Here is a 72,089-nt window from a genome sequence, read left to right as displayed (position 1 = left end):
GTTTACTTGTTTCTTCATTCTTTTTCCTCAAACATTTCCTGGTAGTTAAAAAATAATGTATACTAGTAGGTTTTTGGAAATTGAAACTACACTGAAGTAACTTTCATTAAAAGTTTAAAAGCTATATCAGATAATAACAATGGTGGCATAAGAAAAAAAAACTTCTGTCTGGGGTTCAGTCTATTGAGGCTCCAATAGGAATGAACATTGAAGCACCTTGACAAAGTCATAACCTAATACAACCAAGCCCATCTCTGCAAGTGCCATTCTTCCATGGAACATTGGGGTATTCTTAAAATATGCATTTCAGAGTTTCATGCTTAAAGTCATTCCACTGGGTGCAATGCACCCTTCCTCCCTCCCCAATTCTAGATTCCTACTCCTTGAGACATCCCAATTATTACAACAGTCCAGTGTGGATTGAATCTTTTTTATTTTTCTTTATGATGCCTGGAATCTTCCTAGCACCATTATTTATGTAAGATAACAGCCTGATCAGAAGGGCTTGTGTCTTTATTTGCTCTCTCTACAAAAGCATTTGGGGTTTAAACATTGAGAACATGGATTTTTTCAGTTGTACATTTCTTCTCTCTACTATATTTCATTACGAAGCTTCCAGCATCAGTAAATATTTGTGGAGGTATTAGACCGTCTAGTGAAGCTCTGGATTTGGTGGTTCATTTATACGAGCCTTTCTGCATATTAACCTTAGGCTTTATGTAAATTCTAATGAGTGTCTTCATCTCTTTTCTTTTGCAGAGACTCATCAGAGTGGGATTATTTCAGACAGTGTTCATTCATCTCAGGGCAAAATGCCAACATTGACTTATCAAACTTATTTGCTAACAATTTGTTTTGAAGTTTGATTGGACTGTTTACATTTAATAATATATCTTTAAATATAAGGTCTAGAAATAGTCAATTACACAATTAGAATATCAGCTTCTGACAGATATAAATACTCAGTTAATAATCCTGTTAGTACAGCCATCAGCAGAGAGGGACCGTCACCTCAGAGAGCTTTATAAAGCAAAGAGAAGATGCTTGTATCAGCAATCTTTCACTAAGTTAAACACACATTCATCTTTATCCTTTAATAATGTGTGCTTAATATTTCCTATTCATTTTCATAGTACATGTGGAAATTTATTCTACCCATAAGGTAAACAATTTCATTTGTTCCTCAGATAAAAGATTTCAAACTAATGAAAGTTGCAATTTACAATCTATGGATCCAACAGGTTCAATTCTCTGTGCTGTCATAAGGTAAAAGTCAAGACAATCCTGACACTACATAAAAAAGCCAGAGAAGTAATTTGAATACCATTAAGATTCAGTCTATTCTATGTGAGGGGTTCATACTTGAGAAGGCATATTCATAGTAATGTGTCACAGAGGATACTGGTCATGCACCATGCTGCCTATTCTAAGTATTATAAATATCTCAAATCAAATTGAAATTTCATTACAAAATCCGATAATATTCTGCAAGTTGAAGCATTCATTGATAGCTTGAAATTCTGCATGCATGCTAATGCAGGAATGTTGTGGTAGCTCAATTCAGGTCCTAGTCTTTCTGCCACCTTTGATGTCTATAAAGCAGCAGATGTATGGACATTTCTATCATGAAACTCTGTGTTTCCTTCCATTTGTTGATTTCACTGCGTGTGAAGTCATTTTACTCCATCTGCCCACTTTCTCTGCTGTGTTTAAAATACCTATAGTATTCCATTTGCTAAAAGGTCCAAATATAAAGGCAATGGAAAGAGGATTTGTCCTGATGTTAGATTACACAGACATAAATACATACTAAGCAGATGCTTTCTTTAGTAAGTTACAATCCAACAATTATGCAAGAATGAGTGTTATACAGCTTTACTCAAAAGGTAGTTGTTAGAATATTATATTTATTTAATTCAATAAATTATAACAAAAATAATAATCCATTTTACTTGTAAAATTTTTATTTAAAACAATGTGTTTTTCATTTTACCTACCAACCCCATTCCCCCCTCCCTCCATTCTCCCTACCTCCCACCCTTTCCACGCCCCCATCCATTCCTCAGAGGGTGTAAGGCCTTCCTTGGTGAGTCAATAAATCTTGCATACCAAGCTGAGGCAGGACCACCTCCCCCCCATGTCAAGGCTGAGCAAGGTATCCCATGATAGGGAGTGAGATCCAAAAAACCAGTTCATGATCCTGGAATAGGTCCTGGTGCCACAGATCAAATTGGTAGGAAAACTTCTCAGAAAATTGGCAGTAAGTCTACTTTAATACCCAACAATAACACTTTTGGGCATATACCAAAGAATGAACAATCATACCACATGAACCTTTTTAAAAGTATGTTCATAACAGCATTATTTGTAATAGCCAGTAATGAGGGATGTCCTTTTAGTGATGTGAATGTTTCTCTTAGTGGTTGATAAATAATGCTGTTTTGGCCAATGAACAGGCAGGGTGTAGCCACACAGGAAGTATAAGTGGAGCTATACTAGGAGACTGCTTTGAAGAGGAACACTGAGAAGGTAACAAGGAGATGCCATGTAGCTATCAGGAAGATATGCCACCTGGGCATTCTCCAGTAAGCCTAGATTACATGGAGATACATAGAATAATAGAAATGGGTTAATAATTAAGAGAGAGCTACCCAATCAGAAGCATGAGCCATATGCCAAACAGTTTATAATTAATATGAGTCTTTGTATGTTTAGTAGGGACTAAATTGTTGAGGGACCAGGTGGGACAGAACTGGAAGCAAACTAGATGCTCATCAATTGATGAATGGATAAAGAAAATATGGTACACAATGGAGTATAACTTAGCAGTAAAAAACAATGCCATCTTGAAATATGTAGGCAAATGGATGGAACTAGAAAAAGAAAAACAAATCTTCAGTGAGGTAACCCAGACCTAGAAAGACGAACACAGTATGTCTTCACTCATAAGGGGATATTAGATGTAAAGCAAAAGATAAGCAGGTTACAATCCACAACTCCAAAGAAGCTAGGTAAAAAGGGGAACCATAAGAGGGACACACATGGAGATCCCAGGAAGGAAAAATAGTTAAGATCTCCTGGGTAAACTAGAAAGGGGGCAAAAGGAGGAATTGGGGGATGGGAACATGAGAGATCAAGAAGACCCAGTTGGTGGAGGGACAGAGGTGGAGTACAATGAAAGACATATTTTGATAGAGGGAGCCATTATGGCGTTAGGGAGAAACTGGTGCTGGAGAAATTCTTAGTAATCCACAAGGATGACTCCTCCTAGCATAGTGGAGAGAGCTTTGGGAATGGCAGGAGAGCTGCCCTTGGGACTTAAGAGCAGAAGATCAGGTCCTGTGCTGCACCAGCTACAATGCTCCGGGGAGTGGGTCCTACACCTCATCTGGGCAACACAGCAGAGCTGGCCCTGGAATTGTGGGTGCCAGTGAGCCAGCCCTGGGGGTAAGAGAACTAGCCCTGTTCCTTGCTACCTGGGGCTTTGGATGAGCTAGCTGGATGTGCTGGAGAGCTCTCCCTGGTGAGGAGAATGGGAGAAAACTGATGGGCTGGCCAATGCCCAGACCCAGACCAAGGGCTATGAGCTGTCCCACTCCAACATCCACCCCATCTCTGAACTGCTGGAGCTTGTAAAGGGGCCAATCCAACAGATCTAAAGTTGCAGGATCTCTGTGACATAGGGTAACAATGTGATATCCCAGTGGAGTTCCAGTGAGGACCCTGTATTGGTAGTAGCAGAAGCCATGGCCATTGAAGCAGACCAAGGAATCATTGTAAGAACACTTGTAAGTAAATATATACTATGACTCACTGAGCTACATTACTGTTTACACAATGAGACACATTTTTTCTTTTTCTCTTAATTCTTTTTTTGGGGGGGAGAGGGTGCAAGTTCAGAGGACAGATACCAAGGGGAGACACATGGAATCAGGATGCATGATGTGGAAACATTAAAAAGTTACAAATAAATAAATAAAAGAGTCTCTCACTGGCTGGCTCAGACCATGGCTGGCCAGTTAAGCTACACTGGTGATTCTTTTTTTTTTTTTAGGAGACAGGGTTTCTTTGTATTGTTTTGGAGGCTGTCAGTCCAGCCCAGCCTCGAACTCACAGAGATCCACCTGCCTCTGCCCCCCGAGTGCTGGGATTAAAGGGATGCGCCACCACCGCCCTGCTGGTGATTCTTTTTTCTCTGTCCTCCCTGAGAAGGATTAAAAGTTCATATAGCTTTATAAGTGGCTTATGAGGACCATACTAAAGGCAAATATTTAGGAGACTGAGCTATCTTACCACCCCATCCTCATATTTTAAAAGACGCTTGCATTACACAAAAGAATGACAACAAAGCCAGATGTAGGGTTCTCTTACTGTACTTGATAGACAAAGAGAAGGGGAGCATGAGATTTGTTGTGTGGTGCACAGCTTGCTTGTCATGGATACTGAAGCAAAAACACCACTCCAGCAGCAAAGTTTTCAAAAGACACGGCAGTACATCACAATGGATTGAAAAAGAGAAAAGCAGAAAAAGAATTACCTGCTCGGTTTCATTTCACTTGTTCTATAAGCCACATAGACAGGTTTCCATGGCTCAGCATCCTTAACACCAGAAAAAGAGTTACAGATGTGAAATATTCTTTCATGAAAGCATTACCCCCCAAATATATAGAATTTCACCTCCACGCTCCCAACCTGCTGCCCAACCAAGTAGATATGGCTAAATAATGGGCAGTTTTACACAGTAACCTAGTTAATTTTCCTTTCAGTGCTTTCCACTAGGGCAAACTTTTGGTTGCAGTATTATTTTCTTCTAAATATTTTAGCAAGATCTAAAATTTGAAATTCATATGCATAGTACTCCATAAAACAACAGTTGAATTTATTATTAATTGATTGCTGAGTTAGGAAGAATTTTTATAATAACTTAATTATTCTATTGCATATCATAATATTCTCCATTAACATGGTACAAAAAGGATTATGCCACAGATAAAATTAATATCTTTATTTTAAAATTGATGTGAATTGACATACTTATTTAAATACTCAAGACTATGGTCTTTGTCATACGGTGGTATGTAGCCTGTTCAACCTTCTTTGTGTGATGCCGATAATAGGCATAGTCATCTCACAGTTCTACAAATTCTCAAGACTGATAAAATTATTAATTACTTAAAAGTCATTTTATATTGACTTTGTTTTTTCCTATCATTTTATACATAAAACATACCATTTTTCTTCAAATATATGACACATGTGTTTGACCACAGATATATTATAATCACTAGTTATTACATTTCTTGTTCGATTTCAATTTTCATACGTTATTTTTATGATACAGGGAGAAGAGCTTGAGAGACAAGCAAGTGCCTTATCTATCATTCCTTAGAAAGGGAATTGTTTTCGTTGGCCATCTCCAAGATACACAGGATTTAACTAGATACACAGAGAGAATGATAGACAACTTTGGGATTTTATGCATCCTGCCTCAAGTCTGTATTGATCTTATTCATCGCTGCATTGTTTTTAAAAAATGGATTAAAACATATATAAATAAAATAAGCTGATATTTGAATTTACATCCTAACATTGATTGTAGACCTGACTACATCTGGAGTCAATTAAAATGGCTGCTGTGAACTCCTGTGAGGGCTTTTCTTGTTCATATTAGTTGTATAATAAAGGTCCACCCTAAACAGAGGCAGCTTCTGGTGGCAACCCAAGTGAAAGAACATGAAAAGAAGAAACTCACCTTTCCCCTGCTTGCCCTCAATCATGTGGTCATGCCCATCTATCCTGTTTCGGTGGCATTTCTTTGCTGGTATTAGAACCCACTTCTTTTGATTCCAATGTAGACTCCAATCAAGCAACTCTCCAAAAATTCTCTAGCACTTCAGCATCAGATTGGAACGTCATAGACACATAGCCTTATTTAGACTGATCAAATAACATAAACTCAGCCTTTACAATGTGAGACAGCTACTGCTCTACTATCATACTACTATCCATAAGCCAGACAATAAATCATATATATAATGTATATCATATGTATATGTACATATATTCATTATAAATTTTTTAGAGAACCTCTAACACAATCTACATGGATATCATTTATATTTTAACCGTAGTGATTTCCAGACCCAATATTCTTAGTTAAGTAAATAAGTATGCTTTTAAATCTTGCAACCCTATAAGGTGATTCATATGTCATTTCCAAGTAATAGAGCGGCTATTTAATATTTTAATGTCTTGAAATTAATTATTCTAATATTGACCTGCAGAAAGGCTAGACTAGGGCATGTGAGAAAGGTGGGAGGGGAAAGAGAGTCAGACACAAGGAAGCAACACAAGGATCGGGGTAAGCACTGGAGAATGAGAAAGAAGCTATGTTCATAGAATGTATGACTCTCAAATGGTAGGGAAACAATGAATTAGACAATCCAGAAGTCTAACTGTGTAACAGCTATTGCTTCCCGATACTTGACTCCCATTTGTCACCACACACAAATCCAGCCATCATGCACACTGTTCCATTAAGACACCTAAAGCTCAGAGACCAGTTTTTCCTATCACAGTATGAGAATTGAAGTAGGCTAATCCACAGCTACCTTTCTGGCTCTAACAAATACACCACATTCCCCAGTATTTTCATAATAGCAATTTCAAAAGGAAGGAGGCAGGCTGTGCTTCATTATCTTAGAGTTAAATCTCCAAGCTCAGAAACTGTTGCCTGCTGGTGACAAATATTTAATTTCCAACACCAGGAGCTGAGAAGCAGATCAGTCAGCACTGCTACAGATTTTCCTCAGGAGGTGAGGCCAACCGTGCTATGGGAAAAGTGCTCTCTGATGAGCAGTACTTGGTATTTGAATCCACAATTATATCCATGTGACTGTTGGTTTAAATGAGTTACTTCATTCTGAAATATTAAATTCAAAATATTTAAGAGGATACAATTTGAGCAGTATGTTCATCTCTGGCCAATAATGGAACATATAGGGAAAGCAGCAGTGAAGGTGCTTAGCTTTAAAGGATATTTTAAATTTTGCAAATAGAAAGAGATAATTCTTTCAAAAATTAAGATGGGCTAGAAAATAAAGTATGATACAAGTGGAACATTGTAGCTATTTTTGAGCAGAGCAAAGGTATGGAAATATTTAATTTTTCTATTAATAAATACTTTAAATAAATAAAACCTATGTTTAAATATCTAGATTTCTTCTATTTTAAAATAACATAATCATTCAGTGTAAAGCAACACAAAGAATACAAGCCTACAGTGTTAAAGATAATAGCTTTCAATAGCATGGCAAAGTTAATTGAAAACTACATTGTTGATTGTTTTACATGATTTTTATTATCATATTTTTGTTAGTTCTTTGAAAATTACATATAATGCATTTTGATCAGTTGTGCCTTAATTGCCCCCATCTCCTCCTAGACCCATACTGCACATCCCTACTGTTCCCAAATTCTTCTTTGATTTTGTTTTTTTCTTTTGTTGGTTTGCTTTTGTTTTTGTTTTTTCGAGACAAGGTTTCTCTGTATTGTTTTGGAGGCTGTCCTGGAATGCACTCTGTAGACCAGGCATGCCTAGAATTCACAGAGATCTTCCTGCCTCAGCCTCCCCAGTGCTGGGATTAAAGGTGTGAGCCACCAACGCCAGGCTTGATTTTGGTTTTTTTGTTTTATTTAAATTTTATTCATTTTTTATTTAGGTTAGAAACAAGCTTGTTTCTCATGTCAGTCCCAGATACCTCTCCCTCTGCTCCTTCCCTGCCCTCCCCACCAGGCTCCCCAGTCTCCCACCCAATCTTCAGTCTGATCCCCAGCGAGGGTGAGACCCTCCATTGTGGATCTCCAGAGTCTGTCATTTCATCCAGGGCAGGACCTAGGCCCTCCCCCAAGAGTCCAGGCTGAGAGAGCATCCCATATTGTGGCATGGGCACAAAAAGTCTATTTGTACACCAGCAATAAATACTACCCAAGGCCCCATAGATTACCTAGGCCTCCTCACTGACACCCACATTCAGGGGGTCTGGGTCAGTCCCTTGCTTTCTGCACAGCCATTAATCTGGGGTCCAAGAACTCCCACTTGTTCAGATCAACTGTTTCTGTGGGTTAAACTAGCCCAGTCTTAACTCCTTTGCCCATCAGTTCTCCTTTTCTGACACTGGATTCTAGGAGTTCAGTTCAGTGTTTGTCTGTGGGTATCTTTCTCTAATTTCATCAGTCCCTGGATGAAGATTTTGTTTCCCAGACACTCTGGAAGTGGGATTGTAGCTAGCACTCCCCTGATTCATGTCTAAAATCCATAAATGAGTGAGTACGTGCCATGTTTCTCTTTTTGTGACTTGGTTACTTCTAGTGCCATCTATTTGCCTGGAAATTTCAAGATTCTATTGTTTTCTTCTGCTGAATAGTACTCCATTGTCTAAATTTACCATATTTTCTCTGTCCACTCTTCAGTTGGGGGTCATCTATGTTGCTTCCAGGTTCTGGCTATTACAAATAATGCTGCAATGAACACAGTGGAACAGATGTCCTTGTTGTATGAATGTGCATCTATTATGTTTATGCCTAAGAGCAGAAATGCTGAGTCTTGTGGTAGACTGATTCCCATTTTCCTGAGGAATCTCCATACTGATTTCCAAAGTGGCAAGTGGCTGTACAAGTTGGTACTTCCACCAGCAATGGAAGAGTGTTCACCTTTCTCTACATCTTCTCCAGCATAAACTGTCATTGGAGTTTTTGATTTTAGCCATTCTGAGAGGAGTGAGATGGTTTCTCAGAGTTGTTTTGATTTTCATTTCCTGGATGTCTAGGGATGTTGAGAACTTTCTTAAGTGTCTCTTAGCCATTTTAGACTCCTCTACTGAGAATTCTCTATTTAGTTCTGTACCCCACTTTTGATTGGATCCTTTGGTGTTTTGGAGACTTGCTTCTTGAGTTCTTTGTAAGTTTTGGAAATCAGCCCTCTGTTAGATGTGGGGTTATTGAATATCTTTTCACAATTTGTGGGTTTCCTTTTTGTCTTGCTGACTGTGTCCTTGCTTTACTGAAGCTTCTCAGTTTCAGGAAGTCCCACTTATTGTCAATCATAAGGTCTGTAAAATTCATTCAAGGGTGCCTCCTACTTTTTCTTCTATCATGTTCAGTGTGGCTAGATTTATGTTGAGGTCTTTGATCCATTTGGATTTAAGTATTGTGCATAGCAATAGACATGCTTCTATCTGTAGCCTTCTACATGTCAGCCTCCAGTTATGCCAGCATCATTTGTTGAAGATGCTTTCCTTTTTCCATTGTGTAATTTTAGCTTCTTTTTCAAAGATCAGGTATTCATACGTGTATGGGTTAATGTTGGGGTGTTCAGTTCAATTCCATTGTTCTATCTGTCTACTTTTGTGCCAATACCAAGCTGTTTTCAGTACTATAGCTCTGTAATAGAGCTTGAAGTCAGGGATGGTGATGCCTCTGGATGTTGCCTTGTTGAACAGGGTATTTTTGCTATCCTGAGTCTTTTGGTTTTCCATTATAAAGTTGATTATGGTTATTTCAACGTCTGTGAAGAATTGTGCTGGGATTTTAATGGAGATTGTGCTAAATCTGTATATTGCTTTCGGTAAGATTGCCATTTTTACTATGTTGATCCTACGTATCCAAGAACATGACAGATCTTTCCATCTTCTGGTGTCGTTCTTTAAGGACTCAAAGTTCTTGTGATACAGGTCTTCCACTTGTTTGGTTAGTGTTATCCCAAGGTATTTTATGTTGTTTGTGGAGATTGTAAAGGGAGATGTTTCTCTGATTTTGTTTTTAATAACACAGTGGGTTCAATTTGCACTGCCATTATACACATGGATATAGGCCTATCCACAAGAGAGGGAGTCCTTAGCTACCAGAGTCCACACTTTAAAGAAAACTAACTCTTCGTATCCTAGAAGCCATCAGTTGTCAATACCTCCTCAGTTAGAAGTGGGGGGCTTTAGCAACGCCATCATCCATGTAAGATTTGTTCTTGTAGAGTTCATATACTCCTGTACTGTATCTGTGGTGAGTTCATGAATGCAGCTGTCCAGTCTTTCAGTAGAAATTCTTAGACTGATCCTCTGTGACCTCTGTATTTTACAGGCTTTTCTGGAACAATCTCTGAGCTTTCATAGTGTGCACTATAAACATCTAATTTGTGTCTGATCCCTGACTCTTATCTCTCTACTTTGAAAAGGTATGGATTTCTGCCTTAATCATCATGAACTGCACAAACAAGATTTGCTGATGAATTCTGAGAGCTGCAATAATCTATGGGTAAAGTATACAAGCTAAGAGAGATGTTGGATAGGATATCCATCTAGCAGAACACTTTTAGGGGCCTCATCCCTATGAACTTCCCAAACACGTACTCTTGACTAGATTTACAGTACACCAGCATTTGCTTCCCCCATGGATCAGGTCTTATGTATACAATAAGAATGCTTTCTGGCTATTACCATAGCATTCATGCTTGTCATTTAGCCATTATTGTGCTTCACAGAGTTCACAGTTAGGTGAAACTGCTGATGACACATTTATGCCAGTAGCCTAGGAAACTGTCTGATAGTAGGAAAACTACCTAGCAGTAAAAACGCTTTCTGGTTAGTACCAACTTGGTGCTGTTTTCAGCAATGGCTCTTACCATCAAATTCTGGTGGTGAACAAGGAACAGTGCTTGTAACCACCATGGAAATTAGTGTGATGGTACTCAAAAATTTACCATATGAGCTAGACATACTACTTTTCAGCATAAGAGTATGACAGACTCTATTTTTCTACTACCAAGACATGTGTTCATACATGTTGTTTGAGGTTCTAACTCATGAGTGCTGTGATATATAAACATATAGATGTTCATCAACTGATGAACACATTAGGAAAAAATGTCATACCTATAATTTTATTCTGCTTTAAAGAAAAATTAAATTATGAAAGTTTCATATGAATGGATGGAGCTGAGAAATACTGTACTTAATCGAGATGCCTAGACCCAGAAAGACAAGTGTCACATATTCTAATTCACATGTTAATATTATTGTTAATATGAATTCATAAATATGCAAAGTTAGCAGTCCTATTTCACATCTTTCATTGACTTTGGGTCTTTTCTATGGTTTATGTACTTGTATTTGCTAACAAATAGTGGTTGAATTCTCCTTGAATTTAATGAGATTTGAAAAAATGACAAGAAAATTCACTAGTATATTTTGTAAAACAAATGAAAAATTCTAACCATAATTGACTTACTTACAACTCAATATCCCACTAAAATAAATAAACAAGGAATATATTGAATCTCTTAGAGTCTATGACTAAGAACTACATAACAAATCATACTTCCCATGTATTGAAGTACTACTGGTATTACTGTGTCCATGGGCTACTCTAAAATTATTTTTACCAGATACACTTTTGATATTGCGGTAATATTTAAAATGTATAAAGGGTTCTAAAAATGTACATCAAGAAAACAAATAATCCAACTGAAAAGTTGAGTACAGATGTAACAATTCTCCAAAAGAAGCCACAATTTTTTTATAATGCTTAAAGAAATGTTCAACACTCTTAGTTAACAAGGAAATGCAAATCAGAATTATTTTGAAATTTCATCTTACACCAACACAATGACCAAGATCAATAAGACAAATGACAACTCATGGTGGTGACAATGTGGAGTAATGGAGTCACTCATCCATTGGATGTGGAAGTGCAGACTTGTAGACCCATTGTAAAAATCAGTGTGGCTGTTACTCAGGAAGTTGGGATTCCATCTACCTCAAGATCCAACTATACCACTCTTGGTTATAAACCCAATTAGAAGCAGCTTAGATGTCCAATAAAAGATGGATGTATAAAGAAAGTGGGGTATATTTACACAGTTGAATAGTTGTTAAAAATATCATGGAATTTTCAGGTAAATGAAAGGAGCTAGCACTTTTCATCCTAAGTAAGGTAACATGGGCTCAAAAAGTTAAGTACGTTGAATGTTAGCATTTAAGCCTGTGATAAACAGCCAGGATACATATAAAAGACAAATGTTAGTTCTTGAGTACAGGACCTGGGGAGGAAAAGGATTACAATATGAAGGAGAAATAGACAAGATAGTTATGGATGGTTGGGATGAGCATATTGAACAGAAGGATCAAGCAGGGGAGTACAAGGAAGAGGAGAGTGTAGGAAAAGGGACTGCTAAAACTAAGGGTCAGTTGGGGTTTTTTCATAATGCTAGTACAGTAGAAATTTCTTATAGTATATACACATGAAGGAAATATATATATATATATATATATATATATAAAGTCATCAAATGATGTGGAAGAAAAAGGCCCAAATAACATCTGTTATCACCAAATGAAACTTCAAGTGCCAGTGATGGATTAAATCTAAAGAAGTTGTTGGCCAAGGGACTCTATGGAAACCTCTTAGCAACCTATGCTATTGCCAAGGTAATATATTGGTTGCCTTTAACAAACTGATGGCAAGCCCCTGTTGCTGAAAACAATACCTACACAATCCATTGAACATGGAGAAGCCAAGCAGGTGCCAACCTTTGAGCCTTTACCCCTACTGACTAGTGTTCCTATTACTGGAAGGTATTCTTCACATTGCCAGTGGAGAAAGGTACACACCAAAGCAGTTACAAAACCTTTTGATATGAAGTTGTTACTTGCCTGCAACTGTGATGATAATAATGGCCCCAAAGTAAATGGGAGCAAAACACAACTCTCTGATTGAATTTAAGGCCCACTCCATCAGATGGAACCCATGCCTGACGCTGATCATGGAAACAAGAAGCCGAGAATAAGTTGGTCATGGACCTAAGAATATAGGAACTTGATAAAAGAACATACCCATAAAATAACTCCTAATGACAGTATTTCACACTCATATGTCAATGTCTGCGATAGCCACCATCAGAGAAGCTTGATCCTGCAGTTGATAGCAGGATTACAAAGACAGGACTGGACAATTTCCAGAGAGCGTGGGATCATGGAGCACTCATTCTAAAACTGAATGTTTCCAACAAATCTCTCCTCTCGGGGACCATGGAACTTTGTAGAATAGGAGGCAGGAGGATTGTAAGAACCAGAATGGATGGAAAAGACCCAGGAAACAAGTCACTCTAGACACAACCATGCCCACACACACATGAACTCACAGAGACTGTGGCAACATGCAGAGAACCCACACAAGTGTAAACCAGATGGGTCCCAGCACTAACAGGGGAAGTGGATACAAGCTCCCATATATAACCCAAAATCTATCTCCAATTGATCATTACTCAAAAAGGAAAACTTAGTTTTTTCTAATGAAATCTCACTGGGTATACAAAATGCAGTTAACAGGTCTTGTGTCCAATAGTACATTAACAAAACAAAATGAATTAAGAATTTTTGTCTCATAATGCTTTCTCTGGGCATATATATTTACCTTGCATGCATTTTACTTATATAATATAGTTTCTCAGTTTTGTGTCTCTATGAGATTTGTGTGTGTGCAAATGTGTATAATTCTATGAGTATTCCTTATACTTTTTCTTTGGATTTCATTCTCCTGTCTGCTAGCTTTATCCTGTGTATAGTGATTTGAATGGTTCATATATCTGAATGCTTAGTCTTTAGGGATTAAGAGGTGTGGCCTTATTGGAGTAAGTAAGTCACTGGGAATTATGTTTTGAGGTTTTAAAAGCCTAAGCTAGGTCCAGTGGCTCTTTCTCTTTTTTTCCTGCTGCCTGTGAATCCAGATGTAGGATACAGAGGCAGCTGCTTTTCCAGCATCATGCCTGCCTGCATGCCACCATGCTTCACATTGCGATGACAATGAACTAATCTCTGAAACATAAGCAGGCCCCAACTAACTGTATTCCATTATAAGATTTGCCATAGTCATAGTGTCTCTTCACAGCAACAGAACATTGAATAAGCCACTGTGTATCTTTATCTTATTTTATCACTAGTACTTTAGATCTTTAGATGCCTTTTTATTTCCTAATGAAAGAAAAAAATCAAAGTTTGCATTTGTATATGGGGGGAATGCAGGGAATATCTGAGAGGTGTTGGAGGGAACCGTTATCAAAATATACTGAATGAAATAAACTCTATTTTCAGTTAAAAAATGGATGTGTTAGACAGTCTAAGAAGTGAAAACAAAGTGGAGGTAGAGAGAACACATATACACACACACTCTCACACACACACTCACACACACACACAAACACACACACACACACAACCTTCAGAATTCTAGGACAGAATTGACCTGCAATGTTTTTCATCAATTCACTTCTAATAGCGCATGTATCTCCCACTACATAAGCACCGGTTCACTGTTTTCTGTCTCTGGAATCCTAGCTTTTTCTAGTTGCTCAGGCTCATGCTATGACTCAACAATCTGAAGCATCTTTTTGTTACTATCAATGTAAATTCATTTAATTATCCTTTAAATATGGAACAGTTTAAAATGACAAACTCAAAAGATCAAGGTGATTCCCTCAAGTGAGAAGCCTCATTGGCAACTGTTAACAGACACACACACACACACACACACACACACACACACACACACACACACACACACTCACTCACACGAGTTTCTCCTTAGTCATGAATGTCATCAGACTCAAACCACTGAACATGTTATGGTGATAACTTCATTCTAATCAGCCTCTGTGCTGATGGTGAGAAGTCTCATGGACTTCTTTTCATTCTGGAATTAGTTTTCCAGAGAAGGATGTCAGCACTGCTACTTAAGTGACTGAGGACTATACAACAGAATGTCTTCACAGCTCTTTCTCAGGTTGCAGATTCCTCCACAGGCAGCTCACGTGAAACAGGCACCCTTGAATCCTAGGGCATCCACTTAAGTCATCACGTATTAAAACCATTTTGTATAGTTCTTTGTTGATCCTCGCCTAGCACCTTAACTTATATTTATTATGTTTACCTTCCTACCCCCATTGTTTACTTGAATTCTATATTTTCTATTCTCCACAATATCCATATTTTTATTAAATATTTTCCTTTATTTTCCATGCTAATCCCAGTTTCTCTTATCTTACCATTCCCACCCCTCACCTGCCATCTATCCCCACAAGGGACAGGCCTCTCATGGTAGTCAACGAAGCATGTCTTATCACACTGAGGCAGGACCAAGATCCTTCCCCTGCTTCAAAGCTGATTTCCACTTTCTTGACTTCAAATCTTGTAACACAGATTTGGTCACCACTCATCACCCATGGTTACTACTGCTGACTTTCTTCTATATTATATATAAGAAAATTTATAGCATTTAATCTCTATGTCAAAAAATATGAATCATAGATTATACGAATTTGGGTCAACTTTATTTTATATTTATATGACGTTCCTTAAATACAATTGAAAAATATTGTGCCTGTTACACTAAATTATCTGTGATGGAGCACTAAACATATAATGACCTCCGACCTCAAGAGCTTTAAATTTACCCTGATCTTGAAAGATGATTTGCTGCTGTACAATCAGCCTTCAGCAACTCAGGAATTGAGGGGAGCCACAGAGTCAGTGAACTAATCACTGAATTTGACTTTTCTGAGGGAGTAAAACATCATTCATTGGGGCAGGAAAGTGGGGCAAACTTAACTCTCCGGGGGTACTAAAAGAGGGAAACTTAACAACACACATCTTTAGGGACTTTCTGTTTCTTTTTTTACTTCTATCCAGATGTAGCCCCTCTACATGTTGCTAATTTTTCCTTTACAGCTTATATACACCAGCAAAATCTTTCAAGCAGTATAAAAATTACTATGTGGTTACATTCTATTTTTCAGTGATGATTATAATGAATACAATTTAAAAAAGGTTCTGGTTCTGCTAACATGATTAAACATTTTACAGATTACAGATTAAAACTAAATTAACCCCAAGAACCTGCACGCAGTTAAACACTTTTCCTTCTGACTTCTCATAGGCCAGGAGGCTTTCAGCCATAATCATTTACGTGGGCAGTAGTTTTTCTAATTGCCAGTAAAACAGCTTACTAGTTTCACTTCTCATATTTCAGAGCCCTGTTCAATCATCTTAATTAATCGTGTAATTCTTTGTTTGCTAGGCACGTGAAGTCAATTTTTTAAAGCTTTGTTTAGCTATGATACACCCCAAAACACATGGACATATTTCCCAATATCAGAATGAACTTGAGCTAACTCCTAGGGCTCAATTGTTCTCCTTGATCATGAACTGAAACCACAATCTATACAACTCCTCAAGTGAAGCTTGTGTACATCCTAGCTGTGTGACACTTGCTCGTTCTTATTTTCTATCCTCTGTGGCCCCTGCTTTATCACCGGTAGGGGCAACACTTTAAACGCTACAGCTTAAGAGAAAATCATCTTCATAGCATCCACATGTCAAAATGCCCAGTAGAATGGGTTATTTCCATGAGATAATCACACTACATGAAAGTCAGTGGTGATCCCTGCACACCCATTCACAGCATGCCAGATACTAGAAAAAAATGGCAGCAGCAAACATGTAAAACACAGCAGTAGCAAGCGATTGAGGCTTTGCCTGAGATTTCACCCATCAGGGCTTTGCTTCTGGTGGGTGTATCTCCTGAGGCTCAGTTGACACTTGCTACTCCTCTGACACGGCCGCCTAAAATGACTGATTGACCTTTAAAGCCCATGAAGGCTGATGCAGAAGATTCTCTTGCAGTGTGTTGCAATTGCAAGGTGACAGTTCAGATCCTCCAGTGGTTTTATGAAATGCTAGAGATTCCATTTAACTCCCATGGGCTAGCAAGTTCTGGGGAGGGACATTTTTACTATATCCTGGGCCTTGATCTCATCAGCAGCTGGATTAGTGTCTTTCTAGTAGTAAAAAGACATAGATCACAAAGCCTGACTGGAACTGAATATCTGCCCTGGTCTTGAATGTAACTGGGAGCTATTTTACCTAGACACCAGGAGAATCTGTTCCTACCGCTATGTCTTTTCCTCAGGTACAAAAAATTGCCCTAGTAGGGCTTTGAATTGGGAGAGTTTCATCATCTGCTTCCATTTTTAGAAAAAGGACATAGAAATTTGGAAGCACTAATATCATGCTGAATTTTTTTTTAAAGCCAAAGAAATACAACCACATGAGTTTCCTTTATTCTATGCAATATCTTATTGGATTTCTGGGAAAATACCCCTTGTATTAGAATTTCTGTAAATGTTGAAGATGTAAATACATTCTGAACCATTATTGGTAAATGCGTCCTCTTCTCCCTCACTATTTCTCCTATCTTCCTCCCCCTGCCATGGTCCCAATCCTCTCAGAAGATTCTGTCCCGTTCCCCTTCTCTGAGTTACCATGCCTATCTCTCTTAGGGTTCTCTGTTTCCCAGAGTCTCTGGTTGTGGGATTGTAGGCTGGCACCGCCCTGTTTCATGCCTAAAATCCATATGTGAGTGAGTTATCTCACTTAGGATGGTTTCTTCTAGTGCTATCCATTGTCTGGCAAATTTCAAGATCCCATTTTTTCCCACTGAGTAGTACTCCATTGTGTGTACCACATTTTCTCTATCCACTTTTCAGTTGATGGGCATCAAGGTTTTTTCAAGGTTCTGGCTATTACAAATAATGCAATTATGAACATAGTGGAACAGATATTCTTGTTGTACGAAAGTGCAACATTTGGGTATGTGCCTAATTGTGGAATTGCTGGATCTTGTGGTAGACTGATTCCCATTTTCCTGAGGAATGTCCATACTGATTTCCAAAGTGGCTGTACAAGTTTGCACTCCCACCAGCAATCGAGGAGTGTTCCTTTCTCTCCACATCCTCTCCAGTATAAATTGTGATAGGTGTTTTTTTATTTTAATTATTCTGACAGGAGTAAGATGGTATCTCAGAGTTGTTTTGATTTGCATTTCCCTGATGGCTAGGGATGTTGAATACTTTCTCAAGTGTTTCTCAACCATTTTTAACTCATCTATTGAGAATTCTCTATTTAGTAGTGTACCCCACTTTTTAATTGGATCCTTTAGGGTTTTGGAGACTTGCTTTTTGAGTTCTTTGTAAATTTTGGACGTTAGCCCTCTGTCAGATGTGTGGTTAGTGAATATGTTATCCCATTCTGTGGGCTGCCTTTTTATCTTGTTGACTGTGTCCTTTGCCTTACAGGAAAATCTCAATTTCAGGAGGTCCCATTTATTAATTGTTGATATCAGTGTCTGTGCTACTAGTGTTATGTTCAGGGAGCTGTCTCCTGTGCCAATTCATTCAAGGGTACCTCCCACTTTCCCTTCTAAGAGCTTCAGTGTGGCTGAATTTATGTTGAGGTATTTGATCCATTTGGACTTAAGTTTTGTGCAAAGTGATAGACATGTATCTCTCTGCAGTCTTCTACATGCCAATATCCAGTTATGCTAGCACCATTTGTTGAAGATGCTGTCTTTTTTCCAATGTATAATTTTAGCTTGTTTGTCAAAAATCAATTGTTCTTAGGTGTTAGTATCAGGGTTTTCAATTCAATTCCATTGGTCTACATGTCTATTTTAGTGCCAGCCAATACCAAGCTGTTTTCAGGACTACAGCTCTATAGCAGAGCTTGAAGTCAGGGATGGTGATGACTCCGGAAGTACCTTTTATGGACAGAGTTCTTTTGGCTGTTCTGGGTTTTTTGTTTTTCCATATAAAGTTGAGTATTGTTCTTTCAAGTTCTGTGAAGAATTGTGCTGGTATTTTGATGGGGATTGCATTGAATCTGTAGATTGCTTTTGGCAAGATTGCCATTTTTTACTATGTTGACCCTACCAATCCAAGAGCATGGGAGAGCTTTACATTTTCTGGTATCTTCTTTAATTTCTTTCTTTAAAGACTCAAAGTTCTTGCTGTACAGATCTTTCACTTGTTTGGTTAGCATTATCCCCAAATATTTTATGTTGTTTGGGGCTATTGTAACGGGTGATGTTTCTCTGATTTCTTTCTCAACCCATTTATCATCTGTTTATAATAGGGCTACTGGTTATGTTGAGTTAACCTTGCATCCGGCCAATTTGCTGAAGGTATTTACCAGCTGTAGGGGTTCCCTTCTAGATTTTTTCGGGTCAGTTATATAAACTAACATATCATCTGCAAATAGTGAAAGTTTGACTTCTACCTTCCAATTTGTATCCCCTTGATCTCCATTTCTTGTCTTATTGCTCTAGCTAGAATTTCAAGGACAATATTGAAGAGGTTTGGAGAGTGTGGACAGTCTTGTCTTGTTCCTGATTTTAGAGGAATTGCATTGAGTTTCTCTCCATTTATTTTGATGTTAGCTGTTTATTTTATATTGCTTTTATTATGTTCAAGTATGTTCCTGTTATCCCTGATCTCTCCAGGACCTTTATTATGAAAGGGTGTTGGATTTTGTCAAAGGTTTTTTTCCCCATAAAATGAGAAGATCATGTGGTTTTTCCTATGCAATTTGTTTGTATGCTGAATTACCTTGATAGATTTTTGTATGTTGAACAATCCCTGCATTCCCTCAGATGAAGCCTACTTGATCATGGTGGATGATTTTTCTAATATGATCTTGGATCCGATTTGCCAGTATTTTATTGAGTATTTTTGCATCAATGTTCATGAGGGAGATTGGTTTATAGTTGTCTTTGTGATTTTACCCCCTTTTCTTTTGTCTTTTGGTAAAGTTGGACTATTTATTGCCTGTGTTTTTGTGTGCATAGGTACCTTCTTTAGATTGAAGTTTTCCTTCCAGTACTTTCTGTAGGGCTGGGTTTGTGGATATGTATTGTTTAAATCTGGTTTTGTCAAGGAATATCTTGTTTTCTCCATCTATATTGATTGAAAACTTTGCTGAATATAGTAGTCTGGGTTGTCATCCCTGATGTCTTAGTGTTGGTAGATTATCTATCCAGGACCTTGTGGATTTCAGTTTCCATCGAGAAGTTAGGTGTGATTCTGATAGGTTTGCCTTTGTATGTTACTTGGCTTTTTTCCTTTGCTGCTCTCAATATTCTTCTTTATTCTGTATGTTTGGGGTTTTTATTATTATGTGGCAAAGGGACTTCCTTTGTGGTCCAATCTATTTGGTGTTCTGTAGGCTTCTTGTACTTTCATTGGGATGTCTTTCTTTAGGTTGGGTAAGTTTTCTTCTATGATTTTGTTGAACATGTTTTCTGCACCTTTGAGCTGGTTTTCTTCATCTTCTTGTATGCCTATTATTCTTATATTTGGCCTTTTCATGGTGTCACATAATTCCTGGATATTTTGTGATAGGGATTTGTTGGACTTACCATTATCTTTGGTCAATGAATCTATTTCACGTAGTGAATCTTCAACACCTGAGATTCTCTTTTCTAACTCCTGTATTCTGTTGGTTATGCTTGCATCTGTAGTTCCAGATAATGTACTTACAATTTCTAATGCCAGCATTCCTTTAGACTGTGCTTTTTTTGTCTCTATTTCAGCTTTCAAACCTTGCACTGTTTGAATTGTTTTTTGTAACTTTTGCTTTGCCTTTTCTTCCATGTCTTTAAGAGATATTCTCATAGTTTCTTTTAGGGTCTCTATCATCTTCATGAAGTCATTTTAAAGGTCATTCTCTTCTTTTTTGTCTGTATTATGATATTCAGATCTTGCTAGTGTAGAGTCCATAGACTCTGGTTTCATCATATTGGTTTTTCTGTCATTAAATTTTTTCTTGAATTGTCATCTTCCCATCCCTTCTTTTACTGGTGGGGTCTCTTCCTTTCCTGATGATTATGGGTCCAAAGTTCTCTTCTGGTGGTTACAAGCAGGAACAATTCACTGAAGTGTCTCAAGGTGGGTGCAAATGGGTCTAAGGCACTCGCTCTCCCTGTGGGTAGGATCTCTGTTCTCTGCACTCTGCACTCTGCCTTCTGCTCTCTCCCTTCTATCCTGTTCCCTGTGCCCTGATTTGGGGTGGGAGTAGGCAGGCTCTCTCAGCACACTCTTGGTCCTGGTTGCTTTGTCTTCTGGGGGCGAGTTGAGCTTGCTGCAGTTCCCATTCTAGGAGATCCCGAATAGGGCAATTGGAAGGAAGAGGGGATCAGGACTATTTTTTCAAATTTTCATTGTTGAATAAATTATATATTCAATCTTCTGATTAATTAAATATATTATATTTTCATTGCCTTGATTTTTTTCTCTTTTCTTTCTTTGTAGGGACATCTTTGATCTGAGAAAAATAAAGAAAATGTCCAAAAAATAAAGAAAAATGTCTCAAAATACTTGACATATTTACTTTAATAATTATGTCTATATCCATGTGTTGCTTTCCTATTCTTAGAGACCTGTCCTTTGATCCATATAAATATACTTAAAATTTTCAAGAAATATGTTTGTATGTATTGCATGTGTGCAGTTGACATTTTGTCTTTGGGCCAACAACAAGCTCACAAATAAAGACATGGAGACTTATTAATTATGAATGCTTGGCCTTGGCTTATGCTTATTCTATTGGTTCTTTTAACTTAATTTAGTGTTTCTATTCATCTATGTTTTGCTTGGGATATTTTTACCTTTCTTTCATTCTGTATGACCTACTTTCCTGCTTCCTCCATTTCTAACTGGCTGGCTGATTCCTGCCATGCTCTTAGCATCTCCTTTTGTTCTCTCCCAATTCTAAATTTCTCCTTCTCCTTTGTTTTCCTGCAAGGAGGCCCAGCCTCCCTTGCTACTGGCTTTTCATCTTTTTATTAAATCAATCAGGTAACCTAGGAAGGCACAGTAAAGCAGCAACAAATATTTACATAGTTAAACAAAATAAACACATCTCTATATAGTTAAACAAATGGAAGACATCTTTGCATAACTGAACAAAATATTCTACAACACATGTTTCTCCTGTCTACCTCATTCACTGGATTCATTTTTAGAAAATATTTGTGAGAGTAAGTGAGGAGGCCTGGGCAACCTATGGGGCCCTGAGCAGTGGATCAATGTTTATCCCTGGCATACAAACAGACATCGTGTGTCCATAACACAAAGAGGGATGCTCTCTCAGCCTGGACTCTTAGGGGAGTGCCTGGACCCTACCCTGAGTGAAATGACAGACTCTAGATATCCCCTATGTGGAAGGAAATGGCAATAGGGTGGGAGGCTGGGGGGGATGGTATGGGGGGTGCAGGAGGAGGGGAGGGAGAGGAAACTGGGATTGACACGTGGAACAAGCTATTTAAAATGAAAATAATAATAATGATGATAAAAGAAAAAATATTCACATTTTTCCTTTCCAAGTAGAAGCAATTGTTTAGGTTTACCTAAATGCCAAGAAATACTGGTCTTTATGTTGGTATTTGATGTTCAGAATAATAATTTTTATTGAAATTTTCTTTTCTGTTGATTGTCATTAGTTACATTTCATTTGTTTAGTGGTTGTTAAATTATTTTTTTATAGGAGAGAATTCTATGAGAAGAGATTTCCAGGGAATTATGTGGAATTACATTTGCTGGTACACTTCTTTCTGACTAATAGGACAGAGTCAAATTCAATCATGGTCTGATAATGTTTCTTGTCTCCTGTGGCCTCATAGGAGTGCCTTTGAATGCTTAACATTTTTAAAAAGAAAGCTGTCAGTCTACATTGATTTGTGTGTATCCTTGGGAAATGGACATTTCTTTATGGTTGAAAGGCTCCAAGTACAAACAACCAAGACAGTTACTATCTGAACTGCACATCATGTCTTCCCTCCAGGTTGTTATCTCTTAATATTTATTACAACTCCATGCAGGCTCCCAGTTGATATTTTGTCATTATTGCTGGAAAATGATAGAAATCTAAGCCTTGTTATTTTTCCTTTTTATTCTTGCATGCTTATCAGCTGGGGAATTGAAGATTAAAAAAAGAAAAAAAAAGTGTGTTAAGTCAATGGCCTCTTAAGAAACAGAGAAATGTTAAAGTAAGCTGAATATGAGACTGTATTTCACATAGATTTTATTCTTTTCTAATAGTATATTTAATCTTAAATTTCTCTATATGACTGTTTTGTCTACATGTATACCTCATACTTGCAGAGGCTAGAAGAATGCACACGAAACACTGGAGCTGGAATTATGGTCAGTTGTAAGCTTCTGTGGAGGTACTGGGACCATATAGAGGTCTTCTTCAAAATCAGCAAGTGCTGAATCAGTTCTACAGCCCTCAGCTTTTACTCCTTAAGCCTTCCTTTTTCATTGCTTTACTATTCTTTGTTCACACATTTATAAACATATGTACTTTCATATGAGTATATTGTATAAACTAAAGCCCCATTTCACTGAATCGTAACTATATTCAGCAAAGAAACACTATGTGTGTATATTTTACACTATTTGAAAAATAATAATTCAATATTTGAAAAAATGTTTATGACTGTTTAAACATGAAAAATCAACATAAATTTCCCTTAAACTCAAATTTCTTGGGTCCTAATTCTTTCCCAGACAGCTACGAGACAGAAAATTTTCAATCAAATCTGACTTTCATACTTATGGTTTCTCATGGCATCACAACAGTGTGTTCATTGGTGGCTAGTATAAATGCCTTTGATTAGTGACTATGAACTTCATTTATAATTGCTACTGGATTTGAATTTCATTTATTTTTACATGAAGACCATTATTCTGACAAATACACTGTGCATTCTCCTGATAAAGGCATCAAGGTTATTCACAGTGCTCATTTATTATATTAAAGAGTTACTAGAAATATTTGGATGAATCATGTTTGTATTTATCTTGGATAAATGCATAGAAGTGCAAATTGTGACTTATTCACAAAGTATATAAATAGCTATATAAGAAACAAAGACACTGTTAAATGTTATACCAAAACAAAACCACCACAAATATACAAAGAAACACTGAACTCCAATTCAACAAAAAAGAAAAAAGCTGGAGGTGTAAACAAACATCTTATGTAGAAGTATGCTACAATGATGCAGTAAGTAAAATAGCAAAATACCAGCAGAAAAGCAGACACACAGACCAATGGAATAGCAACAACAACACACACATAAACTTGCATGTTAATGCCTTCATGAGGAACAACAGTATATATAGTGAAATAATTACCTTTAATCTATGCCTAAAATATGAAAAAAGTAAGTATTTCATAGATAAAAGGTTAGCTGCGCTTTTTGGTCTGTTTCTTTTGAGTTTGTATTTGAATCTGGAGCTAATGACATTTTTAAAAACTCTTCAATTCCTTCACTAGTTTCCTCTTTGAGAGATGATAAGTAGGAGCCATAACTAAAATGAACTGGAGATTAGTGAATAAGCTGTGTTCCGTGAAATACAGTGGAAATCACACTGCACAGAATTGAGTTTAGATTAAGAACGGCCTTACAGTGATCCATGTGCTTCTTTTATGTTTCTCCTTTTTTACCCGGCTTCTCTGTGATTATGCATTACATCTAATATACACTTATGAGTGAGAACATACCCTGTTTCTGTTTTTCTCTTTCTGAGTTTGGGTTACCTCACTCAGGTTTTTGCTTTGTTTTTTGTTTGTTTGTTTGTTTGCTTTTGTTTTCCAGTTTCCATTCTGACTGCTGTAAGATGGTATTTCAGAATCATTTTGATTTGCATTTCCCTGATGATTAAGGAGGACAGCCCTGGGAAAGTGAATTAGATGAGTACTCCTGACGTTAAGGAGTTGGTAAAGGGGAATGTGGAGGATGAGAACATGAGGGAATGGGATGGCCAAGGTGAGGAGGGACAGCCAAGGAGAACAAAGAAAGAGATACTTAAAGGGAGAGAGTCACTGTGGGGTTAGGGAGAAATCTGATGCTATGGAGTTTCCCAAGAATCCACAAGGATGACTCCAGCTAAGATTCCTAGCAGTAGTGAAGAGGGCACTAGAACTGTCCTTCCCCTGTAATCAGATTGTGAATTCCCCATCTATCATCATAGAGCCTTCATCCAGTGAAGCACCAGGCCAAACTCTGGGAATCCATTCAAAAAGAGGGAGTAGAGAATATATGAGCAAGGGAAATCAAGATTATGATGGAGAAATCTACAGAGACAGTTTAACCAAGCTTGTGGAAACTCGAACTCTGGACCTATAGATGTGGAGACTCCATGACACTTAACTAGGCCTTCCATATGTGGAAGACAGTTGTGAAGTTTGGGTTATCTGAGAGTCCGCTGGCAGTAGGACCAGGATCTATCCCTTTTACAAGAACTAATTTGTTGGCTCCCATTCCCTATAAGGGAATGCCATGCTCAGCTTTAATGCACAGGGGATAGCTTTCGTCCTACCCCAACTTAATGTGCTAGACTTTATCAACTCCTTCTGGAAGCCCTTACCTGTTGCAAAGAGTGGATGTGCTGTGGGCTTGGGGAAGGAGAGGAGGGCAGGAGGAGAAGTGAGAAGGAGAACTTTGGTTGGAATCTAAAATGAAATTTTAAAAATTTAGTATAAAAAGAATGACATTTGAAATGAACTGTAGATATGATCCCTGAATGTATAGTCCTTGTTTAGTTTGAGGTTTTGTGTAACTCCAAAGAATGGGAATTGGGGTGTCTCTGACTCTTCTGCCTACTTTTGGGACCTTTTACTACCTACTGGGTTGCCTTGTCTAACCTTGATGAGGGTTTGTGCCTAGTCTTACTCATCTTGTTTTGTTGGGTTGATATCCCTGAGAAACCTGCTCTTTTCTGAAGGAAAACAGAGATATGGAGAAGCAGTGGATCTGGGGCAGAAAGTAGATGAGGGTGTCAGAATGAGTGAAGGGAAGGGAAACTATGATAGAGATGTTTTGTATGAGAGGAGAATAAAAACACAGAAAAGAAAGAATAGTCATAGAAGTGACAAACAACTTCAGAGAAATAGAGAATTAATTAGACACTCCTATAGAAGATTCCATGGTTAGCTTTCCAAGACAAAGTGATCATCACTATAAATGGGTGAGTCATGAGATGTTTACACAAAGTGGTGATGGGTTGCCGGATTGAACCAGATGAGGTCACTTCATGAAGACCTTGTGTTCACTAAGTAAGGCATTGGTGCCTAGGTGCATGATAGGCTGACCTTTAATACTATTGGCTGTCTGTTTAAAGTTTGTTTGCTTTAAAATATGATTGCTGTGGTGCAATCAACGAGTTCCTGCTTCACTAGACTCCCTGCTGCATCTGATTGCCTCCCAATTCTGGGAGGCTGGGTAACAGTTGAGTGGGCACACTTACCATTCCTTGGACCTAGCTCAGCCTTCCGTGATTGGTCTCTATCTACCTATATTCATCTGTCTATAGTTCTATCTATCTAACTTCATTTATATCATTATGGTTTGGGGGATGAAGTTCAGGGAAGCTGTAGAAGGTGGAAATCATGTAATTTTATTTTTTATTCAAGAAAAACTATATGGTCTTTAATATTCCACAAATATCTTAGAATAGTAACTCATTTTTAGTCTTCTTCACCATGTAACTACTACATTTATATTAAAACCAGTATGTTCTTAGGAAATACTAACAGGTCAACATTTGATGATTTTCTAGTAAACTCTGAATCACTGTTCAGACAAGGACCACAAAGTATGAGCAATCCCATAACAAAATAAAAGTAAAACAAAGATTAAATACAGAAAAATCCTCATACGTGCTTTACGAGAAAGTATAGCCTTATAATGTAAGGAGTCATTCATTTTGTTCTAGGCTCCTTACACTTAAGAATCCCCCACTGAGCTTTGATAGTCTAGTCTTAAACTTCTATCAGTACAAGAGTGTTCTCTTAAACTGCCCATTCTAAAAGCCTTCCTTGTTCTATTATAGGCTAATTCATACTCAGAGAAGTATTCAGCTGTTATGGCAGTTACAAACACATGTCTGCCGACACATCAAAAGCTATACTACAAGTGTATGGAAAATCTTAGACACAAATGCAACAAATTACTAACACACCCTATACCAGCTGTTGTTGATGCACAGAACCTTTGTATATGCTAAATTCTTTGTTGCTGTAACTACCAAATAGAGAGAATACTTATGATACAATATTTGAAAGCAAATTATTTTTTTACATTATACTTAACCATTTTGGTTCAAAGTATTTTAAAAACAATATTTTCTGTAAAACAAAACATATATTTGACCATGGGAGTAATGAGTATGATCTATGATTTCACTTCAATTTCATCTACAGGTCAATTCCTCCAAATCCATTACCCCAAAGTCTTCATTGTATGCTAGAATGTTCTGTTGTGCTGGATAGTTTTATGTCAACTTGAAACAGACATACTCATCTGAGAGGAGGGAATGTCAATTGAGAAAAAGTCTTCATGATATTGGGGTAAAGGCAAACCTGTAGGGAATTTAATTAGTAATCAATGTGGGAAGACATTGTGTGTGGAATGATTCCTTGGCTGTTGGTCCTATGTTATATTAAAAAAATCAGGATGAGCAAACCATTCTTATCAAACCACTCTTATCAGTAAGTAGCACTCCTGCATGGTCTCTGTATCAGCTCTTGCCTCCCAGTTTCTACTCAGATTTCCTGTCCTGATGTTCCTCAATGATGAACTATGACGCAGAGGTGTAAGCCAAATAAACCATTTCCTCTTCAACTTGCTTTTGATAATGGTGGTTCATCACAGTAATACTAACCATAACATTACTTAATACTTACAGTCATCAAGTATACTAAGAACTCTCATTCACTGTCTCTCGCTTCTTGAATGAGTGAAATGACCATAAGATTGGCCTCCTTGTTAGATCTTTCAGTGGGATATCTTTGTTGTTTTATTCTCACTATGAGTACAGCAGTCACCAAATGCCTTAACAATAAACTCAATTAAAATGACCAATTAATTTTCCAAAACCCCTTTGTCTCAGCATTTGTTCAGCCTTCTTAGTAGTTCTGGAACTGCAACTTGATGCCATAGTCTCAGATGGGTTTCCATGGCCTCTGACAAATAATGCCAGATGCTCCAGGGCAGAAATGACAATAAATGTGGATCTTATATAACTCAGCTTCCATTTCCTGTTGGATTTGGCATCATTCCCTGGCTCTGTGCTGTAGCTTTCTCAGTTACTTAGAAATGTAACCAATAACCTAGAAAACCTAATTCTAAGCAGAGTAATATTTATATCTATTAAGAGGAAATATTACTAATCATTTCCATAGTCACCATGTTCTAGTACGCTGAACTTTACCCCTGGGTTAATAGCCACTTCCCCATATATTATAAATATTAAAGTCCTACCTTCATCTGTTTAATAAGCTGGATGAAGCATCCATACTGCCATCTGTTATATTTCTTGTATGATAGCTGCTGTCCTCATTATAGATTATTGCCCATCTCCAAGGGCTAAGATATCCCTGCCTTAAAGCCATATTCTAACAAAATAAAAATGGCTCACATTTCCTCCTGTCACTGCACAAGCTGTATTATAAAGATTGCCTCAATTACAGTATCATTTATATGATCTTAGACAGAACTGATTATTTTTCCATGTCCTAGGAATGAACGCTGGCTCCGTAAAAAGCTTCTATAAACATTGCTGCTGCCTTTATGATACCTGCATATCTCCAGTGGTGTGACCAAGGATGATGACAATGACATTATTCAGTACTTATTTTGGAAATTTCAACAGCAAAACCTCTTTGTTTATATCTTACGCCATCTGTTTCTATTGGAAAAGGGCATTCTTTAGTGCTCATTATGACAAAATTAAAACAACAGGGTAGTTCTTCAACTAAGCATTAAGACACTGTTTTCAAGTGTCTCTATTATTCTAGCCAAGGACAGTAATTCTTATAGTAATATAGAATAAATGCTGTCATTCAGATAAGGACAAGGATAGAGAATTGTGTGAGAATCTTCCAGTTCTTCTTTGTATTTATTTTAAAATGTTTTTTACCTTGCTTGACGCGCATTGACAAATCCAGAACACATCTGGAATCTGATAACACATGCACAAAATTTCAAGAAAAGCTTCAGCCCCTCATCTTGTTCTTCTCATTTGGATATTTCTGAATTATCCTAAAGTTGATTATAAGAGCTATGTTTTCATCAACTGTAGTTTTACAATCATATTTTTTATTATTAGAATGTTAAGGACTTACAGTATAGTGAGACAAAGAAAAATCTACACAAGAGAGCCACTTTCTTTTTTTAAAATGTTTTTCAAGCTCAGTTATAATCATGGACAGTCACCTAATTTCACAAATCTTTACTCATAATAGAGCTACAACATGTTCAATAAGACCTAATTTTCCTTTCCATTAAGCATGTAAGAATTATATATATATATATGTATATGTATACATACATACATATTATGCAAAATGTTGCCATTTATATTTTTTAAACTTTCTTTGCTTCTCTCAAAATAATTACCTTAAACATTAAAATGAATTTTTAATTTATTGTCCCTTCTTTTTTTGTAATAGTTCTTTAGATGCTAGAGACACCAGCTCTGACTCTATTTATGGTCTACTAATTTTTCATTTTCATTTAAATACATCTTTTGGGGATTATTTTTGAAGATTCTGATTATCCTTCACATATTCTGCCCAGTCCTTCCATCTCATTTTGTGTCTTGTGCATTTGGGGTTTCTGGCCTTGTTTACAAAAATCTTCCTCTTAGTGAAACTATTAGCAGCCTGTTTATGACTGTTTGATTTTCTCTAACAATAAGCCTGCTTCTCTTGCTTACATGTAAACCAGGTCTGCATTTTCTACTTCAGACTTACATTCTGCCTGTGGGTGGATGTGGAACTTCCTGCAGCGTCAATCAACCCCTGATAACCATACACTATTGCAGTAACAATGAAGGATTTGCACCTGAGATTTGTAAATACCTGTTACTTTAAAATAAAAACACAAACCAAGGGGAAATGAATTTTGCGAGAGTAGCTTTAAAGACTCAGCATTCTCGGATTAAATCTCAGTTGTATGAGACTGAGAATTTGATAATTGTGGGAACACCAGACCTTGAGCAGAGACCCACTTCCCCTTCTGCCTGGGAGTAGGCAGCTGTAAGACAATGTTTAGTAAAAACATGTTTACTAAAAACAATACAATGCCTGGGGGCATTAAGTTCCTGGAAAAGGCCTGCCCACAGAAACCACCCTGACCTCGACCTTGTCCAAAGACTAACCACCTCTTCTGCCACGCCCAGATCAGTTTCTGGGGTCAGAGCAGAACCAGCCAGGGGAGAGGAGAGAGCAGAAGCTTCTCTGGTGGGAGCTTTTCTTAGGAAGTTTTCTTGAACCTTTTTGGGGCCTGCTTAAAGTTTTCTTTACATCGTTGAACAAGTCTCTGTGTTGTCAATCCCCGACACCCTCCGCAGGTTCTCGGACACAGGCCGCACAGCAGACGCGACAGATAATGTATCTAAAATAATTGGTGTTTATTTCAAAATATTACCATTATTATTATTAACTTTGAGTATGTTTCCTTGTATGTGTCTGCACGTCTATATATGCATTTGAGTAGAGTGTTGCAATGGCCAGTGGTGCTGTCTTTCCCTAGAACTGGATCACATGGCTGTGAGCTGGCTGATACCTTCCTGGGAGTAGAACCCTTTGCAGTACACCATCTTTTTTTTTTTTTTTTTTTTTTTTTTATATTAATATTTTTTTATTTTCCATTTTAAATTTAGATAAGAAACAAGGTTGCTTCACAAGTCAGTACGAGGTCCCTCTCCCTTTCCCTCCCCTCCTCCTGTGCTCTCCCCCCATCCCCCCCCGTTATCCCCTCATTCCCCCAGGGAGGGTGAGGCCCTCCATGGGGGTGTCCATAGTCTGTCATTTCATATAGGGCAGGGCCTAGACCCTTCCCCAAGAGTTCAGGGTGAGAGTGCACCTCACATTGTTCTATGGGAGTCCAGAGACCGTGTGTATACTTGGGATGGGTACTGATCTGCTGTCCAAGGCTCAATAGATTACCTAGGCCTCCTCACAGTACACCATCTTAACTATTCACCTTTCTCTCCAGCCTCACAATTCTGTGTTTTACTCTTTACATAATATTTATACTTCCCTTGTCAAAAATGGTATTTTCTTTTCTTAAGATGCCTCCATTTTCAAATCTATAAAGCATAGAGATAATATCTCCTCATTATAATTTTAAATAAATTATTGATCAGATTTCCCATGAGCTTTACAAGCACTTACAAGGCAGATACACATGAATAATGAAGGAAAATACTGGTCAATGGTAATCAAAACCTCAAACTTAAAGAAATGAGAAATAATTTTAATGGACCAAATTAAAAACAGTTCATGATGAAGTACAAGATTTGGTTGGCAAACATTCTGAATGATTTTATTCCTGTATATATAATGAGTACAGTAATAGGGTATAAGTGACAAATATTAATATATGCCTATCATTTGATGAGAAGAAAGTATTCACTTGTAGAAAGTTGTTTTGATAAAACAGAACACCTAAAAGCATGCAGTTATTCTTGCCACAAACCTAGAGATCATTTCTTTTAAATTACTCTCAAACAAATTATCTTAATTGCTGGGTAATTGGTAACTTAATACCCACCTTTTCTCATCCATGAGATTAGCAACTTTCAGTTTGTTATTTCTCACTCACAGAATCCACAGGGGGAGGGAACTTCCAGCTAAACCCTAGTAGAGGACTGTCTGGAAGTTCACTTATACACCTTGTGAAAGTCTGAAGTATTTGGGAGATGGAGAAGCAGGGGATCTGCAACCTCTTTGTCTATTCCTAGACTTGCCATTTGATCTCTGCAGTTTTATAGCTGCTGTGTGCTCAGAATTTTCACATATCTCTCAAAATTCTAGCTCCATTCCAAAATATGTATGTAGAATGTGCAATTACAGATGAAGTGCAAGGTGAGGCATCCTACTTCATCTTGCCTTCAGCGCTAATCACTAATATTTTTCATTCTAATCCTTTTATCCAGGAAGTTAACAAGCATCCTCCAGACTCAAAGGTTACAAACTCAAAGGATGGGCATATTGATGAGGAACATGGTCAAAGATTTGTGTTAATTGCCATGGTGGTACCTAAAAACTTGAAATATTTTAAATTAGTTAAGGTACACAAGACATGTGCAGCATCATTTAGTCATGAAAAACAGATATTGCATCAGCTGAAATATGAAGAAATATTTCTGTTTTAAAATATTATAATCATAAAAAGACACAGATGTTTGTTTAACATTTTTAAATATAGTTGTTTTGGATAGCATTTAGTGTACTTAGGAATAATGACAATGATACAAAATGCAGAAACTGAACTTTCATGATATGAGGAGTTTTTCTTCTTGTTGATGAAGTTAAGTATACTTCAACATTTGATGGAACGATGATGATACTTATTTATGTTGTACATTCAGGAGAATTCTCTGTTTGTTATACTCACCACCAACTCCATTTTAAGACAGAATATTTCTTATTTCATGAGAACATTTTTAACCTAATCCCTTTTATATGTGGATATTATTATAGATTAATAACCCAAATAAGACTGCATACAGCTTTTCCGATTAGAAGTCAGATAAAAATATAGAATGAATAATCATGATTAGTAGGTTTCATCCCAGAGATGCAGGGGTGGTTCAACATATGAAAATGCATCAATGTAATCCACCATATAAACAAGGTGAAAAACAAAAATCACATGATCATCTCACTAGATGCTGAAAAAGCCTTTGACAAAATGCAACACCCCTTCATGATAAAGGTCTTGGAGAGATCTGGGATAACAGGAACATACCTAAAAATAACAAAAGCTATATACAGCAAACCAACAGCAAACATTAAACTAAATGGACAGAAATTCCTCTAAAATCAGGAACAAGACAAGGCTGTCCACTCTCTCTATACCTTTTCAACGTTGTACTTGAAGTTCTAGCCATAGTTATACGACAATAAAAGGGGACCTAGGGAATATGAATTGGGAAGGAAGAGGTCAAACTTTCACTATTTGCAGATGATATGATAGTTTACATAAATGATCCAAAGAACTCTATTAGGGAACTCTTACAGCTGATTAACACCTTCAGCAAAGTGGCAGGCTACAAGATCAAATCAAGAAAATCAGTAGCCCTACTATATACAGATGATAAAAGGGCTGAGAAAGAAATCAGAGAAACATCACCCTTTACAATTGCCATAAACATCATAAAATACTCTGGGGTAACCAAACAAGTGAAAGACCTGTATCGCAAGAACTTTGCATCTTTAAAGAAAGAAATTAAAGAAACCCTTAGAAAATGGAAAGATCTCCCATGTTCTTGGATAGGCAGTATCAATGTAGTAAAAATGGCAATCCTGCCAAAAGCAATCTACAGATTCAATGCAGTCCCAATTAAAAACTCACAGAACTTGAAAGAACAACAATCAATTTTGTATGGAAAAACAAAAGACCCAGCCAAAACAACCCTGTTCAACAAGGCACCGTCCGGAGGCATCACCTTCCCTGACCTCAAGCTCTATTATAGAACTATAGTCCTGAAAACAGCTTGGTATCAGCACAAAAATAGACAGGAGGACCAATGGAATCGAATTGAAAACCCTGATATTAACCCACACATGTATGAACATCTGATCTTTGACAAAGAAGCTAAAAATATACAATGGAAAAAAAGAAAGCGTCTTCAACAAATGGTGCTGGGACAACTGGAGGCTGGAATGTAGAAGAATTCGGATCGATCCATGTTTATCGCCATGCACAAAACTTAAGTCCAAATGGATCAAAGACCTCAACATAAATGTAGCCACACTGAACTTCTTAGAGGAGAAAGTGGGTGGTACCCTTGAATGAATTGATACAGGAGAGAGCTTTCTGAACCTAACACCAGTAGCACAGACAGTGAGATCAACAATTAATAAATGGGCCTTCCTGAAACTGAGACGCTTCTGTAAGGCAAAAGACACAGTCAGCAAGACAAAAAGGCAGCCCACAGAATGGGAAAAGATATTCACTAACCCCACATCTGACAGAGGGCTGATCTCCAAAATTTACAAAGAACTCAAGAAGCAAGTCTATAAAACACCAAAGGATCCAATTAAAAAGTGGCCTGCAGAACTAGAGAATTTTCAATAAAGGAGTCTAAAATGACTGAGAGGCACTTGAGAAAGTGCTCAACATCCTTAGCTTTCTGGGAAATGTAAATCAAAACAACTCTGAGATACCATCCCACTCCTGTCAGAATGGCTAAAATGAAAACCAACAACAACAATTTATGCTGGAGAGGATGTGGTAAAAGGGGAACACTCCTCCATTGCTGGTCAGAGTGCCAACTTGTTCAGCCACTTTGGAAATCAGTATGAAGATTCCTCAGAAAAATGGGAATAAACCTACCACAAGACCCAGTAACTCCACTCTTAGGCATATATCCAAAAGATGCCCATTCATACAACAAGGATGTCTGTTCCACTATGTTCATAGCAGCATTATTTGTAATAGCCAGAACTTGGAAGCGACCTAGATACCCCTCAACCAAAGAGTGGATAGAGAAAATGTGGTATATTTACACAATGGAGTACTATTCAGCAGAAAAAACAATGGAATCCTGAGATTTGCAGGCAAATGGATGGCACTAGAAGAAACCATCCTAAGTGAGGTAACCCAGTCACAAAAAGAGAAACAGGGCATGTACTCTCTCATATATGGATTTTAGACATAGACCTGGGGAGTGGTAGCCTACAATCCCATGGCCAGAGAGTCTGGGAAACAGAAACTTCATTCAGTGGCTGATCGAAGAAGAGGCAGACTCCCTAGGTTAAGTACTGAGCTGAACTCAAGAAAGCCAGTAACAGAGAGGGAGGACTGATGATTATAGGGATAAATACTGGGCTGGTTTAACCCCCAGAAACAGCTGACCTGACAAGGTTTAGCTCTTAAATCCAAGCCTGATGCCTGGGAATCCAGCATGGGACTCATCAAACCACCTGAATGTGGGTGTCAGTGAGGAGGCCTAGGTAAACTATTGAGCCTTGGGCAGTAGATCAGTATTTATCCCAGGTATACAAATAGACTTTGGACTCCTATCCAACAATGTGAGATGAACTCTAACCCTGAACTCTTGGGGGAGGGTCTAGGCCCTGCCCTGAATGAAATGACAGACTATGGACATCCCCATGGAGGGCCTCACCCTCTCTGGGGAAATGAGGGGATATTGGGGTATTGGGGGGAAGGCACTGGAGGAGGGGAGGTAAACGTTGAGGGACCTGGAACTGACTTGTAAAGCAACCTTGTTTCTAATTTGAATTAAAAAAATATATAGAATGAATTGTCACCCGATCCTTCCATTTCCACTGACTTTGAGAAACTGTAGTGAATATTGAGGAGTCAAGTTGAAAAACAATGCAATAGACAGTCTATATGTCTCTTATACCAATAATAATAATAAAATCTGGACTGAGGAGGTGATCCATTGGAGAGTGTTTGCCATTCACTGGGATCTGAGTTTGAATTCCCAGAACACTTATAAAATGTGAGCACACATTCTTTATAAGCTTTACAAGCCTTTGGAAAGATGAGAGAAAGACACAAAAAAAATCACCCAAGACTCATGGACCTGCCAGTTAGTGAGCTTAGCAAAGACACCCCATCTAAAACAAGGAAGAAAATGAGGAATTCCATCTGTTTGCCCTCTGACCTACACAACTATTGCCATACTGCACAAGAGCCCTCTACCCCACATCACATAAGCATAAAACAAAACAAAAGAGCAACATAAAAAATCTAGGCACTGATGGGCAGAAGAATGTTCTGAATCAGGGATAAAAGTGTTCTCATTTTCAACCACTGGGGAACTGCTAGCTCGGTGCTATCATGCATCTCCACACTGTGTTCTCCATGATGGTCACACTTGTTACTGTTTCTCATCAAGGTTTCTCTGCTTACATGTAACTCAGCCTGACATGCTGAATAGTATGCACTACTGGCTGTCTATAAACTTGAAACATAAGAAAGGGTCTAACTATGGAATAATTAATTTAAAAATAATATGTAAAAATACCCATGTATTTGGAAACTCACAAGTATATCTACACTTTTGAACAGCATGATTCATAAGAATGTTGATACTTACAAATGACTTATACTTGAGTAATAAATTTAAAAATAGAATCAAACCAGGTGGTGGTGGCACATGCCTTTGATCCCAGCACTTGAGAGGCAGTGGCAGGCGAATCTCTGTGAGTTCGAGACCAACCTGGTCTACAAGGGCTAGCTCAGGACAGTCTCCAAAGTCATAGAAAAACCCTCTCTGGAAAAAAAAACAAAAACAAAAATTTAATCAAAATTGAGGACAGTATCTCAGGGTATTTCCCTATGATGAAGCATATAGATTACATACATGGGCATTGAGTCCCAGTAAAAACACGCACATGTACACAAATGACATGCACACAAAAAAACAAACACACCAGTATACAGAGGCCATCTGCTCTGTATATTAAAAGAATGAGTGCATATAGGGCATCTGCTATGTCTATAAAAAGAATGAATTGTTTATACCAGTCACATGGCCATCAAGCCCCTTTTACTTGTTTCTGAGACAACAGTCTCTTATGGTTTTTTTTGCATCAATGTAGCTATATTATATTCACTTTATTAGTCAGATCATTCCCCTCAACCTCTCTGAATTTCCAGGGACTCAATACTGACATTCCTTCCCTGATTTGTCTGTCTTTTGTAATCTAGCCTCTAAGTAATCAACTGCATCCAATCACATAGGTGTTCTTCTCTGATCACTAGGTCAGTATAACAACAATTAACTCTTCATATTCACTTAAACAGTTTAATGAGAGTTGGCTAACCAGATAAATCATAAGCACAACATACCCTGAGATGAACTTCTGAGATTTGATCATCAACCTTACTGTATTTGCAGTTTTCTAAGGTTGATAAATTACAGCTGCATTCAAGTAGTAACTTAGGCTCACTATTTCCTGCAGCAAAATCTCTCCAGATTTCAATACTTCTTACCTCCTCTACTAAATAATCCATTTATAATCTGTCATTCCATGTTAAAAAGATCAATACCAGAACATATCTTGTCTCCATCTTTAAGCAAGCCACTAACCCTTTTCATCTTCATCTCAGCAGCTAGAGTGATCCACATAATTATACCTTATTCTTCCTTAAAAACACACAATAATTATGACCTTAAAAGACCTCAAATGCTTTCAAATAATCCATAAATGCAACAGATCTTGTTTGTAGGACACTCTCATCTTGTCCCTGTCTAACTTGTACTATTGCTGTTGACATTCCAAATACTAGTCATTGGCCAGAATAGCTAGAATTTTTGCTCTTCTGTGAAGTCAGGAGGGTTTTTTCCTTGGAAATTATACATATAAATAGTTTCCTACAAATATTCACAAAGGTCATTGTTTTGTCATTGTTTTAGCTTATTATTCAAACAATAATAAGTCTACCCTGGCTATTGAGTACTGTTTGCCTACCATTTATGGGCTTTTCACATTTAATTTTCTCATTGAATTTGAATTGGAACAATATACAATTATTGGCCGATCCAATAACTGTCTCTCTCCAGCAAATAATAATGATCAGAAAGATATGTATTTCTTTTTGTGTTTGTCAACAAAGCTTTTGCAGACTGTAGCAATTTACTTGATCATATTAGATATCTCATAGTTTTTGAGAAGTATGGATTGAGTGGACAAATGATCAACTGAATGAACAAGACAATATGAAAGAAAGGGAAAAGATGATTCAAGAAATAATGTTCAGTTGGTATCAATGAATGAGAATTTGACATAGGGACATCTAAGTAGACAGAATATGGGTAACAGTAACGCAAATGATGAAATTTTTTTGTCCAAGAAGTAGTGCTTAGACTAACAGTATCATCAAATTTATCTCAATTAATGTAATTATTAATTACTCTAAATTCCTTAAGTATAGAATACATGTTTGAATTTCTAAATACAACTTGTAGAGGAGATAATTTATTTCCATAATAATTTGAATTAAAATTATCGGGTTTTACTTTTAAACATATTAAGCGTTGTTGACTTAATATTTGATTTTCTTTAACTAGCTTTTTATCAATACTATATACATGGTCACCAAACACCACAGAACCAAATAGCTACATCAAAGTTAATAATTAGAAGTTCACACCTGAAAAATCAGTTGGGAAATAAGTTCCCCCATTTTTCAGTTAGGGTTCAAATCTAAAACTTCTTGAGATAACCATGTGGGGTGAAGGCAGAAGTGTTTCACAGTTGGAACCATCCCAATAATTGTCAAGTCAAAAAAAACAATAACCTAAATTACCCTACCAGTGAAGCTGCCCATTGCCATTCACATGCCTGAATTTGAATCCGTTAAATGCCATATTGCCCTCATCTTTCCTCAGATAGAGCCAGTGTAAAGTGAAAGAATTTAAATCTCAATACCATACGCTCAAGCATCAATTTGTATTGTCTCATGCTCTTTCAGGAAAAAAAAAAGGCCAGCATCAAATTACAGTATAAAGAATTGAAAGTTAAAATAGGCAGACATAATATAAGTCACAGTATTAGTTTTCTGTATGCTATGACTCAGGATGTTTATAATCTATTTATCAAAACAACTCATGTTATTTATTTATCTGGCCTCATTGCCTCTTGGTTTTATGTACTGTTTTTATTTCTTTACAACATTATATGCAAGTGACACCCCAATCAAACTTTGCAGCAAGCATAGAAATGCCTTATTATCAATACTGTGCAAAACTCATTGTGTGCAATTTAAGTCAAATTCATTTATCTTTTTTTAAACTTTGATTCTGCTTTACAGGATAAAAAAAAGCATATAAGCATCACAACCTTAAGATGCTCTGTCTTTGATCAAAGCATGAGACCAAAATTCAAATTTTTCTGCAGATGAGCTTTTCAGGGAAAGTAGAAAATAAAGTACTGTTAAAGAGTTTTATCAAACCAACACTACAATGAAACAAAAAATTATGGAACAATGTAGCTTCTGTTGTAGCATCCACTTGATTCAATGGGTAGTTAAGAAATACAAAACTTCAATTATAAGAATTTTCCATACAATGAGTTACAGAGTTTGAATTTTCTATTTGTTAGATAACAGCTCCTCCATTAATCAAAAATAAAAACTCTCAAGTGTCTCCAGTACTGTCAACCACTTTAAGTGGAAACTTCCTTTCAAGAACATTTTATAAGTGTAGCCTCTTGAAACCTTGCCGTAAAACTTCATTGAATTGTGCTACATGGTAGAGAGTATATTAAGAGAGTAAGGTTTATTAGTAGAAAATATGAACTGCGTTCTGCCTAAGGTGTCAACTTTTATCACTGTAACCTGTAGGGGGAAACTTAGGACTCTGCCATTAGCCACATGGCTCTCTAAAGATGCATATGGATGTGGTAAACAAAAGGGCAGAACCGCGCCGCTAACCACAACCACTTTGGGCATGACTAGAGACAGGGCAGAGAACTATGCCACTAGCCAGGCTCACTTTTGGGCATGGCTAGGGGCATGTACGGAGGATGGAATAAAAGATCAATCCAGCAGAGCCTCTCGCCCTCTTTTCGGCTTCCAGTTCAGTAGCAGGAAACTACTTGATTCATCTGGGTTGCCCGTTTTCTCTTGTGAGTAATTTCTTTTTTTTTTTTTTTAATTTTTATTATTTATTTATTTTTTTTATTTTCCATTTTAAATTTAGATAAGAAACAAGGTTGCTTCACAAGTCAGTACGAGGTCCCTCTCCCTTTCCCTCCCCTCCTCCCGTGCCCTCCCCCCCATCCCCCCGTTATCCCCTCATTCCCCCAGGGAGGGTGAGGCCCTCCATGGGGGTATCCATAGTCTGTCATTTCATATAGGGCAGGGCCTAGACCCTTCCCCAAGAGTTCAGGGTGAGAGTGCACCTCACATTGTTCTATGGGAGTCCAGAGACCGTGTGTATACTTGGGATGGGTACTGATCTGCTGTCCAAGGCTCAATAGATTACCTAGGCCTCCTCACTGACACCCAGATTCAGGGGGTCTTGATCAGTCCCATGCTGGATTCCCAGGCTGATGCCTGGGATTCAAGAGTTAACCTTTGTCTGGTCAGCTGTTTCTGGGGGTTCAACCAGCCCAGTCTTAATCCCTTTGATCATCAGTCCTCCCTCTCTGATACTGGCTTTCTTGAGTTCAGCTCAGTACTTAACCAGCCAGTAAATGAAGTTTCTGTTTCCCAGACTCTCTGGCAATAGGATTGTAGGCTGGCACTCCCCAGATCTATGTCTAAAATCCATATATGAGAGAGTACATGCCATGTTTCTCTTTTTGTGACCTCACTCAGGATGGTTTCTTCTAGTGTCATCCATTTGCCTGCGAATCTCATGATTCCATTATTTTTTTCTGCTGAATAGTACTCCATTGTGCAGATGTACCACATTTTCTCTATCCATTCTTCGGGTGAGGGACATCTAGGTTGCTTCCAAGTTCTGGCTATTACAAATAAAGCTGCTATGAACATAGTGGAACAGACATCTTTGTTATATGAATGGGCATCTTTTGGATATATGCCTAAGAGTGCAGTTGCTGGGTCTTGTGGTAGGTTTATTCCCATTTTTCTGAGGAATCTCCATACTGCTTTCCAAAGTGGCTGAACCAGTTGGCACTCCCACCAGCAATGGAGGAGTGTCCCCCTTTCACCACATCCTCTACAGCATAAATTGTCATTGGTGTTTTTGATTTTAGCCATTCTGACAGGAGTGAGATGGTATCTCAGAGTTGCTTTGATTTGCATTTCCCGGATGGCTAAGGATGTTGAGCACTTTCTCAAGTGCCTCTCGGCCATTTTAGACTCCTCTTTTGAAAACTCTCTATTTAGTTCTGCAGCCCACTTCTTAATTGGGTCCTTTGCTGTTTTGGAGACTTGCTTCTTGAGTTCTTTGTAAATTTTGGAGATCAACCCTCTGTCAGATGTGGGATTAGTGAATATTTTTTCCCATTCTGTGGGCTGCCTTTTTGTCTTGCTGACTGTGTCCTTTGCCTTACAGAAGCTTCTCAGTTTCAGTAGGTCCCATTTATTAATTGTTGATCTCACTGTCTGTGCTACTGGTGTTATGATCAGGAAGCTGTCTCCTGTACCAATTCTTTCAAGGGTACCACCCACTTTCTCTTCTAAGAGGTTCAGTGTGGCTGGATTTATGTTGAGGTCTTTGATCCATTTGGACTTAAGTTTTGTGCATGGCGATAAACATGGATCGATCCGCATTCTTCTACATGCCAGTCTCCAATTATGCCAGCACCATTTGTTGAAGATGCTTTCTTTATTCCATTGTATATTTTTAGCTTCTTTGTCAAAGATCAGATGTTCGTACGTGTGTGGGTTAATACCCGGATTTTCAATTCGATTCCATTGGTCTGCCTGTCTATTTTTGTGCCAATACCAAGCTGTTTTCAGGACTATAGCTCTATAATAGAGCTTGAGGTCAGGGATAGTGATGCCTCCGGACGTTGCCTTGTTGAACAGGGTTGTTTTGGCTATCCTGGGTCTTTTGTTTTTCCATACAAAATTGATTATTGTTCTTTCAAGGTCTGTGAAGAATTGTGCTGGGATTTTAATGGGGATAGCATTGAATCTGTAGATTGCTTTTGGCAGGATTGCCATTTTTACTACATTGATCCTACCTATCCAAGAGCATGGGAGATCTTTCCATTTTCTGAGGGCTTCTTTAATTTCTTTCTTTAAAGATTCAAAGTTCTTACGATACAGGTCTTTCACTTGTTTGGTTAGCGTTACCCCAAGGTATTTTATGTTGTTTGTGGCAATTGTAAAGGGTGATGTTTCTCTGATTTCTCTTTCAGCCCTTTTATCATCTGTATATAGTAGGGCTACTGACTTTCTTGAGTTGATCTTGTAACCTGCCACTTTGCTGAAGGTGTTAATCAGCTGTAAGAGTTCCCTGGTAGAGTTCTTTGGGTCATTGATGTAAACTATCATATCGTCTGCAAACAGTGAAAGTTTGACTTCTTCCTTCCCAATTTGTATCCCCTTGATCCCCCTTTGTTGTCGTATGGCTATAGCTAGAACTTCAAGTACCATGTTGAAAAGGTATGGAGAGAGTGGACAGCCTTGTTTTGTTCCTGATTTTAGAGGAATTGCGTTGAGTTTCTGTCCATTTAGTTTGATGTTGGCTGTTGGTTTACTGTATATGGCTTTTATTATGTTTAAGTATGTCCCTGTTATCCCAGATCTCTCCAAGACCTTTATCATGAAGGGGTGTTGGATTTTGTCAAAGGCTTTTTCTGCATCTAGTGAGATGATCATGTGATTTTTGTTTTTCAGCTTGTTTATATGGTGGATTACGTTGATGGATTTTCGTATGTTGAACCATCCCTGCATCCCTGGGATGAAACCTACTTGATCGTGGTGAATGATTGTTTTGATGTGTTCTTGGATCCGATTTGCCAGTATTTTATTGAGTATTTTTGCATCAATGTTCATGAGGGATATTGGTCTGAAGTTCTCTTTCTTGGTTGTATCATTGTGTGGCTTGGGGATCAAGGTTATTGAAGCCTCATAGAAAGAGTTTGGCAAAGACCCTTCTGCTTCTATTGTGTGGAACACTTTGAGAAGAATTGGTATAAGCTGTTCTTTGAATTTGTGGTAGAATTCTGCACTGAGGCCATCTGGACCTGGACTTTTTTTGGTTGGGAGACTTTTGATGACAGCTTCTATTTCCATAGGGGTTATAGGTCTATTTAAATTGCTTATCTGTTCTTGATTTAGTTTTGGCAAATGATAGCTGTCCAGGAAGTCATCCATTTCCTTTAAATTTTCGAATTTTGTGGAGTACAGGTTTTCAAAGTATGACCTAATGATTCTCTGGATTTCCTCAGAGTCTGTTGTTATGTCCCCCTTTTCATTTCTGATTTTGTTAATTTGCGTGTTCTCTCTCTGCTGTTTGGTAAGTTTGAACAAAGGTTTGTCTATTTTGTTGATTTTCTCAAAGAACCAACTCTTCGTTGCATTGATTCTTTGTATTGTTTTCCTGGTTTCTACTTTGTTGATTTCAGCCCTCAATTTGATTATTTCCTGGCGTCTACTCCTCCTGGGGGAGTTTGCTTCTTTGTGTTCTAGAGCTTTTAGCTGTGATGTTAATTCTCTGGTATAACTGTTCTCCTGTTTCTTCATGTGAGCGCTTAGTGCTATGAACTTCCCCCGTAGCACTGCTTTCAAAGTGTCCCATAGGTTTGGGTATGTTGTGTCTTCATTCTCATTGAATTCGAGGAAGTCTTTAATTTCTTTTTTTATTTCCTCTTTGACTCAGGGATGGTGCAGTTGAGCATTATTCAATTTCCATGAGTTTGTAGGTTTTCTGCAATTTGTGTTGTTGTTGAATTCTAATTTTAAGGCATGGTGGTCTGATAAGATGCATGGAGTTATTCCAATTTTTTTGTAGCTGCTGAGGTTTGATATGTTGCCAAATATGTGTTCGATTTTTGAGAAGGTTCCATGTGGTGGTGAGAAGAAGGTATATTCTTTTTTATGTGGATGAAATGTTCTATAGATATCTGTTAATCCCAGTTGAGTCATTACTTCTATTAGACCCTTTGCTTCTTTGTTGAGTTCCTGTCTGGTATTCTTGTCTAGTGGTGAGAGTGGTGTGTTGAAATCTCCCACTATAACTGTGTGGGGCTTTAGATGAGATTTAAGTTCTAATAATGTTTCTTTAACGAATGTGGATGCCTTTGTATTGGGGGCATAGATGTTCAGGATAGACACTTCGTCTTGGTGGGTTTCACCTGTGATGAGTATGTAATGACCTCCTTCATCTCTTTTGATTGATTTTATTTTAAAGTCTAGTTTGTTAGATATTAGGATTGCTACCCCTGCTTGTTTCTTGGGTCCATTTGATTGAAAAATTTTTTCCCAACCTTTAACTCTCAAGTAATGTCTGTCTTTGAGGGTGAGGTGTGTTTCTTGTATGCAGCAGAAGGAAGGGTTCTGTCTTCGAATCCATTCTGCTAGTCTGTGTCTTTTTATGGGTGAGTTAAGGCCATTAATATTGAGGGATATTAATGACCAGTGATTGCTCATCCTTCTTCGATTTGCGATGGTTGTTTTTGGTGGAATTATGGGTGGAATTTGCCCCTTTGTTCTTTTGGCTGTTGGTAGAGAGGGATTCTCTAATGCTTATGTTTTTCTGGTTGTAGTTTGCTTCCTTGGGTTGGAGTTTTCCTTCCAAAATTTTCTGTAGGCCTGGGTTAGTGGACACATATTGGTTGAATCTAGTTTTGTCATGGAATATCTTGTTTTCTCCGTCTATAGTAATTGAGAGCTTTGCCGGGTATAGTAGTCTGGGCTGGCATCCATGGTCTCTTAGTGTAGGTAGAATATCTATCCAGGACCTTCTGGCTTTCAGAGTTTCCATGGAGAAATCAGGTGTAATTCTGATAGGTCTGCCTTTATATGTTACTTGACCTTTTTCCTTAGCTGCTCTTAATATTCTTTCTTTATTCTGTATGTTTGGGGTCTTGATTATTATGTGGCGAGGGGATTTTTTTTTGTGGTCCACTCTATTTGGTGTTCTGTAGGCTTCTTGTACCTTCATTGGCATGTCTTTCTTAAGGTTGGGAAAGTTTTCTTCTATGATTTTGTTGAATATGCCTTCTGCCCCTTTGAGGTGGATTTCTTCTCCTTCTTCTATACCTATTATTCTTAGGTTTGGTCTTTTCATGGTGTCCCATAATTCCTGGATGTTTTGTGTTAAGGATTTGTTGGATTTAAGGTTTTCTTTGGTTGATAAATCCATTTCTCCTAATGTATCTTCAACACTTGAGATTCTCTCTTCCATCTCTTCTATTCTGTTGGTAATGCTTGTATTGGTAGTGCCTGACTGTTTGTCCAGCTTTTCTATTTTCTGCCTTTCTTCAGATTGTGTTTTTTTTAGTGTCTCTATTTCAGTTTTCAACCCTTGCAGCGTTTGCATTGCTTCTTGCAATTTTCTGTTTATCTGTTCATCCATTTGTTGCCTTTTATGAATTTTTTGGTTTGTTCTTTCTTCCATTTCTTGCATTTTTTGGTTTGCTTTTTGTTCCATTTCTTGGATTTTGTGCTTTGTTTCTTCTTCCATTTCCTGCCTTTTTTGGTTTGTTTCTTCCTCCATTTTTTTCATTTTTTGCTTTGTTTCTTCTTCCATTTCCTGCCTTATTTGGTATGTTTCTTCTTCTAATTCTTGCATTTTTTGCTTTGCTTTTTCTTCCATTTCTTGCATTTTTTGCTTCATTTCTTCTTCCATTTCGTGCCTTTTTTGGTTTGTTTTTTCTTCCAATTCTTGCATTTTTTGGTTTGTTTTTTCTTCCATTTCTTTGAGGGATTTTCCAATATCCTCTTTTAGGGCCTCTATCATTTTCATGAAAGTGCTTTTAAGGTCGTTCTCTTCTGCTTCCTTTGCGTTGGAATATTGGGTCTTGCTGGTGTGGAGTCTCTAGAATCTGGCGGTGTCATATTTGTTTTTCTGTTGCTGACTGTGTTTTTGTATTGTCTCTTTCCCATCTCTTCTTTTAGTGGGTGCAGAAAGAGCCCCTTCCTGGTCTGGGGACCAGAGTTCCCTTTTGGTGGGTGCTAGTACGTCCAGTAATCTGGTTGTTCTTCTATGCCTTGTCCAAATGCTGGTCCGTGGGTAGAGAAGAAGAACAGGAATCTGGGGCGCTTAGCCTCCTACCTGGTCCCCTGGACCCTATGCTGGGTCCTGTTGTACCTGATCCGGAACAGCTACTCCCCTGGTCTCCCTGGCTCCTGTAGTTTCCTGGTCTCTTTGGTGGGAGAGAAGATCTGGAGTCTGGGGTGCTTGGCTCCCGCCGGGATTGGGAGCTCTGTGCAGTTCCCAGGCGATCTGCAGGCTCTGGAACACAGGCCGGGAAGCTGGCCTGTTTACCTGATGATGCCAGAGGGACAGCTACTTCCCTGTACGCCCAGCCTCCTCTCCTTTCCTGGAATCGTTGGTGGGAGAGAAGATCTGGAGTCTGGGGTGCTTGGCTCCCGCCGGGATTGGGAGCTCTGGTGAGTAATTTCTACAATAAACAGTTACCTAGACCCTCAACAATTGTGCCATTTATCTTTGCAGCGTCAGTAACCACATCAGGATTGAAGGTGATTAAATCTAATCCACTTCCACTGTGATTTCCAGTGTTGATTCTTCTTGAAGCAGAATAAAGTGATGGCTACTTAATCAGTTATACAAACAGGCTTTGGTGAGTATTGTAAAAATAACACTTTATATGTCATAACCTCCCTGTGTTTACTGAACACAGACAAACTCTTACATGTCCTACTTCAATGACTCTCCTAATATCTGTAGTATTCCACCAACAGGAATACAATGCAGCTGATATTTTATCGTTAATGAAGTCATGCACACTATGAATATAGTGATATATACATCCATGGTCATCAGTATGGACCTATTAATGGAAATACATTTACTAAGTATGGATGTGATTTATTTTATCTCAATTTATCACAGAGAATAAGATGGCATACTTATGAAGACATAAGAAATAGTACACTGATGAAGATGAGGAAAAAATCTCAGAAATTAAGTAAATAGCTCTAGCATTTCAAGGTAAATAAATTCCATTTCCTTCTCACTATCAAGAAAGTATAAGTCTGTATGTTTGTTCTTTAATATCTTCTTTCTTAATTTAAGAAGACATTCTTTATTTACTCAAAATCACTCTGGTCTCCTTGTAGGTAAATTTGGTGTGTCTCTACTTTTAGGCAAATTTGTATTTCCTCATGGGGATCTAATATCCCTACTGTGTAGATTAATATCAATCATGAAAAAAGCCCTAGCAGTTATTTGTGACACCCACCTATCAGTGACTACTCTTTGGAATGAGGATAAAAACAGAAAACTCCTCTGAGAATGTTTTAGACAGTTTCTCTTTGTTTTGTTGTTTTCTGTTTCTTTTCTTCTCTCTCTCTCTCTCTCTCTCTCTCTCTCTCTCTCTCTGTCTCTCTCTCTGTCTCTCCCTCTGTGTGTTTGTGTGTGTGTGTGTTAGCAGCCATGGTTGGCTCACATAACATTACACAAATAGTAACTATGAAATTAAACAGTAGGATTGGGTCTGAGGCTTCCAATGGATTCAGAAGGCTTAGTAATAATCATTAATAAAAATGACTCCCATCTCCTATTTAGACTATCTTGCAGAAGAGAGTTAAGTCTGGATACTTGAGATCTGAAATTTGGGATATTTCAACATTTAGCAGTTTGAGGGACGAGGAGGAATATGCAAATGAGCCTGAGAATGAGGAGTCTGGTAGGAGGAATCATAAAGTGTAGATTTTCTGGAATCCATGTTGGTAAAAACAGTCTGAAAGAAAAAAATAACACAAATGTGTACATGACAGTTGAATAAGTTAAGAATGAATTATTTCATTTAGCCATTTGAGAGCTCTGGTATTTTGTAAGAGCCTCTTCAATGAGCATGAGCTGGGGTAATATGAAGAATAAATACAACCACTGACAACTCTTTACAGAAGAGAGGAGATAAAAAGAGTAGAGAAGGGGAAGGGAGAAGAGTTGAAGAAGTGTGGGCAAGTAAAATGTGAGGAAGGAAAGGAAAGGAAGAGAAGGGAAAGGAAAGGGAAGGAAAGGAAAGAAGGGGAGGGCATAAGCTACAGAGGGATATGGGGATCTAGTAGACAATCATATAATGGGAAGCATGACACATGAATCAAGTTGTATTCATGTTGATACAGTGGTAGGAGATTTTGAGAGTCCTTGACTCTTTATGATTTCTGATGCCAGTAATGTTGGGATAGGATTAGAGGCTTTAGAGATTTGAGAAGAGACAAAAATGATACTGTCATTCATTAGAGAAGTAAAAGGAAGCCAGATAGTGACTTGAGTAAATTTATTAGCATCCAATAATGGGTTATTTTAGGGAAAAGGTGCTGAATTCAGAGTGACAAAGTCAGCATGACTAGTTTACGCCAATCATATTTGGTTGCACAGCTTTAGACATAGTTGAAGATTAAAATGTTTAATCTAAAACTTTGCTTGAATTTTGCATACTAAAAGAAATCTGAATAGAAGAGTTGAAGGTGTGATGTGGGATGCACCTTTGCATGCCATGAATGTGTTTTATTACCATTGGTAAACAAAGAAGCTGATTTAGCCAGTTATCAGGCAGAATAGGGCTAGGCATGAAATCCAAGCAGAGATATAGGGAAAATAATGGTAGACTTGTCATGCTGGTTGATAAATAAAGCACTGTTGGCCAATAGGGAGGCAAGATAGATGGGACTAGGAATTGAGGAGGATTCTGGGAAATGTAGTCAAGAATAGAGAGTCACCATGTGCCATGTGATCCCAGAAGAGAGGATGCATAAGGCTGTGTCGTTGGTAAGATATGATAGATCAGGCACCAATGTGACTTCTAGAGATCTAAAGGGATGACACCAACTGGCAAGCTAAGCAATAGTGGAGAGACCACCTCGAATGACCATTCCTGATAATGAACTTGATGTCCATAACCATCCGGGAGCCTTCATCCAGTGACTGATGGAAGCAGAGGCAAACACCCAGAGTTAAACACTGAACTATACCCCATGGAACCCAGTGACAGAGAGAGAGGAGCTATGAGCAATTGGCAAAGAATGGGCTGGCAAAACCAGCAGAGACAGCTGATCTGAACAGGGGAGAGCTCTTGGACCCCAGACTGACAGCTAGGAGGCCAGCATGGGACTGATCCAGACTCCTTGAATGTTAGAGCCCGTGAGGAGGCCTGGGCAACCTATGGGGCCCTGGGCAGTGGATCAGTGTTTATCCCTGGCATACAAACAGACATCATGTGTCCATAACACAAAGAGGGATGCTCTCTCAGTCTGGACTCTTAGGGGAGTGCCTGGACCCTGCCCTGAGTGAAATGACAGACTCTAGATATCCCTTTTGTGGTAGGAAATGGTGATAGGGTGGGAGGCTGGGGGGCATGGTAGGGGGTTGTGGGAGGAGAGGAGAGAGAGGGAACTGGGATTGACATGTGAAACAAGCTATTTAAAATTAAAATAATAAAAAAGGCTAAAATAAAAAAGATTATAAAAATATATATTAGTAAGTATGGGTTAATAATTAATTCAGAGGTAGCAGATAAGAAGCCATAGGAAATAACCAACAGCTTCATAATTAATATAGTGTCCCTTGTGTTATTTGGGGGCAGAGACAGCAGCAGGACTAAGGCAGTTGGCAGGAAAGAATACATGCTACAAGACACCAGCACCCATTGGAGAAGCAATTGGATTTAAGTTAAGATTAAGTTAAATTGTAACAGCTAGTTAATAATAAGTATAAGCTACTAGGTCAAACAGTTTGCAATTAATATTAACCCTCTGAGTGAATATTTTATTAGTGGCTGTAGGGACCAGCAGGCAGGAGAGAATTAGTCCAGTGGTACCAAGCAGGACAGAAAAAAGATTTTGGTTATAAGTTGTATGAGAAAGTTTTGAACCTGAATTTGCTTATACAGGAGAGTGAGTCCACTAGGAAGAAGTAAACACATCCTAAAATTAGGAATGTGTGAAACTACAGTCTAATATCTTAGAGAATTATATGTGGATATTGTCATATGATTTGCAATCACAGAAACTTTAAGGAGATTTCAGTTATGCCCTTTCCTGGTTGCAAAGTTGGACTTTCTAAACAAGGATTAATTTGTTCCTCTGCAGCAATGAAGAAGAGAATCTTTCTCAAATATTTGACTCTTACAATATTACCACTATGACATTTCTCATAGCAGTAACCAAAGGGTTCTCTTGAATAAATGCTTACTTTGAGCCTACATCTCTCCATATGGTAATCTCTTTGCTGATTACCTGTATATTTAACCTTAAATATCTATAAATGATTTTGTCCCTTTTAAAACAATGAATAATTTAAAAATTGATTTTATATCACTAGTATCACTTTACATTGAACATGTCAATGTCTCATTAGTACCTAATCTGACTGTCTCCTTGTTTTCTCATAACCATTTCAACCTTTAAAAAAATCCAGATTTACCAATGGTTTATTATTAATTTGAAAATTTGTAAGTATTACTTTCATTTAATCCCACAAACTCAAAACTACCTGAAAGTAAAAAATGAGGAATAAATATTTGCTATCTGAAATAGTATTAACTTCTCACAATATCTATTCCTTTCCCAGTGGGCAGAGATGGGATCATGTGAAGATGAAAAGGACAGCAGGAACAGACATATGTAATCATTTAAAATTGTTCTACATGGTGGTTTTTGCAAAATTCTCCACTCTATGGGTCTATCTATGTATCACTCCTGAAGCCCAACATAGTAACATCAACCATGGCTACAGTATGTCTTTACTATGATAGTTTGTCATAACAATCACCAACATAGCACAACTATACACATGAATCATGTTTCCAAATGCATCTTTGGTGTTATGCTGATGTTATACAGCTAAGTTTTGAATGTTGTTTTCTTTCTGATAGTGTGGCTTCATTTGGCTTCATTTAAGAACCTCACCCTGTATAGTAAAAAGTTAATGATATTACGAAGATAGCCACCTTTCTTAGCCAATGGTTTATATAAAATATACACAACATGGAACTTTTGATTATGAAAGCAGCAACCCATTTGTTGGTTATATAACAAACAGATATAGATTATTTCTTTGTCTTTAGATGTGGAACCTGAAGCTCTGTGGTGGTGATTAATGGGTCAAAGATTACAGAGTAAGGATATTGGACATTGCCAATTATTAAAGGTGGATCTATCTGGTAAAATCATGTACATTTTCTGATGTATTTTGAAAATGACAAAGGTCAACTATGACAAGGAATGTCCTTAGGCTGTCTTTCCACACTTGAATGCTTTTTGCATATGATTAACCCATTGATATCTATAGTACTTGGTCACATGAAAAGGATGCTTCCTCCAAGAAAGAGAGCTAGTCATGATACAATTGGTAGGGTTAGAGCAGTAACACAAAGAAGATTTGGAAATACTAGATATAAAACTATGGTTCTTATACCATTATAACAGAACCTTTAAAGAAAAGATAAGACAAAGAACAGAAATTTTACTAAATGTATAAATTTATACAATTCAAAGTCTATTCAGAAAAATATAGAAAGGGCCATTTCCTAGTTATCTTTATTTGTATGTACAATGGTTATACATAATCATATATGGTGCCATGTACTTTAAAATTGTTTTCTGCTGAATAAATAGAATGTATGAAAAGATTAGTAGGTTAAAATCTGACTATTATTTAATATTAATATTTAATAAGCTTATGTCTATTATACTGATTTTTCAACCTGTTGTTTTTTTCAGTAAAGCAAAGTAAATTGAATATTACCTCCTCCAATTATGCTGTATAAAATATGCATTTACTCATATCTACACATAAGGGCAGTTCAAATTATTGTCATCTTTGAGCAGGAAATAATTATAATTGAGTATGCTACTCAACTAGCTGCAATGCTGAAAAAATACTTGAGATAATGTATAAGGAGAAAGCAGTTATTTCACTTATGATTTGAGACCAAGGGTTGCTTGGCTCTGTCACTTTGGGTGTGTGCTCAACAGGTATGTTATTCTGAATGTGTGGTAAAGAACTGCTTGTTTTATGTCACCTGAGAAGCAGTGACAGAAAAACAACAGGTGTGGCTTCAATATCCTCTAAAAGAACACACCAAAAATGGCCTTAGGCACACCTACCACAGCCTAGGATATACCCATCATAGACTAGGACATACCCATAATGGCCCAAATTTTCCTTCCAGGATACATATCTTAGAGAATCCACAACCAAATCTGTTTCATATAATGATGACTGAGACATGACCTTTTGGGGGAACATTTACTATCTAAACCACAATTATAAATAGAGATACTTTAGTTTAAATGTAACTTTAATGATAATTTTAAATAGGAATTTTTGTAAATAATAGTAATAGTATGAATGCCTAAAAGCAGGAATTTAATGTAGTAACACACTATAGAAAATGAGAATCTATGCATTTGCTTCTACACAAAGACATTTTACACTCAAGATATACCAGCCAGCTGTATTAGTATGTTAATAGTGTCCTTTCCTCAGAATAGTTGAATCATAGGAAATTGAAACAAAAGAAAATAAACTGTATTTCATGGCTATGAATTTCATGCCAGACACGTGTAAGTTTGTAATTAAGCATTTATTCATTTAAAAGGGGATATTTTCTGTGCACTCAGATAGCTCTATCTAGAATTTTTTATTATATGAAATTTTATTATTCAAAGCTTGGAGGAGAACATTAAGTACACGGCCTTTTTCTAAGAGCTATCAAAAAAGAAAAACGGTTAGCAAAACTGCTGCCATTCCAAGCAATCACATGAGTGAAAAAAAAAAAGCATTTTCTCTGGCATCCCATCATCCCAAGTTTAAATTAAACTCTCTCTTCTCTCTGCTGCTTTGTTTTCATGTCTGTTTGTTCCTCCGTTGCTTACAAAGGGATCGTTTTGTGTGAATGTCTCCTCTCTATGGGAGCTTTAAATAATAGAAAAAGAGCTGGTAAAGTTGGAACAAACACAAACAACAAGAATTCAGGGCTTTGTGGTCTTTTGTTAGCTGTGATTGTCCAGTCCATCCATACGCTTTCTTTTCTTATGCTGAAATTCTGCATGGTATTGCGTGTGCCACCATGGCATAGGTTGTCCTGTGGGCCATCACAACACAGGGGGAGAGGATTTGCTATCAGTGATAATAGCACCAGCAGGGACACTGTATTCATCTGTGCCAAAGTGCATTTTCTGAAGTAAAGAAAATGAGGACTCCCTTGCTGCTCCCTTGTTTTCATGCTTTGAGACTATATATATATGTATATATATATATATATATATACACACACACACACATATATATATATATATCTTCTCGATTGAAAACATAGTTATACAACTGGTAGTTAGTAAAAGGGTTTAGATTTTCTTTCAGTATGTAAAGTATCACACACACATAATCAGGGTGTGTGTAAGAGTGGGTGCATGTATTCACCCTCCCCATGGAAGATGCATGTTCGTTTTAGAAGCTACAAAATTAGCAATGATAAACTACTTACTCCATCATTTTCCAAATTACGCAGTAAAACTGAACAAAATGTTAGTGGTTGCTCTGGAGTAAATGACTGAAGCAGAGAATGTGGGAAATAATCCGTAAAAAATGATGTCAAATCAGACTCTGATTGACATTTCTCAAAGCTTTCTATGCTTATGTGCATTGGAAGGATGTCAGGGACTATAAAAGAATGTAGTGTTTTCTCCACTTAGTTGACAGTAAAAGTCAATCAATCAGGGAACATTTTTCATGGTTACTTAAATTGTGTGGTAACTTCAAACATTCTGTCCCAAGATATTAAATATCATAGTAGATCAACCAGATGATGGATCTATATTCAAAATATATTTGGGCCTTGTGATGGTTAATTTTACTGTCAACTTGGATGAATTTAGAAACATTTAGGAGATAAATGCCTGGGTATGACTGTTATAGTGTTTCTATTGAGTTATTATTGAATTAGGAACACCCAGTCTGAATGTGGATGACAACATCCCACCAACATGTAAAACATCAAGTGAGTGCAGAACCAGAATTATTTTTCTGTGCCTTCTATCTCAGAGTATGGTCAGCTGCCTCATGCATTTAATTTCTGATCTACCCACTACCCTTTCTCCAGCATGATGACACCATTCTCAAATTGCATGTTTACATAAACCACCTCCTCTTTGTTTGTTTGGTTTTTTTTGGCCAGGTATTTTTGTTATAGAAATTGGAAGCAAATCTATTCATTTTTAGATTTGACAGCAAAGCGAAAATAGTATGTGCTTGGTAGAAACTTTTGTTCAGATTTTGAAATTTGACCTTTAATCTCTGGGCTGCCTGGCAGCATGAGCACACTATACTTCCCAGTCACCCACACGATAATGAAAGTCAAGAACTAACACTTGGGCCAGGCAGTGGTGGCACATTCCTTTAATCCCAGCACTTAGGAGGCAGAGGAAGGTGGATCTATGTGAGTTTGAGGACAGCCTGATCTACACAGTGAGTTCAAGGACAGCCAGGGCTGTTACACAGAGGAAACCTTGTCTTGAAAAACAACAAAACAACAAAAACAAAAACCCTAACACTCTGTGGTGTCTTATGTTGCTAAATTATGATGTTTAGTCATTTTGTGTGACTTACAACTCATTTATCATAATGTAGTTTCATAATAAATTTAGGAATTTATGTTTAATAAGAGAACCAGAAAATACAGTAAGTACATATTTTTAAACCACTCCCCACCCAAACACACATACACTAAGGCAACAAAGTTATATTAAAGAGTTGGATAAGGAGAGTCAAAATTGCATCATACAAATGATTGTAGGAAGACCATTTCCACTTCTTTCATGTGGTTTTGTTTCTGAGAAATGTAATACCTTTGTTCTGTGTTATTCTCAAGTATTGTCTGTGGTGAAAAGTCTTGGACAAGAGCATTCCTCTTGAACAAGGACACACATTCTTACCATGCTTAGTAAACAGGTTTTAGTTTCAGATTTCCTCTCCTCTGGCTTCTTTGAGTTCTTCTTTGAGTCCTGAACAATGCCAGGCAGGGTAGCTCACATCTGCTATCCTATCACTTAGATGGCTGAAGATCCACACAACTCCTCAGCCAAATTGATCTACAAAATGAGTTCCAGCTTGAGGGTAATAGCTCATTCCTCTGAGTCCTCAGCTCATATCCTTAGCAAGTTGGAAAGCTTAGCAAGCTAATCTGAAAGCTTATAAGAAGCACTGGACACTCAAACCTTTCATAACATCCAGCATGTTTTACAAAGAAGAATAAAAAATGAAGATGAGACGAACACATGTAACTACTGGCAAGTCTGTAAAAGGTTGTGAGTAGTGAAGTGAGCCTATTAATAAATACATACATGATAGTTTCATGACATTGTTCACTTACGTAATGGACATAAACAGTGAAATGGTTTTTTGTGTTGCCTACCCCAATTCATATATTGGAATCCTAACCCTAGTACACTGGTGTTAGGAGATATTGCCATTGGAAAAGTAAGAGGATCCTTGCGTCCTTTCAGACAGGGCTCTAACTTTGGCATGAAGAACTTATCAGGGATATAGTCACCTCTCTCTGTTTCTGGGAGTAATCTTGAATAGCAGCTTGTTGGGGTTTAGACTCATTGTGGAAATCAATCTTCATCACTTCATCACTTCATCACTTCTATAAGGATGTGCCTAGATTATCCTTTGAAAAGATCTCGGGGCCCTTCTTTTCTACTTTCTCTCAAATGAAGTTCAAGATGGAAGCAATATGAAACACAGCAGTGTCCCTCAAGGGAACCCTATCAGGGCAACTCCCTTATCCCTTGTTCACAGCTTCTAGAATTGTGAAAATGAATTTATATTCTTTAAGCTCCAGATTTATAATGACCTGCCTTTGACTAAAGCATTTCTTGAACTAGACAGAACTTGATTAGCATCATAGAAAATGGCTCAGAAAATGGGCTCTTCCACACAGCGTTTTAATTACCCATTATCTACAAGCACATTTAAAAGAGGAAGCATGCAAACGGACAAATGATGGGAAATAAAGTAAGTGAATTTTAAATTCAAAATTAAATTAAAATTTTAATTAATCTATAGAAAAGTTCATTAAAAATAATAACAACAAAGTGGATTGGCCTGTGGGGAAGCTGTGGCGATTTATGAATTGATGATTAGTGTGGGAGCAAGCTACAAGGAGCAAGTTAGTAAGCAGTCTTCCGTCACGACTTCTGCTTCAGTTCCTGCATCTATGTTCCACTTGAGCTCCTCTCCAGGTTTCAAGATGGCCTGCAACCTGAGACTGTAAACCCTTTCCTCCCAAGTGGCTTTTCATTATAGTGTTTATCACACAATAGAAATCTAAGAAAGTTCTCGGTCCAATTAACTAATATTTACAATCCAGAATATGAAATCCAGCTATACCCTGTATCTTGATTGTTCACCTTGATTGCTTTTCCATTATATGGATTAATCAGTACTTTTTTTCATTGCTTCCTTATGTTATGCTTTCTTCATGTTATGTTCCAATGATGGTATGTTGTTAAATATCTTCACAGCTCTCTGTGGTCTGTCCTCAGAGTTGACATTGAAACCTTAAACTTGTTAATTTTTGCCCAATTGTATTTCAGAAGCTTTAGGTGACATTTTTATTCCTGAGACTTTTATTGCATTGCTGTTCCACTGCTCAACTGCATGATGCTAGCCATACCAGCCCACAGAAGGCAGTGCCTCAGTGATAATGGCATCCTTCTCTTTGATATGTTTAACTTATTTTTTATTTTATTTAAATTAGAAACAAGCTTGATTCACATGTCAATCCCAGCTCCCTCTCTACCCTCCCTCCTGGCTCCCAACCTCCACAATGTTCCACCAAATCCCCACTCCACTCTACAGGGAGGGTGAGGCCCTTCATGGGGGAACTCCAAGGTCTATCATATCATCTAGGGCAGGATCTAGGCCCTCCCCTATGTGTACAGACTGAGAGAGCATCCCTCCATGTGGAATGGGCTCCCAAAGTGCATCTTTACACCAGGGATAAATACTGATCTACTACCTGAGGCACCAAAGCTTGCCAAGGCCTCCTCATTAACACCCACATTCAGGGGATCTGAATCAGTCCTATTCTGGTCTCTCAACAATCAGTCTGCGGTCCAAGAGTTGCCCCTTGTTCAGGTCAGCTGTTTCTGCGGTCATGACCCCTTTGCTTATCACTTCTCTTTTTGTCCTTCAAAGCCTCTTCTGGAACACAGGGAATTGCTCCCTATATGCAAAAGTATGTACAGGCACCTTTCTCTCACATACTTATCATTTTATATATATACTGTATCCATTCGGTCTTGAAAATATTAATACATGTAGCATTCATGTATACAAAGACTCTATATTTTCCTGATCACGAGTATGAACATTTTTTTAAAAATTGCATGTCAGTTCTTGCATTTCTGTTTTCTTTTATGTGCATTGATGATTTTGATTTTTCAAGGACCCTCACTGACTTTCATAAGCACTAACTTCCATGACAAAATGTAAGGCACTAAATCCAGGACTGTTAGGTGCTGAGTCATCGAATATTCTCTTGGCTAAAAGACAATGTATGTCAAATGTTATGAATTAGAGTCTCTGGTGTGACCTTAAGTAGACTATATCTAGAGGTCAGAGACTGTGTGTTACACTGAAAATCTGGATTTGGCATACTCCTTTACCTAGGACCAAGATGCTGCTGCAGCCCCAGGCACTTCAGGGATTCTTGAATCTCAAGCGATTTTAGTGTATTCACTCACATATTCCCAGCAGAAGTTTCTGAATCTTGCTCCTTATCAGTCACATTGCTAGAACTGCTATGAGGAATTCCCCTGGGGTGTGGTCTTCTCTTTTTATCTAAAGCCCTTGGAAACATCTTCAGTTTCATTCTTTTACTCTTCACTTATTGGAAATTGCTGTCTCTAATATTTTACTAAAGAGTACTTCTCTGTAAGACTACACTTAGCAATTACTATGTGCTACCACTGTCGCCATGTCTTTCTTAGCACAAAATGTGTATCCGATCTATCACCAATGTCATTTTCCAAGTCAACACCCTTCCCTTATAAACTTAATTTTTGGTATACTGTACATAGTGCTGAACACTATAAAGATAATTTCTTTCCAACATACTATGTAGTTTGACCATATTTACCGTTTATTTGATCTTTCTCAGATTAGACTATTTCAGGTAGTAAAATTATCTCAAGCTGTATGTTTTTTAGTAAAATGTTTTATTTTCTTTAATCCATATGTTTAACACCATTCTCCCTGGCCCATCTAGGTGTTCTACAAGCTAAGGAGTCTTCTACAAGTTTTTACTTGAAACTATTCCTGAAAAACTTAGGAAAATCTATTTCTAGGTTTTTAACTAAGGCTTGCAACTATAAAGGGATGGTAATAATAGGAATACCAAAGAGAAAAAGCTGACTTGCTGCATATCAAAAACTTAAGATTAAGAAGATAAAGAGGTATTGATTTTTAATATGCACACGGGAAATATTTGTTGCAATCGGACTCTGGAGATTTATTTGCGCGCCCACTAGTGTCTAACTGCAGGCAAATCTAAAGGAAGTACTCAGGTATATGTGTACAGTGCACAGTATGTGGTGGAACTCTGTTGATCGTGCATAATATACAGTACCTGACACCTAAATTTTCTTCCAGATCAAAGAAACAGATGCTAGCAGCCATTATAACACTGTTTCATTACTTTATAAGACACTTTGTAAAAGCAGAAGAAGATTGCAAGTTTGAATACAAAAGGGAAAATGTGTTTAACATAAACAGCTTTGTCCCTGTTCACACAATAACTGACCATGACAGGTGTTGGCTATTCAGTTTATGTTGAAATTAACGTTCTAGTGGACATAACAACTACTTCAGGAACAATAGGGCTTGATTTGATAAAATAGAATGAAATTTGAGTTCTAAAATAGTTGTGTATGGGCTCACATTCTGTTTAATATTAATGAAAGAAGGGAAAATAATGTCATAATAATTTTTAACATCCCATAACTCTGTTTACCTATTTTAAGGGGAGCTATTGTTAAGTCATATATTCCAATTTTCATACCTTTATAAAAGATTTTAAAATTATAATTGCACTGTTCCCACCCTCCCTTTTCTTCCTCCAAATCCTCCCAGGAACCCCCACCTCTCAAATTTCTTTTGCTTTCATTGCTATTGCATATACATATATTCCAAAATTATAATTTTTTGATGCTAGGAAGGACATGCTGTCTCCATAAAGTTTCATCCTTTAGAGAATCCATAAAAGACAAGGATAAGGCACTGTGTCTCACTCAGTAGGTGGATCATTGCTTTCAGTCAACAAACCTTGCTGTGCCAACAAATCCTCTCATTTTCAGTTCACTTGAATACCTGCTCAGAATTGCTTCCACTTAGTATTGTGATACAATGCCCTGCTGATACAGAGACAGTTATTACTGACTAAAATAGAGCAATTGTGTGTACAGTTGCTGCCTACTCAGTTGTTTTCTTGGGGGTTCCTCTGTAAGGGATATTTAAACATATACCATGAATCCCTGGCTTTGGAATCTTGAAAACAATATTGAGTGATTTTAGGCAGTATCAAGCAATTGATAATTTTTATTGATAATGCAACAGGTTTGAAATGATACTTAGTGTGCTTGCATTTCTCTGTATGATTAACCAATATAGACAAGTAAAAATGATTTCCAAAATTATTTCAGGTAGGCTGATGGATTCATTCATTCATTCACTGATAATGCCTCTCCTTGGGGATTTCAAGGAGCATAGGATGACATTGTCCTGAAATCTTAGATATTTAGAATATTAAAAATTAATAATGAAACACAGGGAATAGTAATACAGTTACAAGACAGTTGTTGGGAAAGCCAGTTGCCCTCTTGATTAGATTTCAAACCTGCTCTACAGGAAGTGATTCATGTCTGCCTGATATGGAGAAGGTGTTCAAAACCTATAGCCAAGGGAATCATGGGACTTAGAGGAGAAACTGTAGATATTGTTTTGTGTTTTAGTTTTTTCCCACCATAGAAAATAGATTATTCCTACATAATATATCCTGATTACAGTTTCCCTTCCCTCTAGTCTTATAAGTTCCTTCTCTCCTCCACTCCTATCCAGAGCCACCCCCTTTTATGGTCTCTCATTAGAAAAAAAAACACAGGAATTTAAAAGGTAGTCATGAAATAAAATGTAAGATTACAACCAAATGAATACATTATAATAGGACAAAACAAACAAACTTAAATAAAGAAGCCCAAAAGAATGTACCAAAAGCAGAGACCCACTCATCAGCACACTCTGAAATCCAGTGAAAATATTAAGCTTTATATAGGGGTGTGTATGTGTGTATGTTTAAAGAACCTGTAGGGTAAAAAGTAGTACATAATATTGCATAATATATAGGATTACATATATGATAAAATTATATATAATAAATATATATGCAATATAAAATAAAAATGAGATAACATTTTATTGTTTAAAAATTTTGTTGAAAGTACATTCTTCTCTCATGCATCCCAACCACAATTTCCCCTCTTTGCACTCCTCCTAATCTCCCAACTCTCCTCTCCCCCCAAGATCCAATATCCCTCCATTTCCTTTTCAGTAAAGAGCAAGTCTTCAAAAGACAACAGCCAAACAGAGTAAAACAAAATACAATAAGACAGGACATAGCCCTCATATAAAGGATATACAGGCAACCCAATAGGATATGAAGAGTCTCAAGAGCAGGCCAAAGAGTCAGAGATAACACAGGCTCCCACTATTAGGAGTCCCACAAAAATAGTTATACGGTATACACAGAGGACCTAGTACAGATGCATACAAGCCCCATGCTTGTTGCTTCAGTCTCCAGAGCCCATGCGAGCCCTGCTTAATTGACTCAGTGAGCCAGGCTTTTCTGGTGTCCTCCATCCACTCTAACTCCTACACTCTTTCTGCCTCCTCTTGTGCAGGGTTCCCTGGGCTCTAAGGAGAGGGACCTGATGGAGACCTCCAATTTATCCTCTTTTTCATCATAAAATCTGGCTGTATTTGCACTTGCTCCCATCTGCTGCATCTTTGATGGCAACTGGACAAGGCACCCACTTATGAGTACAGTAAAATATTATTAGGAGTCATTTTATTTATTTATTTATTTGTCTATATTTATGTTTTTAAATACTAGTCATGTTTGGTTCTACCACAGATTTCTGGGTTATCCAGACTCCGGTTTCTGGACATCCAAACAATGTCAGTCACGGGTTCCTTATTGTAAAGTGGGCCTCAAGTTAAATCAGACATTGGTTGGTCACTCCCACAACTTCTGTGCCACCATTGCCCAATCACATTTTACAGGCAGGAAGAATTGTAGGTGGAAGGTGATGGTGTCCAGGTTTCTCTTTCTGTAGCCTGTAGAGTACATAGGGGGTGGAGACTCAAAGCCCACACTAGCTTGACCACTCTAAATTAATAAGCTGAGTGGAAGTTGTGCTTGACAGTAGGGCCATGCTCTCAGTTTTCAGAGGCTGTTCTTCTGTCCCAGTGTCAACCTGGGTTGTTTAGGGATCTCCATAAGACCACATTGGACAACAACTCAACTGAAGGAACCCAGTCCTACAAACGGAAGCCTTGTCTTGCTACAAAAGATGTCCAGATCTGACTCAGTATCCTCTATTTCTAGGATTTCTCGAGAGGGTCACCTTCATAGTTTTCAGAAGTTTCCACTACACTAGGTTTCCATATTACTTCCAGTTACCCTCAGTTCCAGCTGTGTCTTCCCTTAACTTCTCCTAGGACACATACCTGAAGCTCAGTCTAACCATGAAATTTATTATATTTCTCCATTTCAGAGACATCAATGCCTCATCCCTAGAATGCTCTTTACCTCACCTCTCTGGGTCTGTGCATTTTAGCTTTATTATCTTTACTTAACAGCTAATATCCACTTACAAGTGAATACATACCATTTTTGTCTTTCTGGGTCTTTGTCATTCAAGGTGAGTTTTTTTTCTAGTTGGATCCATTTGCCTGCAAATTTCATGATCTCATTTGTTTTTTGTGTTTTTTTGGTTTTTTTTTTTGCCACTGAATAGTTCTCCATTGTGTAAATGTACCACATTTTCTTTATCCATTCTTCAGTCTTGGGACATCTAGGTTGTATCTAGTTTCTGGCTATTTACAACAAAGCTGCTGTAAACATAGTTGATGGAAGGTCCTATAGGTATATATTCGCCAGAGTAGTATATCTGGGTCTTGAGATAACTCAATTCCCAGCTTTCTAAGGATCTGCCATATTGGCTTTCATAGTGACTATACAAGTTTGCACTTCCACCAACAATGGAGGAATGTTCTTTTGTGCTCCATATTCTTTTCAGCATGAACTGCCACTTGTGTTATTTATCTTAGTCATTCAGACAGGAATAACAGGGAATCTCAAAGTAATTATGATTTGCATTTCACTGATCCACAGGGCTGTGGAACATTTCTTTAAGTAGTTCTTGTCCCTTTAAGATTTTTCTATTGAGAATTCTATTTAGATCTGTGCTCCATTTTTTCAATTGGATTACTTGGTTTTCATTATCTATTTTCTTGGGTTCCTTATACTTTTTAAATACTAGTCCTCTGTCAGATATAGAGTTGGTAAAAATCTCTTCCCATTCCATAGGTTGTCTCTGTGTGATTGACCTTGTCCTTTGCCTTACAGAAGATTTTCAGTTTCATGAGTTCCCATTTGTTAATTATTGATCCTATCCTGTGCTATTTGTTATGTTCAGAATATTTCCACTTGCCCACTGCCACTGTTAAAAATCTTTATTTTTTTCATGTTTTTACTATTGACTGCCATGTGTTGAGGACTTTCTTTTCTGGTCTTGTCTACTTGGTGTTCTTCTTTTACCTTGGTAGGCATCTCCTTCTTTTGGTTAGGGAAAATTTCTTTCATTATGTATTACAATATTCGAAGCTATATAGGGAAAACAATATATTTATTTACCAGAGAGAGAGAGAGGGAGTCACACAATCCAGGAGTTAGAAGCGTGGCTGGCTTCCAGGAGAAAAAGGGAAGCCCCTTTTCCTTTCACTTCCTTTTATCTCTACCTTGACCCCACCCTGTTGGGCGGATAGCTTTGTGTAGTTCACTCCTACAATTATGTTTTGGAAAATATTTTCTACAACATTGATCTGTTTTTCTTGGTTAACCTGTCTATCTAAATTTTTGAGGATATACTCCCTGTTTTGCTATTTTAAAACTTTCCTATGTATTCATTCATATGTATTTAGTTAAAATATAATTACATCACTTCTCAACTCTCATTTTCCTTTTGGTTTCTCCTATACTATATCCTGTCCTTCAACCCTTCCTATACACATGCTCTCAAGTTGATAGCCACTTTTTCTATTATTATTATGTCTTTGGTCACTATTTCTACACACACACACACACACACACACACACACACACACACGCAAATAGTGATAGTTATGTATAGACACTACAAATGCACAAATACAACCTACAGTGTCCATTGTTTCTTACTTCTCTGTACATGATTTCAGTGCTGAACACCTTGTACTGAATAATCTGGGTTTTCATTCTCTTTCAGCAGCCATTAATATAGGTGTGGGATCAACATTAGCATGTCTATAGCTATTGTCTTTGTTCAGGTGTTTTTCATGCAGGCTTTTCTAAAGAATAGTTACAGACTCCCCAGTGTTCTGATCTTCTTTTTTTTTTTTTTTTTTTTTTTTGGAAATTACCATGTTAATAGTAGAATCTTTTTTTTAATAAAATACTTATATTTTTTATTTTTTATATTTTATTTTCCAGTTTAAATTCAGATAAGAAACGGGGTTGCTTCACAAGTCAGTTCCAGGTCCCTCACCCATTCCTTCCCTTCCTCCCGTGCCCTCCCCCCAACTCCCCCCGTTATCCCCTCATTCCCCCAGGGAGGGTGAGGCCCTCCATGGGGGTGTCCATAGTCTGTCATTTCATATAGGGCAGGGCCTAGACCCTTCCCCAAGAGTTCAGGGTGAGAGTACACCTCACATTGTTCTATGGGAATCCAAAGTCCGTGTGTATACTTGGGATGGGTACTGATCTGCTGCCCAAGGCTCAATAGATCCCTTAGGCCTCCTCACTGACACCCAGATTCAGGGGGTCTTGATCAGTCCCATGCTGGATTCCCAGGCTGATGCCTGGGATTCAAGAGTTAACCTTTGTCTGGTCAGCTGTTTCTGGGGGTTTAAACCAGCCCAGTCTTAATCCCTTTGATCATCAGTCCTCCCTCTCTGTTACTGGCTTTCTTGAGTTCAGCTCAGTACTTAACCAAGGGAGTCTGCCTCTTCTTCGATCAGCCACTAAATGAAGTTTCTGTTTCCCAGACTCTCTGGCCATAGGATTGTACGCTGGCACTCCCCAGATCTATGTCTAAAATCCATATATGAGAGAGTACATGCCATGTTTCTCTTTTTGTGATCTCACTCAGGATGGTTTCTTCTAGTGTCATCCATTTGCCTGCAAATCTCATGATTCCATTATTTTTTTCTGCTGAATAGTACTCCATTGTGTAGATGTACCACATTTTCTCTATCCACTCTTCAGGTGAGGGACATCTAGGTTGCTTCCAAGTTCTGGCTATTACAAATAAAGCTGCTATGAGCATAGTGGAACAGACATCTTTGTTGTATGAATGGGCATCTTTTGGATATATGCCTGAGAGTGGAGTGGCTGGGTCTTGTGATAGGTTTATTCCCATTTTTCTGAGGAATCTCCATACTGTTTTCCAAAGTGGCTGAACCAGTTGGCACTCCCACCAGCAATGGAGGAGTGTCCCCCTTTCACCACATCCTCTCCAGCATAAATTGTCATTGGTGTTTTTGATTTTAGCCATTCTGACAGGAGTGAGATGGTATCTCAGAGTTGTTTTGATTTGCATTTCCCAGATGGGTAAGGATGTTGAGCACTTTCTCAAGTGCCTCTCAGTCATTTTAGACTCCTCTATTGAAAACTCTCTATTTAGTTCTGCAGCCCACTTTTTAATAGGGTCCTTTGGTGTTTTGGAGACTTGCTTCTTGAGTTCTTTGTAAATTTTGGAGATCAACCCTCTGTCAGATGTGGGATTAGTGAATATTTTTTCCCATTCTGTGGGCTGCCTTTTTGTCTTGCTGACTGTGTCCTTTGCCTTACAGAAGCTTCTCAGTTTCAGTAGGTCCCATTTATTAATTGTTGATCTCACTGTCTGTGCTGGTGGTGTTATGTTCAGGAAGCTGTCTCCTGTACCAATTCGTTCAAGGGTACTACCCACTTTCTCTTCTAAGAGGTACAGTGTGGCTGGATTTATGTTGAGGTCTTTGATCCATTTGGACTTAAGTTTTGTGCATGGCTATAAACATGGATCGATCCACATTCTTCTACATGCCAGTCTCCAATTATGCCAGCACCATTTGTTGAAGATGCTTTCTTTATTCCATTGTATATTTTTAGCTTCTTTGTCAAAGATCAGATGTTCGTACATGTGTGGGTTAATACCCGGGTTTTCAATTCGATTCCATGGGTCTACCTGTCTATTTTTGTGCCAATACCAAGCTGTTTTCAGGACTATAGCTCTATAATAGAGCTTGAGGTCAGGGATGGTGATGCCTCCGACGTTGCCTTGTTGAACAGGGTTGTTTTGGCTATCCTGGGTCTTTTGTTTTTCCATACAAAATTAATTATTGTTCTTTCAAGGTCTGTGAAGAATTGTGCTGGGATTTTAATGGGGATTGCATTGAATCTGTAGATTGCTTTTGGCAGGATTGCCATTTTTACTACATTGATCCTACCTATCCAAGAGCATGGGAGATCTTTCCATTTTCTAAGGGCTTCTTTAATTTCTTTCTTTAAAGATTCAAAGTTCTTACGATACAGGTCTTTCACTTGTTTGGTTAGTGTTACCCCAAGGTATTTTATGTTGTTTGTGGCAATTGTAAAGGGTGATGTTTTTTGATTTCTCTTTCAGCCCTTTTATCATCTGTATATAGTAGGGCTACTGATTTTCTTGAGTTAATCTTGTAGCCTGCCACTTTGCTGAAGGTGTTAATCAGCTGTAAGGGTTCCCTGGTAGAGTTCTTTGGGTCACTGATGTAAACTATCATATCGTCTGCAAATAGTGAAAGTTTGACCTACTTGATCGTGGTGAATGATTGTTTTGATGTGTTCTTGGATCCGATTTGCCAGTATTTTATTGAGTATTTTTGCATCAATGTTCATGAGGGATATAGGTCTGAAGTTCTCTTTCTTAGTTGTATCTTTGTGTGGCTTGGGGATCAAGGTTATTGAAGCCTCATAGAAAGAGTTGGGCAAAGACCCTTCTGCTTCTATTGTGTGGAACACTTTGAGAAGAATTGGTATAAGCTGTTCTTTGAATTTGTGGTAGAATTCTGCACTGGGGACATCTGGACCTGGACTTTTTTTGGTTGGGAGACTTTTGATGACAGCTTCTATTTCCATAGGGGTTATAGGTCTATTTAAATTGCTTATCTGTTCTTGATTTAGTTTTGGCAAATGATAGCTGTCCAGGAAGTCATCCATTTCCTTTACATTTTTTAATTTTGTGGAGTACAGGTTTTCAAAGTATGACCTAATGATTCTCTGGATTTCCTCAGAGTCTGTTGTTATGTCCCCCTTTTCATTTCTGATTTTGTTAATTTGTGTGTTCACTCTCTGCTGTTTGGTAAGTTTGGACAAAGGTTTGTCTATCTTGTTGATTTTCTCAAAGAACCAACTCTTCGTTGCATTGATTCTTTGTATTGTTTTCCTGGTTTCTACTTTATTGATTTCAGCCCTCAATTTGATTATTTCCTGGCGTCTCTCCTCCTGGGGGAGTTTGGTTCTTTGTGTTCTAGAGCTTTCAGCTATGATGTTAATTCTCTGGTATAACTGTTCTCCTGTTTCTTCATGTCAGCACTTAGTGCTATGAACTTCCCCCGTAGCACTGCTTTCAAAGTGTCCCATAGGTTTGGGTATGTTGTGTCTTCATTCTCATTGAATTCAAGGAAGTCTTTAATTTCTTTTTTTATTTCCTCTTTGACTCAGGGATGGTGCAGTTGAGCATTATTCAATTTCCATGAGTTTGTTGGTTTTCTGCAATTTGTGTTGTTGTTGAATTCTAATTTTAAAGCATGGTGGTCTGATAAGATGCATGGAGTTATTCCAATTTTTTTGTAGCTGCTGAGGTTTGATATGTTGCCAAGTATGTAGTCGATTTTTGAGAAGGTTCCATGTGGTGGTGAGAAGAAGGTATATTCTTTTTTATGTGGATGAAATGTTCTATAGATATCTGTTAATCCCAGTTGGGTCATTACTTCTATTAGACCCTTTGCTTCTTTGTTGAGTTTCTGTCTGGTATTCCTGTCTAGTGGTGAGAGTGGTGTGTTGAAATCTCCCACTATAAATGTGTGGGGCTTTAGATGAGATTTAAGTTCTAATAATGTTTCTTTAATGAATGTGGATGCCTTTGTATTTGGGGCATAGATGTTCAGGATAGACACTTCGTCTTGGTGGGTTTCACCTGTGATGAGTATGTAATGACCTCCTTCATCTCTTTTGATTGATTTTATTTTAAAATCTAGTTTGTTAGATATTAGGATTGCTACCCCTGCTTGTTTCTTGGGTCCATTTGATTGAAAAAATTTTTCCCAACCTTTAACTCTCAGGTAATGTCTGTCTTTGAGGGTGAGGTGTGTTTCTTGTATGCAGCAGAAGGAAGGGTTCTGTCTTCAAATCCATTCTGCTAGTCTGTGTCTTTTTATGGGTGAGTTAAGGCCATTAATATTGAGGTATATTAATGACCATTGATTGTTCATCCTTCTTCGATTTGCGATGGTTGTTGTTGGTGGAATTATGTGTGGAATTTCATCCCTTCACTCTTTTGGCTGTTGGGAGAGAGGGATTCTCTAATGCTTATGTTTTTCTGGTTGTAGTTAGCTTCCTTGGGTTGGAGTTTTCCTTCCAAAATTTTCTGTAGGGCTGGGTTAGTGGACACATATTTCTTGAATCTAGTTTTGTCATGGAATATCTTGTTTTCTCCATCTATAGTGATTGAGAGCTTTGCCGGGTATAGTACTCTGGGCTGGCATCCATGGTCTCTTAGTGTAGGTAGAATATCTATCCAGGACCTTCTGGCTTTCAGAGTATCCATGGAGAAATCAGGTGCAATTCTGATATGTCTGCCTTTATATGTTACTTGACCTTTTTCCTTAGCTGCTCTTAATATTATTTCTTTATTCTGTATGTTTGGGGTCTTGATTATTATGTGGCGAGGGGATTTTTTTTGTGTTCCACTCTATTTGGTGTTCTGTAGGCTTCTTGTACCTTCATTGGCATGTCTTTCTTAAGGTTGGGAAAGTTTTCTTCTATGATTTTGTTGAATATGCCTTCTGCCCCTTTGAGGTGGATTTCTTCTCCTTCTTCTATACCTATTATTCTTAGGTTTGGTCTTTTCATGGTGTCCCATATTTCCCGGATGTTTTGTGTTAAGGATTTGTTGGATTTAATGTTTTCTTCGGTTGATAAATCCATTTCTCCTAGTGTATCTTCAACACTTGAGATTCTCTCTTCCATCCCTTCTATTCTGTTGGTAATGCTTGTATTGGTAGTGCCTGACTGTTTGTCCAGCTTTTCTATTTTCTGCCTTTCTTCAGATTGTGTTTTTTTTTTTTAATGTCTCTATTTCAGTTTTCAACCCTTGCAGTGTTTGCATTGCTTCTTGCAATTTTCTGGTTATCTTTTCGTCCATTTGTTGCCTTTTATGAATTTTTTGGTTTGTTCTTTCTTCCATTTCTTGCATTTTTTGGTTTGCTTTTTGTTCCATTTCTTGCATTTTGTGCTTTGTTTCTTCTTCCATTTCCTGCCTTTTTTGGTTTGTTTCTTCTTCCATTTTTTCATTTTTTGCTTTGTTTTTTTCTACCATTTCTTGCATTTTTTGCTTTGTTTCTTGTTCTATTTCCTGCCTTTTTTGGTATGTTTCTTCTTCCAATTCTTGCATTTTTTGCTTTGTTTTTTCTTCCATTTCTTGCATTTTTTGCTTCGTTTCTTCTTCCATTTCCTGCCTTTTTTGGTTTGTTTTTTCTTCCAATTCTTGCATTTTTTGGTTTGTTTTTTCTTCCATTTCTTGCATTTTTTGGTTCGTTTTTTCTTCCATTTCTTTGAGGGATTTTCCTATATTCTCTTTTAGGGCCTCTATCATTTTCATGAAAGTGCTTTTAAGGTCATTCTCTTCTGCTTTGTTCGCATTGGAATGTTGGGGTCTTGCTGGTGTGGAGTCTCTAGAATCTGGCGGTGTCATATTTGTTTTTCTGTTGCTGACTGTGTTTTGTATTGTCTCTTTCCCATCTCTTCTTCTAGTGGGTGCAGAAAGAGCCCCTTACTGGTCTGGGGACCAGAGTTCCCTTTTGGTGGGTGCTAGCAAGTCCAATAATCTGGTGGTTCTTCTATTCCTTGTCCAAATGCTGGTCCCGTGGGTGGAGAAGAAGAACAGGAATCTGGGGCGCTTAGCCTCCTACCTGGTCCCCTGGACCCTATGCTGGGTCCTGTTGTACCTGATCCAGAACAGCTACTCCTTGGTCTCCCTGCCTCCTCTGGTTTCCTGGTCTCGTTGGTGGGAGAGAAGATCTGGAGTCTGGGGTGCTTGGCTCCCGCTGGGATTGGGAGCTCTGTGCAGTTCCTAGGCGATCTGCAGGTACTGGAACACAGGCCGGGAAGCTGGCCTGTTTACCTGATGCTGCTGGAGGAACAGCTGCTTCCCTGGACTCCCAGCCTCCTCTCATTTCCTGGTCTCGTTGGTGAGAGAGAAGATCTGGAGTCTGGGGTGCTTGGCTCCCGCCGGGATTGGGAGCTCTGTGCAGTTCCCAGGCGATCTGCAGGCACTGGAACACAGGCCGGGAAGCTGGCCTGTTAACCTGATGCTACTGGAGGAACAGCTGCTTCCCTGGACTCCCAGCCTCCTCCAGTGTTCTGATCTTATAATCGATTCCTGCCTCCTCGCTGGTGGTCCTTGAGCTATAGATGTAAGAGCTATGCTGTGGATATAACTGTTGGAGGTGAGCTCATCAAGATTCGGTGCTACAGATAAAAGTGTATGTGTATAGATATGTATAGAACTCAAATGAAGTTAAGCCACATAGAATGACAATACTCCACATGAGAGTCATAGACTAACAGGAACCCGGTGGGGAAGCCTTTTTCAAGTGGTTGCTTAGAGCAGTCCAGATGTCTCTCAAGACAACATAGACCGATACTATAGCCCTTGAATGCCTCTGTGGCATTAAGGGTAAACTCCTGGTACTAAAGGCACTTCTTGCTTAAGACACAGGACTCAAATAATTGGAGCTGGATCTAACCTGAAAATGTCTTTCCTGAGCTCTAGCTTCCATAGTACTGGAAAGCACTATGCAGACAGCCAAGACAGGGAAGCAATTAATAATACTTCTGTTATAGAAATTACATGCCTTCCCTTCTTCCCTGTAAAAAATCACTCTGACCACAGAGATTAATTGACAAGTGAAAAACTATTTAATATAGTGCTTATTCATCTTTTGTGAATACCTGAAGAACAGCTGGCCTCAAATAGAAGATTTTAATATCTTATATTCACCATATAATCTGTATATACTCTTGTACCTATAACTTTTTGATGGGGAAGTCCTGTGTATATGTCAATAAGGGATTGTTGGCCAAAAGGGAAGCAAGATAGGTGGGACTAGGAGTTGAGGAAGATTCTGGGAAAGAGAGGCACAGTCAGACACCATGTAGACCACCAGAGTAAGATGTCCAGACCCTTTTCTCCGGTAAGAGAAATAGTTAGATTAACAATTATGGGTTAAATACTTAAATCAGAGCTAGCCAGTAAGAAATAAGCAAACAGCCAACAGCTTTATAATTAATATAGTGTCCTGTGTGTTATTTGGGGTTTCAGACAGCACGGCAGTCCAGGAGACTGGCAAGGAAGACTACATTCTACACCTTTTAAGTGCAGGCACCTGATTGTATTTGAACAACTCATACAGAGAGAAGAGACTGTGAGTCTGGCCGGTGGGACAGAAGGGAGATTTACACAGCAAAGTAATTACAAAATTCTCTCTTAAGTATGCGATTGCTATCCTTTTGGAAAAGCTGGTACCCAGGTTCACCTGGTCTACTTGACAGAATTATGCTGCTCCTTATAAGAGCACAGGGGAGTTAATGGCACACAAGGATTTAGTGGTGGTTGCATTGCATCCTCCACTGGCCTCTTGAGCTTCCCCTTAGAGGCATATTCTTTGATACCAGGATAGACCTAACAGAAGTCAGAGTTGCCTCATTTTGTTATTGAAATAGAGACTATTTTTAGTGAATAAGCATTAGCAGAAACTAATTCAGCAACACTAAATAGTTTCCAACAAGTATTTTTAGTGCATTACTTATCTTCTACTCATACAAGAGGCAGTATTCCTTTTGCTAAATTCTACTCTATATAACAATATTTCCTAATCATAATGAAGTTTGTTAGTAAATCCATTAAAGTATCAATTTTACTGCTTCAAGTTTGTCCTCTATCACTCCTACAATAGCTTTGATACCTAGGAGCAACCAAAATGATCAGAACAGCAAGATATTCTTAAAGAAATAATAAGTGGCACTTAAATATTGGTAGTAACCAGCAGCTCCTTGTTGGAATTAAGGCCCACTAAACAAGAGAGAAACCCTGACTGGTACTAGGGAACTACCCATGGCTAGTGATGCCATGAATCAAAGAAGGGAATTAACTGTAACCTACAACTTTGATGGACCAACAACGTTACTATACACTATACATCTTTATACTCATAAACAAGTATAACAACCACTCTTCATCAAAGAAACTTCTCTCAACAGCAATGGAGAATATTATATAAAACCACAAATGATATAAAGCAAACTTTTTCTAGCTTGAGGGCAGTAATAGTTGAAAGCTCCACCTAACTCTGCTCCTGTCATTCCAACCCTACCCTTGAGAATGCCCTCCAAAGAGAAGCTCCTACCCTGAAACTGCTTTTGAATTGGAATATTTGGTGTTTTGAAGATTAGCTTCTCGAGTTCTTTGTAAATTTTGGAGATCAGACCTCTATCAGATGTGGGGTTGGTGAATACATTTTCCCATTCTGTGTTTTGTTTACTATGTACTTTGCCTTACAGAAGCTTCTTAGTTTCCAGAGGTCCCATTTATTAATTGTTGATCTCAGTGTGTGTGCTATTGGTGCTATTTTCAGGAAGCAACCTACTGTACCAGTTGGTTCAAGAGTACTTCCTAATTTCTCTTCTAAGATGTTCATTGTGGCTGGATTTATGTTGAGGTCATTGATCCATTTGGACTTAAGCTTTGTACATGGTGATAGATATGGATCTATCTGCAGTCTTTTACACACCAGCATCCAGTTGTGCCAGAACCATTTGTTGAAGATGCTTTCTTTTTTCCATTGTATAATTTTAGCTTCGTTGTCAAATTCAGGTGTTCCTAGGTGTGTGGGTTAAAATCAGGGTTCAATTCCATTGCAT

This window comes from Mesocricetus auratus, unplaced genomic scaffold, assembly GCF_017639785.1.
Source record: "Mesocricetus auratus isolate SY011 unplaced genomic scaffold, BCM_Maur_2.0 Super-Scaffold_6731, whole genome shotgun sequence".
NCBI lineage: Eukaryota > Metazoa > Chordata > Mammalia > Rodentia > Cricetidae > Mesocricetus > Mesocricetus auratus.
Note: the sequence above shows the minus strand (reverse complement) of the source record.